Source organism: Triplophysa dalaica, chromosome 2, assembly GCF_015846415.1.
Source record: "Triplophysa dalaica isolate WHDGS20190420 chromosome 2, ASM1584641v1, whole genome shotgun sequence".
NCBI classification, from domain to species: domain Eukaryota; kingdom Metazoa; phylum Chordata; class Actinopteri; order Cypriniformes; family Nemacheilidae; genus Triplophysa; species Triplophysa dalaica.
Window position 1 is genome coordinate 9,167,614 of NC_079543.1, and position 72,089 is coordinate 9,239,702.

Sequence of the window (72,089 nt, forward strand, 5' to 3'; positions counted from 1 at the left end):
GAATGGTGAATTTTCTGACCTAAACTGATCCAGAACCAGTCATGTTTATATTATAGAAAGCTTTAAGTATGCATGAACATACCCACAACAGTGGAAAACAGTTAGAACATTAAGATGGAACGGTTACCAGGCAACTTGAGCTATGTCAAAACTTTCAATCTGTTTCTCAAACCTGATCCTTCGGACTGACTAAACATTTTGCTGTTGGCAAGAGATCAAACAAGGTCTCTGTGTTGAGGGTGTGTAGTTATTTTCTGACACATTTATATGGGTGGCAACAGAAATGTAGAAAACATCAGCATGGTGCCAATACTTTGTTTATTAAAACATTTTTTTTCAGGTATTAGTATGGGGATTAGATAAGAGATGAGAGATCACTAATCAAAGCTGAACTTCAATAAAAAGCACCCCGACTATTAACATTAGCATTCTATAGTTACCTGTATATATAACACTATGTATTCCAAAAACTCCCGTATCGGCTACTTATGAGGCCAAAACTTTTTAAAGAATTTTAAGAAATTTAGCGGAATTTTAAGAAAGTGAGCTTGATTGACACAAAATAAAACACCTTCTACCAGTTTAACGAACCTAAACAACTTCAAGGAAAGTGGTTTATTAATTTTAGTGATATGGTATGCTAGCTAGGTATTACTGTTGAAATGTAGGTATTAATTCAATATATGCATAATGGTAGTTAATAACTTTATTTGATATTGTGTTAATACACATATCATAATCTCAATATCATATATTGAATATATATAAATAATCTCTTGTTGACATTTCAACAGTAGTGTGTTTACCACATATTACAATAATACAGTTATTGTGAAATGTTTTTCCACAATATTTATCTTGCAAGAATCTGATATTCCAACAGCCTTAATCCTAATATGTTTGGCCATGTATGATAAATACACTTCAGGTACATTTACTGTCCCTCCTCAAGATCTCAGTCATGTATTGTATGACATCTTTTCAGTAAATAAAGAACAGAACTAGAAAATGTAGTGATTTCCAGAATGATTAAGCAAAAAGCAATTCCCTTGACGTTTTTGTGGCCAACGCCTTTTCGGCTCGCCTGAAAACGGCAGCAAAAAAGGAATTTCCCACAAGCCTACCAACCCTTGTTCCAACTCCCAGAATCAGAATGGCGCACTTAAGTGTCAATCCTGCTAATACATTCTATTTGATTAGATCTTTCCAGACGTCAATCACAGAATCAACTGGAAGCACACCAGTATTCTCTTCGGGATTAAGCCGCTGTGAAATTGGCTGCTCTGCAAAAATGAGCCATGAAGCAGGTGGATAAAGCAGAGCCATTGAAAAGCAGGTATGTTTGAGAGTGAGAGAAAGAGACGCCAGGAAAAGTAAAGCAACACGCTGTTTAAATGAGAGAATTAGTTCTCTGGCTCTATGGAATGGTGGCAAACTTGAGGGAATTATTCACTGAAGGATAATTAAATGCACTGTGAAACTTTAAATAAGCTAAATAAATTGCTTTTCTCAATTATACTTGACTTTTTCCTTACACCTTCATGTTTTCCCCAAGGTTTCCTCATGGGACAGTGTATAAGGTGGCCCAGAGGAGCCTTAATATGCATTCTGCAACAGAAAAAGAAAAAGTGACAATAGAAACACAAAATAAACATTCATTAGAAACAATACATTTAGTTTCAAATTATCATAGCACAACATTACGTTACAACAACAAAAACATGTTTGTTTGTAAGCTTTTTAGGACCGCAAGAGATTTCTTTTTAAAAAGAAACTAAAATACATCAATAAAGCAACACCTGGTCACTGTTAATGATGTGAAAAAAACAAAATTTATGATCCAATGGAACTATAAATGGACAACCTTAAAAAAAAACTAAAGCTATATTTTTGGGTATGCACGTGTCATCACTTTCTGCACGTGAACATGCGGGAACGCGCCCGCTTGAGTGATAAAATTACTTTGGAAGCGAGTGTGACTACTTTTAATTTTTTTGCGATAGTGAATGTTATGTACATGTTTTGATCTTCTTAAAACACCGCTTATGCCTACTTTCTGGATGTCTAGATTTGTTGCTTGCATTAACATACTGTATAAATAGTTCAATAGATCAAATCACCTAAAATGAACGACCTTAAGTGTAACAGTTACTTTTTCTTTTTGGCACATTTTGATTGAAACAAAAGAATTATGTGGACAACTGATTACAGAAGGTTGAAATTATTTATCCATTGCATGTGTTATATTGACAATGATATTACTATACAATTGGACCCAATCAAGTGTAAATTAGGGACAAATAACGATAGACAAATAAGAAGTCACACACTTTTCACTCCACTACTTCCAAAGTAATTTTCCGAGAACGCAACAGTGAAAACAATGCAGAAAAACTGAATATTATTGAGGGAAATCATCAAGCACGAAATGAAATAACGTTTTGCTATAAACAGGGTTAATTCGAACAAACACGCGGGTCATAAGTTAACAAGGGATACACTTCATTGGTTCATCCAGTTACGTTGTGTAACACCGATGATGAATTCGTGACTCCCATTTATATATGAGTGAATTTAAGGGGAAGCGAGGTATCTTAGTCAGGGAGTAAATTTGCTTAGTTCGCCCTTAGGCGTTGTGGTTCTTTTGCGCACGTTCGAATCCCAAGGCAGGCTGTTTAAGCGTTAACAAAGTGAGATTTATAAGCAGTGTCTGGAGTATACAATAACGTAGATTTATTACAATAATTAAATGACGATGCACTTGTGAACTGATGTCTTAAGATAACGTATCATAAAAGTAACAGTTATAAGCTGCCTTTCGATTAGAAAAAGTGTGGAGATGTAATGTAACATTACATTGAATTGAGACATAGTGAACGTAAGTCACAAGTTAAAACGGTAGTTATCAGCAGCTTTTCTTTTTATTACATGGAGTCATGGACAATCAAATAGAACACATTGCATCTAAGACGACGTGCTTACTAAACTGTACTCGTAAAATTGACTACATTTCAAAATAAACACAGAGGTCACAATTTAACACGGACACATTCCCTTGATTCATCCAGCTGCATGTGACACTGTGACAGTCTTGTTTTAAAGCAAAGACCAACTAAAATACGCTGATGTGGGTTAGTTGGATCGTCGCTGGGAATATCAAACTGTGATGTTTGTACAAGTTCGAATCCCACTTCAAACCTCTTTATTTCCTTATTTAATCTCCATCACAACACTAATTTGTAGACATTACAAGGTTGTCAAAATTGTGTAAGAAGAAAGTCTGAGACTATTAGACATCTTAATATTGCGTTGTTTTGTGCTTTCATAATCGTCAAATCTGCTGCGGTCACTTGTTCACATCTGCACGGAGGACCTGAAACCGGAACAATGTCACCTGTTAACACAGTAACCAGTTGAACCGTAACACCGGTGTCGCTGATGCTCAGGATGACGACAAAGATTGTCAAATAATAGCTTGGCTTTGGTTCTGTTACTCGCAGTTAAAATGGATTCTGAAGATATTACATGTGATGAATAAAACTGATTCCTTTTGAAATTATTTTGCGTTTTGGTGTATTTCATGGTTCTACTGTCAGTCACAGGCATGTTGTAAAAAATGCCTTTGTGTCCCCTGGCAAGCAAATCAAATCTACATGATAAGTAGTGGTTAAACCATTGCAGAAATGTTGTTCATTTCAAGTTTAACGTCTTGTTTCTTCTAAACGAGTTGGCCGCAGAAATAACACAGAACCGAAATTATTTCATAATTAGTAAACGAATTAATCTTAATAAATTCAATTGAAAACATAATGTAATTGATCTAAAAAAATATTAATAAAATATAATTAAACGATATTAATGATTCATTTGTAAGTCTGTAAAGTTGTTCATATGTAAATATTTAACGTTGTACGTGTCCTCAATACGTCAGTATTCTGCGTTTAGATGCTTTAAATACGTCAAAATATACGTTTTATAGAATAGTGTTTTTGCGCAAAATACTTACGTATTCTCATGACATCACGTTGCAAAGTCACAGAGAACATTCCTTTAGACATCTACTTACTGTATGTTCATCATTCCAAAATAAATCATTTGACTCCCAGTATGAATACAAAATAACATTGTTTCCTAATAGACTTTTCTCATGCTTGTCTTGGCAAAGTAAATTATTTTCATTCATCAAAAATACATGGGCTCAATACCCCGAGCTTTGAGCACGTTCAGTAATACACCAGTTCATATTCCACAGTTCATTTAGACTTGCAAATCCAATCTGCTGAGGCACTTCGATTGGGGTACTAACCCTTAGCCCTTCTATGAATTATACAACCTGTAGTTTAATATTAAAAATGAAAAAAATACTGAATTATAAAACCCTCCTGCAAACCAAGGGACAGTCAAAAGGATAACCTTTGCATAATTTTAGCATTTTTTGCTTTGGAGATCTTTCCCCTTAGTCTGGAGCCGGATTGGACATTTTCTTCTGCTCTGTTAAATAGGGAATATGCATATCTCATAAATTAATTCTCAGCTGTCCTAACTATGCCCGTTTCCACACTCAGGATGACAAAGTTTTGACTGATGCGTAACTCCGTAATGAAAATGTGGATGTCAATATGGACCGCTCACATCTTTGTGAAATAAAAAGATCAAGTGCCAGAGTAGAATTCTGAGTTTAGAAAGGATCTCCCTTTTGATTCAAAAATGTGTATTTGCAGGGCCGGGCCAAGCCTTCAGCGAGCCCTAAGCAGAATTTTATTTAGGGCCCCCTCTGTGCCACCAACATGACTAATTATTGTCAATCCTTGAATATTCGCACACTATAGATACAGATGGATCTGTAACAAGGTGGTTCAAGAATAAAATATAATGTTGAATACTAATCAACTAAAAGGAAATTCAAATACAAACAGTATCTTCTTATATGAAAAATAAATACAATTGTAATGAAAAAATGACAAATAGGTTTCTAAAATAAACACTTTATCTTAGACAAACTAACTGTTGGGCCGTCTCTGTGTATTTGTAACAAATAGATACAAAGAGGAATTTACATAATTGCATGTCAAAGAAATTCAACTTAGTCATCCCACAAGTGTGTCAGTTCAATACAAGCTTTGTCTCCAAACTCATTTTGACCAATTACTGATAAGACATATGAGATAATCTCAATATGTAGACTGTAAAAATTGACAAATTTTACATTTTTATTTTACAGGATTTTCACATGTGGTAAAAATGTCAAATTATAGAGATTGACTGCAAATTTACAATGAACTATAGGTGTAAACAAAATGAAAATAAGTCATTTTACTTTACATAAAAAAATACTGCTGCCCCCAATACCAGACCATTGTACAGGTTTTTATTACAGATGTAGATAACATTATAAAAGCCAAGTATGCAACTATAAAACAAATATTGCTGTTTAAACAGTTAACATTTTTAACAGTTTAAAGCTGCGATCTAAAAATTTTCCCTAAATATTGTCAACTCTGTTTGAATCATAAGGTTACAGGTTACAGCCCTAGCAGTTTTTATCACTTTTATTTAAAAACAAACTTTAATGCCCCAAAATTATTTTCTATAAGGACATACATTATATCAAATTCAGTGAAAACATGGAAAACCGTAAAAACATTTCAAGATGGAACAAGTTGAACATAGAAATATGACAATCGAAGGCAACCGGGTTAACAATATAGGTTCCTATTACATATTACATATTGCTGCAGTCCTTCTGAAACCTTGTTTCTGCATATTTTGTGATTTTATTTAAATCTTTATTAACAGTCAACCTTTTTGTTTGTCACTGTGTTTTGGAAATACATATCTGCTAAAAGGCATTAAGAAGTGCTTGTCAATTTATTCAACACTGCATTTAATCATTTAAAATATACAGTTTTTTTTCCATTTCATGAAACAGTGACGATATTCATATTGAAGCAGTATGCAGATTGTACGAGTGTACTGTACTGTTACCATCTTTCACGCCACCTAAACTAGTCGACCAATCAAAAAGCAACAATTTCTCAGACAAACCACAGTAAACTGAGTGCTGTCAGTCAGCAATTGGATGACATGTCTCATAATTGGGTGACATTTCTCTATAATTTAAACCTGGCTAGTTTTCATGCGAAGAACAGAAGCGCAGTGACTTGTTTTTCTCAACTCCCACGTGTTGCTTTGTCAGTCAGTGGCTAGTAATGAACTAAAGAGATCTCTGCCCATCTTCCCAACTCATTTACTTCTCCAGCTAGCACATGAAGATCTGAGACTGACAGGTAAGCATTCTCCTTCCCTGCACACCTTTTTTTTTATTTTCAAGTGTGCACTCACCACCTCTTCCTTCCATGTTTTAAAGAAGTTGTTTCAGCATCAAAAACCTCTTCAGGGGAAATAATCTTCACTTCAAAGAGCTGTGGGTCCTATATCTCAATCAAACGCTTGTTCTAAACAAATAGCAGCATGAATCGTAAAGGATTGAGGGAGCAAACAAGAAATAAGTCACTTCATTCGCGCAAGCTGTTGTCAAACCAACATAAATTGTCAGGTTGTTTAATGTAATTTGCCTGTGGAAATGTAATTTCCCTGAGGAGAGCAGGAGGATCTGACTTCTGTTATGTAGGTGTTGGTTGTTAGCCTGTTACGTTGAAATAATCTGAAGTGAGAGGTTGTGCCTCATATGGCCCAATACAATTTTGTGCATTTGCTAATGTGATGATGTTATGTGGGGTAACATGATAAAATGTCATGTTGACATTCATCTGCAGATTTTGAATATAAAAATGAGGCTCAGTCCACAAATACATGCACTGTCAATATTGCACATCACTGCTAATCACACTGAGATAGATACATAATGCTTAATCTTAAATGTGTAGCTCTTTAAAATTGACAATAAAGATGTGATATGTGTATGATAGAAGGGGGTTGAAACTGACACAGGGGGTTAAAACTGAAGACCCCACAAAGGTTGCAACAAAATTATTATCCTCTTGCAAAAATGATTTAGGCTACCAACCGGCGTTTTGACAGCCATTTTATTTATTCAAGCTCGATTCTGTTCGATCAATCACCTTCCTCGGATGTTGTAATGGAAATGACAGGTCTTGCTACAGCTTGTCATTGGTCAGCTTGATTTAGGGCGTTTAATTTATTAAGAAAAGTTCAAGACGCTCTGAGCTTTTGCAGAAAAAGACGTCGGGGCTGGCGTTTAAAAAAAGCGCTCGGGACCTTTTACAAAACACAGTTTTCTTTATAGGATTTTGATGTAAAATATACACTGACAGCTTCAAAAAATAAGTGAACTGTGAACATAGCCTTAGGCGTACTGTATTTGTACATTTAAAAAAAAGAACGAAATATGTACTGGTAAATTTCTGCCAGGACATGAAACAACAAATGTTGTGAATCGTACAGAAATATACAATTACTAGAAAAAAAGCAATACTGAAGTCCCACGCAGGTATGAAACTGATAAAACAAGTTAAGCTTGTTTCTATGTTTTTCTGAATGAAAACAATATTGATCTGCCCAGCCATTTTGACCAACAAATAAATAAATAGAAACAATTTCAAAATCATTCAAGGAATAGAACTATATTAGATGTAATTAGTTTATTTTCTGAAGTAATTACATTTTTTTCTTTCATATCCATCTGCAATGATGCAGCTGATACAGAAGATCACCAAGCTAACACATGTGCAAACTTCCATATCCACATATGCAAATAATTAAGTTATGATGAATCTACAGTAACTCCAGTTTCCGATTTTACAGTTTTTACTAGTTTTCACGATAAACTATATCAGCGTAAAATAGAAAAATATATAATTTAGGAAGAGTTTATTTTATTGAGCGGTAATATAAAATGGTTCTTCTGGGAACAATAATAGGTTCTTCCAAGGCAGTGCTGTTAAGAACCTTTTGCAGCACCTTTGTATTTAAAAGTGAATCTCTTACATGTGCTGCAATTTAATTTGTTTTTTAAAATAGTGCAAACACTTAAATTTTACTACCATGTTGCTTTTTTTTTTTAAAGCTTTGTTTTAAATGATTTAAAACACTAAAAATGTCAGAATTAAACTCAAAGTCAATACTTGAAAGTCGTCTCAGGCTTTTTGACCCCAATGTATATTTAGCGCTTTTTTGTAGAATCTTTTAGGAGATTACTGCTGAGACACATGAATAAAAAGAAAAAAAGAAAGAGACAAAGGCAGCAAGAAAGGTGCAGAGAGAGAGTGACCACAGGGGACTGTCTGGCTGTGTGAAGAGAGCACCATCATGTTGATCATCGGCTCACGGCAGGAGATGCAAGGAGTTTGGCCATATGACACACATGAGCGCAGGGGCCACAGCATGGACCCCTCACCACACATGAGGATCTGGGAAGAAAACCAAAGAGAGAGTAGAGAAAGAGAGAGGAAAGAGAAGCCCCTATCGATTTCAGATAGCTTTCTGTGATGGAGCAAGCAGCTTAGAGCCAGAAAGCCGCCATCAATAATGTCAGCCCAAAGTTCACACGGATCAATTTTGGGACTAAATAAAAACTGCAGGTAATCGCCATCGGTGCCCCAATAAACACACCATCAACTTCCAGCTTGAAGGGCTCTATCAAGGTTACCGTAGATGGCACATATAAATATCAAGAATTTAAAGCACAATTGTCATCTATAATATAAACCGGTTTTGATAAACTGTATAGATTCTTGATGTGCGGATCTGAAGTTTGTCCAAAACAATGTTCAGCAAACAATGAAAACCAACTAACATTGCATTGCACTATACATTTGTTTCAAAGTATGTTAAATCACCGTGTTCGAAGCCATGACCTTGGCATATAGCGCCATGCTCTAACCACTGAGCTACAGGAGTTATTATTGTTGTTGTTTCAACAAATGTTGATGGATCTTAGCACTCCACTAAAAATAAAACAATAGGGACAATAGTTTGCAATGAAATAATGGTTAGTACTATCTATCTATCTATTTGTTTGTTCAAAGGGTTTTTATGCATCTGAATATACAGGTCTCCCATTTCATCAAAATATCACAAATTACATTTTAAATTAAATTATGTAAATTACAAAGATTGTAAAATTTGATTTGAGCAGATCTTGGTATTTATATCATGCCCAATGTGCCAGTGTGCTATAAACTGAAAAAAAACTATTTTTTATTTTCTCCAATCCAAATGTTTAGACCAAATCAAGAATTTTAGTAATTTGGAATAATCTTATTGAGTTAATATTTTTATTTTAACCCTATAGTTTTTTGTAATGTCTTTTGTAATATCCCAGCTTATAAAGCCTAAAAGGGATAGTTCACCCAAAAATGAAAATACTGTCATGGTCTACTTACCCTCAAGTTATTTCAAATCTGAATACATTTATTTGTTCTGCTGAACACAGAATAAGATATTTTGAAGCATGCGGCAAACCAACCCGTTCTGGGGCACCACTGACTACCATAGTAGTTAAGTTTCCTATATAGAAGTCATTTGTGCGGTGTACATGCAATAACATTAAAACAAGTTTGAAGCAAATTCAAGGCTGAGTAAATGATGAAAGAATTGTTCATTTTTTGGTGACTATTCCTTTAATGATACCATCTTCCAGGAAGTGACATCATTTCGTATTAACCAGGGGAGAACCCCACTTGTCTGGTTCACGCTTCTATAGACATTTCTTGAATTTCAACAAAAACGTAATTTTTTAACAATTACCTAGATGAAGAGATGTTGCATTACAGACATGACAGCCACTTAAAAGTGTGAAGGACTTTAACCTGGTGCATTTCCAAGCCACTAAAAAATATATCATGTTAACTATCATTTAAATGAGAAGGAAGGAAATTAACCCATTTCAAGACTTCAGCTTGAAATCCTGAAACCGAAATCCTGCCAACTTTTAGAATGTTTGGAGTTCTAACTTCCATTGAGCAGCATTATGAAATACGTGTTGTGCTAGAAACGAGTGTGCTTCAAGCGTCGCGAATCTCAGAGGCGCATATTTCGCATGCAGCGTGACCCCGAAGGGAAGCCAAGCAAGTATTAAGAGAACAAACTATGTGACAGAGGCCCATCAGAGCCATTACCGGGCCGATAATACAGAATGTAAATCACAGTAAAGCATCGCAGTCTGCGGAGAGGCACCAGACTGGCCGATGACCATTAAGTCGACAGAAACAAATTGCAGTGTGAAAAAAGCAGCCGAACTCCACTCGTTTCTCCCCAGGCTGGGTGATTCATAGCCTCCCAATCATCTCTTTCTCATCTCACTTTTCCATTCTCCCTATACCTCTGATTAAAGGGCACTTTTTAATATCCTCTTTAAAGCAGTGCCAGGGTCTTTAGGCTAGACACTGTAGCCGTTTTTTGGCAAGAGCAAATCCTTGTTAAACTCGGGGGAGCCATAAAACACGGCAGCAAATGAACATGTTATTTCTCATCTAACGATACAGTCACGACAGATCGTAGAGTGCTATTGATTAATAAACAAATAAATGACAACAAAAGCAAAGAACGATTAGAGTGGAATAGTGACCTGGACGGACGTTATGTGCCATCTGTCTGCAGGGAACAAATAATTGTCTCTACATATCAGGCCAAGCTGAGACATCTAGCAACGCTTGTGAATTTAATTTACCCTCCACTAAATGTGGCCAGTGTATTGACTTGGATTGATAGCGACGCCCTGTGCCAGGTAAATCGGTCTAGGAATAAAGTCTGCAATTTGGTCCAAATATATAGTATGGGGCAAGAATTGGACAAACAGTTGGAAAACAAAACATGTGTGTTCCAGTATATTGCGCATGCTCTTAAAGGGGCAGCAGCACAATAAAGCCTCTGAATGGCAAAAAAAATCTAAATAAAGGTTTTAGAGTGGTCTAGACAAAGTCCGGACTTAAATCCAATTGAAATACTGTTGCATGACCTTAAAAAGGCTGTTCTACCCGAAGACCCTCCAATGTGGCTGAATTAAAACAATTCTGCAAAGATTAGTGGGCCTATATTTCTCCACAGCGATGTGAAAGACTCATTGCGATCTTTCGCAAACACTCGATTTCAGTTGTTGCCGTCAAGGGTGGCACAAATAGTTTTTGTTTTTTCCCTTAATAAATAAAACCATCATTTAAAAACTGCATTTTTCTGGTTTTCTTTGTGTAATATTAAAATTAGTTTACATATATGCAAAAAAACGAAGGAAGGGGGCAAATACGTTTTCACACCTCTGTATATGCACCTATGTTCTTAGATTCCTCCCTTAAAAAGAATTGTCTAGACTGTAAACAAAATGTATAATTCAAGATTGACATGAATAATTTAAATAATTTAAATAAGAGAACTGATTCAGTGACGTTGGATTTGTGTATGTAATTGAGGGCTAAAACTAGTTTTGGTTCGCTGGTTATATTAACATTAAAGAGAACAGTGTAAACCCTAAGAAATTCATGGAGTTCTATTTTTCCATGTAGATTTCATTGAAAAAAATGTAATCAGCACATTTTTCCTCTTTTTTTGTTCAGTTTGGAGAATGACAGTGAGAAATCATGAGTAATAATTAACAGTGTGGTAAACACACCCGAATGAACCAAATAACTATCACCAAAGTTAAGTTACCTACACCGCTTCCCACAAGATAGTCGTAACCGAAATAGAGTTTGTCTACAATAGAAACTGTGCAATGGCTATTATTCAACTAGTGGGTTTTCACTACAAAGCCATTTAGGACATCAGCACAGTGGGTTGAAAATTCAACTTGACAGCCCTGAAATTTTACTTTATTTACAAGCAGCCCTTCACCGGCAGTCAAATAAAAGTTCAATTTTGCTTAGATCAGAAAGTGCCAAAAACCTGGAGACTGTCATACATCAACATGCATTTCCATGAGACGTCATGGAGATGCAGACAGACACAGACAAGATCCAAAAGATCAGGGAGTGAAAGCACCAACCAACTAAACAAACTGTGAACAAAAGAGAACAAAAGGGAAAATTCTGAAGTAGTTTGAAGACTGGAGTGACCAAATCAATTTGAGCTGGGTCCCAAATGGCACTTTTGTGTATCTTTGAAAGGTCATTTGACAAGGTCAAATACAAACAGGTACCTGAAAGTATAAGGGAAAACCTAAAGACCTGTTTTGCTCCTCTAAAAAATGTCACAATGGTCAAAATTATATAAAACAATATATATATATATTGTATATAAAACAATTAAGAACTGTCAAAAAGATATGTTAATATAATTTGACGCTACAGTTAATAAACAAGTTGTTTTCCCCAAATCCAAGGTTCCTTATTTACTTTACACATGTAATGTTGAATTAATTGGACTGATGGATTAATGAATGGGACTTTCTCTCTCCATGTAAAGAAAGACTATTTTCTTCAATTCTCCAGCTTTAAGATTTTTCAGAGTACCTACAGTATATCTATATTTGTTTTTCTTCTGGTAATAACTGTGAGACTATATTGTTTCATGATTGTGACAGTTTCTTTGAAATGAAACATACCAATTTCTTTCCATTAGACACAACCCAGTCTCACCTCCTGTTTCTCTAGATCCAGCATCTTTCCTCTCTCTCAACATTCTGCTGCCTGAACTGTCAAAATCTTTCAGAAAAATACGCGCAAGCATTTCTTTGAGTTAGTCTGGGGAGTTGAAATGGAGATAATTTTGAGACTAAATTGAATAAATAGAGAACCTGCATAAAACCATTTCTTTAAATTAGGCAATGGACAATATTTGGCATACTGTTCTATAACCAGCGACGTGATGTATAGTATTTATAGTATAGTTTTATAAGTATAACAGGGCATTTCAGCACAAAAGGAGAATATTATTGATTGATTATTAAAATGATTAAAACATCCATGCACACTATAACAAGTCTATATATCAAAGTTTCAGTTTTGTCAGGACGCAACGGAAAAATAAAGAAAACAACATATATTTATATTCAAGATACTAAATATTTAATGTTCTCCAGCTAATGTTTTATCCTATGTGCTAAGGAAGGCATCGTTCATTTAATGGAAAACACATAAATGAACGCTTTCAAGATATTGACAAAACGTACAAACTAAACGTTTTCTTATTCTGAACGCGCTCAACCGATCCTCCTTTAATAGCCTCGCCAAAGAGCATTTGACTTTCTCGATCAAAAAGATAAATGGTCGTGTTTATTTTGACACCGTGGTCTTATTTTGAAGGGTGGGAAGTTGGCAAGGAAGTGGCTCTTCTCCTAATTTCACGACGTGATAGAATCTGCCTCTCTGCCGCATGACTGACGACCTCATCACCTGGATGGATAAGTGATGGTAAGTAAACTGTTTATAATGAAAAACTGTCACGCTGATGCAAGGCTATTGCTTTCTTTTCGCGAGCGAACAACACAAAGCCCTCGAAACGCTCGACGGGGCGCTGATGAATGGAGATCCCTTAATCAGTGACTAGACTGCAAACTCCACCATCAAATTAGCTCAGGACATCAGGCAGAGAGAGAGAGAGAAAGCAAAAGTGATCGAGGTAGACATAGATGAATGACATCCTTGAGGTGAAATGATAGGAGCCCTCTCACCATTTCATGTTTTTGCGAGTATTGAAAGACAGACTCGGTTTTCGTTTGCATCATTATTAAGTTGCAGCCCAGCATTTTGCTGCTTGATGAAATCAGTACGGATGTGTGTAGAGGTTCAATTGCATTAGCATGCGACTGCGCGTGGAGCCAGACGTTTGAAATGGGATGTGATGTGTTCCGAAGCTTTGAAACGTTCCGACGTTTTCACTCAATGTAAGCACACCCGGGCGTAATCACAGACTGAACTCCGAAACCGACCGGGGGAGCTCAAGTACAGCTTTTTGAAGTCTAAAAACAGAACGCGTTTAATCTTATCCTAGCGCTAAGTGAGAAGCAAGGGCAGCATGCTTTATTGCTACTCTGTGTTATATGAGCGCTTTGCCTTCTCCGATCTCATGAATTCGGAAGGCTATGAAATAAAAATGGCTGGGGAGAGGAGCAGTAGAGCTCTGAAGGCAGCGCCTGTAGCTGAGCACTTTTTAACGTGAGCAGTTAAGACATTTTATCTTTGAGTGAGATGTCAGTTTAACTGCCGTATATTTCCTTGCACAAGAAGAGATGAGGGCTGCAGGATGGACAATCATAGCAGGGCTTGTCGTGGCCTCAAAACGGTTAATAATACCAGGGATGGGCTACGGCAGTGTTTCCTTATCCTGGTCCTAAAGAACTCCCAACACTGCACAGTTTTAATGTCACTTTAATCTGACACACACTTGGGGTGTTAGAGGTTCTCAAAGACTAGCGCTCCATCCGAAATAGCACACTGTGTGAGTACGTCCAGAATTTGAAATGAGTAGCTACCTACCTATCGGCTGTTAAAACAGTAGGTTCTATATAGTATGAGTGGGTGTAGTATTGCGTCCGCCATGTTTTATGGTCATGTGAACCATATACTCTTTGACCTATGATGTTTTAACAACAACATATACGTGAGGTTACTTTTGAAATTTGACCGTTGCCTGGATCCCCTTGCATCATGGGATAGAAAAGTGTCCATCCGATCCACACTCACGAAGAACGGCGGAAGAAGCAGACCATCCGGGTATTTCTCGCCTACCGTTTTTTGCATACTGAGGTTTCGGGCATACTACTCATGGCTCATACTCATTTTCGCCTACTATAAAGTATGGATGAAGCCGATTTCAAATACAGGAATAGTTTGGGAAACACTGGGCTACAGTTTCTGTTGGCCTTCCTTTTATCTCAATCACAGTGAGAAGACTAAATGAAACAGCCACGGGAAAAAATATTCAACATTTTCATTTATTCAGCCATTCTACAGTGGCAATTCCAGTCCAGTGTCTATTGCTTTTCAACATCATCAAACCTGACAAAGTCATCCAACAGCGAAAAGACAAGAAAAAAAAAATACAGGACAAGACATGAAACCTGTGATAAATTTCTAGGTTATCATATAATCTTTTTTTACTTTTCCTGAATACATGTAAAAATGTTACTGTTTTATTGCTTAGAAGTGAAACAATTGCTTTGGAACCTGAAGTTCTAATGCTAAAATATAATTATTGTTGTTATCCGTGAATTTTCTAATTTACTGCTTTAAAAGAAAGGCAGAAAGTGGATCTATTGACAGAAATGCAATACAAATGCAGTGTATAAAGACAGAACACAATGAAAAGTTATGTTTTTTGTTTTTTTTACTTTAGAATGAGCTATTTCGATCTAAACACAGTGGGGGTCCCCTTACATGGAATTCCCCATATTTTTTCTACAGTAGCCCTACAGAACAGGTTTTCATAAATACCTTATCTCCTTCAGCAAATAAGCAAAAGCGCGACCACATGTCTGTCCTGTGTCATTTGCCGTAGTGCTTTGAAAGGGAGAAGAAAGGGGTGGTGGAGTGAGCCATTGGTTGCAATTCGCAATCTCACCACTAGATATCGCCAAAGTCTGTTTACAGAAGTTTTGCCACTCAGCGGCCATATTTGCAATGCCTCTTGGCAGAAATTTGCATCATAGTAAGTCAACAGTCCTATCTATTTGAATGGTAGAAGGCAGATTAGGGTGACAACCCGTCCCACTTTGCGTTGAACCGCATAGCATTTTCACAACATATCCTGCACATCGCATATTGAGAAAATGTCCCACATTTTCATCAGTCTGTCGGTTTATAGTCGTCACATTAAGCAACACGTACTTTAATCCGAAACGCACATGGAACACTTTGCACCATTGTTAATTTAACTATTTAACAACGCTTGTCAAAAGCAGCATCTTGGTGCACCTTAGTGTCCAACGAGCTCATACAAACGCAACTATATATTTTAAGCCTGACTTTTATCCATTGTATGTGATTCAGTCATTAAGAGGCTGTGACGTCTCATGTCAACTGAAAAACGTCACTGAAACATTGTAAACTGTGTCGCTATATTACAGTTTTACGCTACCTTTCAAGTGTCCCACATTTGGTTTGTTGTGGGGTTGTTACCCTAAGGCAGATATTTCTAAAATCGCTGGCAAAAACACAATTAAACTCAAAGTATGTAGCATATTTCGGACCAATGATTATACATGATATGGCCGATACCAAAACTCTGGTTTGCTAAGCTTAAATTACTTTGAAAATCACCCTTTTTGAGGTCAGATCAGCTAGTGCACATGCGCACAGACTGGCAAGCACCTTACATAAGCCCATTCATTATAACAGCAATGCCGCACCTTGTGTATATATTATCTTTGATGCTTTGATATCTACAATTCCAACACATTTTATTCAGCCGAATTTGTTCAATGTAGATAGCTCAATATCTTTTTATAGATGGGGAGTTATCCGCACATTCAGAATTCAGCTCCCAATAACATTGTCAGAGGCAGCAATAGCACAAATAATAATAATAGAGGCTCATTTCCACAGCAGAAGTAATGTCCCTTAGTGCACATAAAATGAAAGTGTAACGGAGCTACAAAAAGCCAAAGTAAAAACGAAATGTTTGCAGAGACATGCGATGTAGTCGTTCGATGACAGAAGGTAAATTCAGTGGGAATGAATAAAGAACTTTCTTCTCGTCTATTGTGCAACTATCACAGCTGCTTCACAAGCGCATTAGCACAGAGTTCTTTCCTTTCAAACCACGAACACATTTTTCAAGCTTGTGGAAATACAATAGCTTATTCCCACAGAATCGTCTCGCTTTGTACTCATCACCATCGCGAGGGTGAGAAATGAAGCCATATTCTTGAGGCAGAGCAAAAATCCTCCCTAACAGCAGCCACTGTTTATCTATTTACCATTACCTGCTAACTCTCGATTCTTCTTCTCACATCCACCAAGTGTTTTGAAGTGCTGAAGCAATACTAAGACACCATTACTCTCGTTCAAACAATACTTCATGCAAATAGTAGGTTTTTGTTTTCTTCGTTTTTATCGCTCCTCTCACAGGTATCCTTGTTTAAGAAGACTGTGATGAACAACACTTGCCGTGGCAGAAATGAATCACACTATCTGTAAATCACTACATGTTTACCTCAGCAGCGCCTAATTACACAGATGGATATGTACTAAACGCCTACGGATGTTAACTACATCACCTCCATCCTCACATTCACGGCACGCGTCTGGCAAATGGAAAAACACAATTACAAAGGCTTGAAAACATACGCTTTATCATCCATGTGCGCAGATACTATACTTTAAGATTGGTCTGTGTTCTTGTGAAATTTCTTCAGCTCATTTGCTGTGTTTTATGGGACACAGAGCACGGTTAATATCTTTTTTATGGCGTTCAACAACCAAGTCGCATCGCTTTCGCACAGCGGCGCTGTATTGGGTGTCAAATTTAACAACCATTTGTGAGACATTGTAAAAAGAAGCCACGCTGACTTATCAGACTTAACAGCGCTGACTAGGGATGTATGGATTCACCTTGAGACGGTCGAAAATCGATTATAATATGGCAAGATTTAAATCGGTTGAGGTGTGAACTGAATTGCAATAATTTTTTTGAACAGCAGGGGCCGCCACGTTCACTGCAAACCTAAACGTGGACATGCTGATATTTCTTAAATGCAAAAAAATCCAAGAAAAGCACAGACAGTATTAGTTTTTCTATTATTCATGTGTTTTAAAATGGCAGTTTAGTTTCGTCATTTGAAATAAAACATATTTTTTTTAAACAAAGAAACGTGAAGCATTTAAGAAATAATGCAAAGGAATGTGTTCATTTCTAATTTGTTTCAACTCATTATGTTAAAATAAATCGTGAGTTAATTGTGAATAAATGGCATCGTGAGATCTGAATCATGAATCGCAACGCATCGTGAGCTGAGTGAATTGTTACATCCCGCACTGACCATTGGCCTATTGACTTCTGGGATTGAAAAGGTTGTGGGAAATAAAATAAAAATTAGTCCTCTAATGAACGGTTTGTACAAATCTGCATGAGCACTTCAAACCTTTCGGAATATATTAGTCATCGTAGGCCTACCTACATTTGTGCCGAGTGACATTGCGCACAAATGTTAGGAGTTAATGAAGGGTCTTTGATGTTTGGCTAAAGAATGCTCTAAAAATGTTTGATTTATGATGAGCAACTATGAAGCACTTTGTTGGCTCTAAATTACTGTCTAAAAACTGAAGTCTCTATGGCTACACACGGCCCCCTGTCACACAGAGCTGTAGGTTAGGGGTTGTTAACGGTTGCACTGTATTTTAGAACTACGGGGGCAGATATGAGAAATTCTTAAAGGAATAGTTGACTAAATAATTATTCATTAATCACACCTAAATCACTAGATGGCAATTTGTTGCTTTTTGTGATCAATTTGTTTGAAAGGATCACAAAACATTTTTGTACAGTATATGTATTCTAAGCTGTAAAACTTTTTGATACAGAAAACAAAACTAAATTTGCCTGAAAAGGTTCTTAGGCTATTAATGAATACAATGTTATGTCATAGGCTAGCATCAAGGTTGTACCTCAGTATAATGTTACAATTTTTTTATTGATAGCTTGTGTGTTTCTCCCAATCCACCCAAACATACAAATTCATGAACCATTTTGTCATTCCAAACCTGTATGGCTTTGTTCAGCAGAAAGCAAAAGAAGATTTTTTGAAAAACGGTGGTACCCAAACAATATTGGGCCCCATAGAGTTCCACTGTATGGACATAAAACATTTCTCAGAATATCTCTTTTTGTTTCAGAATACAGATTATTTTAGGACACAAGGGTTAATAATTATGATTTTTCTTATTTTTATCCATTGAATAGGGGCGCAATGGACTCTTTATTTATAACAGGAAACCGAAATTATATACACTATTACAAATGGATGCCCCAGCTCCTGCAAAAAGGAACAAAAATTGTGTCATTTCCATTTTCAAAAAATGTAGCTCATAACTCACGTAAATCAGGACCAACAAGCATATTCTTACCAATAACACCGGCTCCCGACCACATGAAAACAACTTAAGAGTAAATCATTCAAGTGCCACAACCACTCAGCCTATAACCATGGAATTTACACAGTATTACAACTAGTCACTATCAGCTGTTATATGAAGCAGACATTGATTTGTCTGAAAGGGAGGTGATTGATTGTGCAGTTGTTTCCACAGACTGGGCTACTGCTTTAACTATGGGAGCAGAGGGAGAAATGGAGACAAGCAAAGGATATATTGTATTACTGAGGCCACACTTAGATACTTGCAGTCTGGCTACCCTGGAGAGATGAATTTCTTTAACCACATGCGTTCCTTTTTGAAAACAGCAAGCATGTTAGCGCTACACTACTTTCAGACACCTTAAAAAACAATGTACCCAACCGACTGGGCAATTGCGGTCCGACGGAAAATGAAAAGTACTAGGACATGTAATCCCTATTGATGTTTCTTTATGACATAATTCTACCAGAATTATATTTTGATGAATATATGCTTCGCTTTCAGAGACTAAATACACAGGAAGGGGGTAAAATGTGCCTGCTACTTAATTTAGGAAAATATTAGTCAAGAGCAAACCTTTGAGGGCTAGAATCTAGCACTTTGGAAGATGTAAACAACGGTGGTGCAGAAGGAATTCCTGTTCCAGTTTTTAACACAAATAAACAAAATGCAACCAACGGAAAATCTATAACTGTATGAAAATGTTAAAAGAAAATCCTTAAGATTAAAATATGTGACATTTAAGAAAAAATAAAAACACTGAAACCGGAATTGCGTTTATCTTGAGAAGTGGTCTATCAAAATAATGGTGAATGATTAGATCAATGCATAAAAACGAAATTGGTGATTAAAAAAAACTATTAAATATATGTAGCATACCAACTTTGACTGTAAATAAAGTATTTGTATTATGTCCTTAAGGAACACTCCACTTTTCTTGGAAATAGGCTCATTTTCCGACTTACGTAATTGAATTTTTACCGTTTTGGAATCTATTCAGCCGATTTATGGGTCTGGCGATAGCACTTATAGCACAGCTAAGCATTGATCATTGAATCCAATTAGACCAGTGTCATCGCGTTCAAAGAAAAGTTAATCGCGGCCAAAGAGTTTCGATATTTTTCCTATTTAAAACTTGACTCTTTTGTACTTATATCGTGTGCTAATACCGGCGGATAATGAAAAGTTGCGATTTTCTAGGCCGATATGATTAGGCACTATACTCGCATTCCGGCGTAATAATCAAGGAAGTTTGCTGCAGTGACATGGCCGCAGCAGGCGCAGTGATTTCACGAAGCGCATGTAGGCTGACTTCCGTCAACATATCCCAGTGACCAACTGCTTGCGCAAGGAGCGTGATATCACTCCACCTCTTAAGTCCCTTTTAAACGCGATGCTACTGGTCTAATTGGATTCAATTATCTATGCTAAAATGTGCTATAGTTACCCCCAGACCTGGAGATCGGCTAAATAGTTTCCAAAACGGTAAAAGACAATTTATTAACTCTGGGGAAGTTGGAGAATGAGTCTGCAGTGTTCCTTTAATTGTGCTTTTGACAGTCATCTATCAGACTGCTTCAGCATAGGCAGCACAACAGAAGGCTAATTGAAAACTGAACATGAATCGTAATATCGAGTCGTGAGAACAATGTCGATTTACACCATAGGTGAGTCACACCCTATTTGTCACGGCCATATTATCTAGGAAGCCCAACAAATTTAACTCTGACATCAGTCGTATTTTCAGTTAAATGCAAACGGTTCTAGTTTCACTACATCAAATTTCTCCTTGCCGAAATAACTTGTATAAAATTTGGCACAGCTCCCCAATGTATTTTCAAACACATTTGGGATTTGGCTAACCTTCAGATCTGCATGTTTTGACTTCATCAAAAAACTTTGAATATGAATCAAACAGCCCACCAGAATCAAATAAGTGTTAGCTACTCTCTCGCACGATGCCTTGACACACGTGCACGTGTTTGAAAGAGTTCAATGGGTAGACGTGTGTGAAAAAGCGCAGTTACTTTATTCTTCAGTTATCTCTTGTCACTTCGCCAACGTGCAGCTCTTCACAGCCAAATGGAAGGCAGTGGGGTATGAATGAGAAAGCGCGTGCGTACCGAAGCACTGCTTCATTAACTATGCGCAAAGATAATGAGTACCAAGGCAATGCTCCGTCACGCTGACTTTCCGGGAGAGTAGATACCCTAAGCCCTCAAACAAATAAAGCCTTAAATTTGACCTCCAATCTTTATTATGGTAATTCCTCAATGCAGATTGGAACATAATTGGTAACAATATGTACACAGCGTAATCTCTTCAAAGGCCGACTGTGACAGAAATGAAGATATGCACAGAAAGATGTCTGGTGGAAGAGGACATTTATGGGCTCCATTAGCATCTATTTCTCAGCCTCGACTAAATGTCTTCTTTTAACAAGACCCGTTTAGAAGAGGATGAAATGAAACTGTGCTCAGTATGTCTCGCTCTCCGTCTAACCATTTGACAAAAATGTGCAGAAGAACTGTCGGGAACATTCAGGGAAGTGAAAACACACATTTAGACGATAAATAATAATTGAGCAATAATATGCTGAATACAACGTCTTTAAATTGACTGCAAATCACAGTTGTGCTGATATTTAAGCCCTCAATGAATTAACCAAAAACCACTACACAAATGGGGCCAAAATGACTTAATGGATTTCTTAAAAATAAGTGCACTATTATTCAAATTATTTTAAAGGACTGATGATAAACAAAAGTTTTAATATATTTAACATGTTAATTTGTTCTTTATTTTGAAAGCAGTCAATTTTAAAATGAAAATGTTTTAGTAAAATCAAATACTTTTACAAAATTCTGCTAACTGCTACACTCACTTCACACAATATCTGCAGATAAATTAAAACACCAAATGATCATGAAATATGGAAATTACATCCATAGAGATAAATAAAATATAAAAAAATGCTTTTATTGGTCAAAAATAAAAAATGGTAGGCGTTTGGGTCAGTTTAACCCCCTTTGTAATATAACCATTTATTTTATATTTAATTTAACTTAATATAATTTATATTAATACTTACTATTAATGTTTACCTTAAATTAAAACAACCCATGGTATTGGTTCTTTGTTGAGGTCTACCGGATGTTAAGTTTGGACCACATGACATTTGTTTTTGTTGACATTCTACATAGCTTTTAAAAAAAACTGTGCTTTTCATAAAGTTGTAACTTATTTTTTAAACCTAAGAAGCTTTCTAGCAAGCACTTATTCCTGCACACATTTTGCTTGCGTGGTTTTCATTCATTCGATGCCAGTTCAACATATTTTTCTTTGTATTCTTTACACTGCAGTTCAACTGTAGGGTCGCAACAACCCAGTCAGCGTAAAGTGCGTGTGGTGCCATTTTCTATGCTGGCCTCCTCCCACTTAATAACACAAACTGTTATATTGAAATCTTGGAAAACTAGATTTTTTTTGGTACAGACAACCTGTGCAACCTCATAATTGTGGTTGAGACTATTCATCAACACCGATCACTTTTGAAACGCACCTGGCATGAGAACATATTTGCATTTTCATTCTTTATCGGCGTAAAATGTGAATGCGTGTCATTAGGAGGAGAGATGCAATCATGGGACCAAAAAGGAAAAAATCCTCCTACACACATTCTCTCTTCCAGTGAGGAATGTCAGAATTCATAAACCCATGTCAGCGGATGTAAATCCTGCTAAAAGCCTGGTACAGGTGACAAGTGGTTTTGCACTTTTCTTCGCAATGTAAATTTCAATCATTTGGTCCATTTAGGTCTCTAAATTTGTCGAGCTTGAATGAAACTTGTATGAAAAAGGATCAGGTTCTATTACAACTGTCAGGTACTGTTGGTCATCCCCAATGATGCCATCACAGGCATTTCTCTTCAATTCTATAATTGCACTAGGAGCACAAAGCAGATGCTGAAAATAATTTCAGGGAAATCATCTTTGCTTTCAAAACCCGAAGAAAGATAACATAAATGTAACCAAAGAGCCGAAAATGCCAGTCCTCGCGTTGGCTGTCGCAAATGAATTCTGGGCTCAACGTGAATGCGAGCCATCATGGCATTTTGCCACACAGCGATTCAATTCAAAAATCACACATTACCTCTCAGCAAAAAGCTGGCAAAAGGATAACATGCATCATTCAAGCGCATACATTGTACTGCTGAAAATTAAAAAGCACATAAATAAAAAAAGGACTACAAGGTTGTATCAGATCATACGTTATATTTTCTGTTTCAGAGGGAGAGAGAACATAAGAGCTGGAATTCAAACAGCGTCAGGTTTATCACAAAAAGCAACACATGGTTTACATTTCTCCAAGTGTGGCAGGATTACAAGCGTCTAGTGGACACAGGCTTTGATAAATTATGCAATGATTTTATTTCCTCTGGTGCAACAACGGAACATGTACTCATAGAATCAACTGAAAACACGAAGGTGTGCGCATTGTCGAGCCTGGAGAAAGGTGATGGTCTCCAGCTGGGAAGAAGGTCCTTAGGCGGGGAGGCCAGTGTGTGTCACGCTCCCTCAAACGAGTTACAACATCTTCCTCTTCTCAAACTCCTGCAGAGGTGAGGAAACAGCAAAAAGGGTTCAAATGGACGTGATTGGCATGGGTATGGTAGAGGTTGAGAAACCAACTAGTAGGAAAAACACTTAAAATTAATTTTTGCCTTTGCCATTGAATTACGAAAAGTCTATTATGAGATGGAAGAAAAGGCAAGTTGTATCGGGGACTATTCACTGCGAATCTCAAGAAGAGAGGACGCTCCCATTCAACTTGCACACAACGACATCAACAGAAGCCAAAAATAAACTAATAGAGCTGTATAAAATACGCTGCTGGTTGAAAAGACAAGCATTTGATCCACAAGATGAATGCAGATTGTTCTAGTGAGGTGTAGCTATTTACATAGTTAATTTACTAAGGCTAACAGCTGCCGGGTGATGTATTGTGCTTGAAAACATATTTTTCCTATATAAGGGTGACAGAATTGTTTATTGTTCTTCAGAAATCCCTTATGCAAATGTCAGTTTCAGAAATGAAGATGCAGTGCTCGGAAATACTAGTGCTCTACTGCCATCTAGTGGCCATGCAGTGCACAAGAAATCAATATGGATGACGGAGAGGGTGCCAATGCATTTCATTATTGAAATGAAAACAAGAAATAAAAAAAGATTTTACATAACATAATTATTACAAAGAGGGAGAGAGAGAGAACGAAAGTCTGATTGGTATCTTGTTGTGTGTAGCAGTACACTACAATATTTGGCAATAGGAAACATAATTAATTGCCAATCCCAAAACAGAGTTAAAATCAATTTAATTGAGTTTGCCTATGGAAAAAAGAAAGAAAGGGTTAATATTCAGTTGCAGATTTGGACGGATATGGCATAATAACTTGAGTCTCTAAGTGCGTGTGCCTGTGAGGCCTGGAAAACCGACGAGACGCACACAATCGACTTGCATGGGTGTGTCATCCTTATTAAATCGGCCAATGAGATAAACACAGATGTATAAACAGAATGGGCTGTAAAATTAACAAGCAGACTGAGTGTTTTTCATCATTACTTCCAATGATTACAAATTAGAATCCAGGGGTGCGGTGGAAGAGGAAAGAAAATGGTATCGATGCAGAGGAAAGAGGGTTTGTTAGCACTGATAATGAAAGGATAAAATGATGAATGAGCGTAATACCCGCTTTCACTTTTTATACATCTTGTTAAAAGTGCTTGCTGTGATAAATTGAGATAAAGAGGCAGAGCTGCTAATACGGCAATATAAACAGAGCCTTGTTCATTTCCTGTCTGCCGTGCAGCTTTCTATTAAATACCTAACGGTTAAAACTGCTGCGATTGTCTGAGGTGGCCCCTTATATTAGTCACCGGTTTGGCTCTCAGAACGGTGCATTTCGGAGAGCCCGTTTGGCTGCATAGGCAAATGCCAATGAATCTACTTTAAAGCAAAAGCTCAGCATGCAGGCACCGCTGCGTGACTTCTAACAGAGAAAGAAAATATAAAATAAATAGCATTTCTAATATGAATGCCATTAATGGTTGCTCTCAGCGTGTTTGCATTGGCAGGCGCACCTCCAGAAGCTGAAAAACAGCGTGTTGAGCAATTAGACGGTGGGATTTTGGCAGCTCTGTGTGATAGCTCTAACTCTTTCTTTGAATATCGACTCGCACGGCGAGAAAGCCGTCTCACCTTGAACATGGTGCTGCCCAGCTGAGCTGGAGACATGCTGACAACGACTCCTGCAGACTGCAGGGCAGCGATCTTCTCTTTGGCACCCCCTTTGCCTCCGGCAATGATGGCGCCGGCATGCCCCATTCTCCTTCCAGGAGGAGCGGTCAGGCCAGCAATGAATGACACCACAGGCTTAGCATTGGCACCCTGCAGATGTAATAACAATGATAATGGAATTATGGGTTTAAATATGTGGGTCAATGACAAATAAAGTTGTCTAAGTGTCTGACAACATTTTTTAAACAATAGTTCCAGCATGTGGAGGTTTTTAGTAGGGATGCTCCGATACCATTTTTGAAAGACAGAGTGCGAGTACCAATTTTTTTTCTGGTACTCACAGATACCAAAACCGATGCATGAACCTGTATTATTTTGGTGAGGCGCAATTTTCCAAGCACAACACACTGAAACTAATAACTAATTTTATTTGCTGGTTATGGTATTTATTCAGACCCTAACAACAAAACCACAAAAGTGACCAATCAAATGAGCGGAGACATCTATCATTTTCATTGTCGGAAAAAACGTGAAATGTGAATCGGGTCTAACGCACTTAAATCACTCGCCCGAGTTTAGGGTCTGAATAAATGTTATAATCCTTCAAGTATTTTTAGGGTTGCTCTAAAATATCTAGTATAAAAATAAAATCTTTAAAATAATTTTCTGTAAGAAAGTGAGCAAATGTTGTTGGCATAATCTTTTCTTATGTATTTTTTTTCAGTTCAAAATCTAGACCTTTTTACTTTTAGCCCCATGTTCACAATAGGACTGCCGATCTATTAATGTCACTGTCAGCAACAACTGCATTTTTCATAGATTCTTAAAAAATGTTAAACCCCTAGACAACAAAAGCAACATCACATCGCCCCCCCCCCATATATTCTCCATTAACTAGGTTAATTGTATAACTAAAAAAGAAAATGCTTTACCAAAGACAATTACAGGAGGCGAGTCTGTGTTTTACAGCCTTTAACTGCACTTCACAGATGTGTATATACGTGGTGAAGATAAATGCATAAACTGTCATACACTGTATAATCTGGTCAACTGTGAGTATTAAAAGGGAGGCAGATAAAGGCACCTAACTGCTTGTGTAGGAGTGACTTGATAACCAGACATTGTAAACATCAAGTAGGACTAAGCAATTGGAATTTGGCAGCTTCTCTTCTGGTGGGTTATATCAAAAAGCTTAATTTCATCCAGCACTGTTTCTAATGTACACATTAGCCCATCCAAACAAAATAGGTTCTTACTAAACTTCACTGGCAATTTAGAATTTTACTGCAAACTTTAAATGAGACAAGTAGAGAATATAAAGTGAATGTGACCACCAGTCACAGACAATCTTGCTTAATACCTGATAACCTTACACTACCTCCTAACATAATAACGCTCCACAGGAGCCGTCTTTGGTTCAAAGCTCAAATTTTGGGAACCTGTTCACACTCGCACAGCCGACTGCAGACTAAACTTAATCTAGGAAGATTAAGATAATGAAGGTAATTATATTTAGGCACAAAAACCTTGAGAGAACGCTGGTGCGGATGAACATTCTACCCCTTTGTCCTGTTTTTGGCTGAAAGACAACTCCTTAAAGGAAAAGTTTAATCCAAAATGTATTCAAAATCTTTATACATTTCTTTGTTCTGATGAACACAGAGAATGTATTTAGAAGAATGCTTGTAACCAAACAGTTCTTGGCTACCTTTGATTACCATATTGTTCTGTTGAACACAAACAAAGATATTTTGAAGAATGTAGGAAAGCAAACAGTTTTGGGGCACTTTTGACTAATATTGTAATTGTTCCTACTATGGTAGTCAATGGTGTTCAAGAACTGTTTGGTTACACACTTTCTTCTAAATATGGTTCTCTGTGTTCATAACAACAAAGACATTTATACAGATTCGGAACAACTCGATGGCAAGTAAGTGAAGACAGAGTATTTATTTTGGGGTGAACTTTACATTAAAGACATTGTCCAATCAATTTGACATTTGTCATCCCAAACCATCATGGCAGTGCAATTCAGACAAACAAAAAACCTTAAGACACTCTTTGACAGACAAATATATCACACCGCAATATAAATTAGACATCACTTTTTCTACAGCCAATAGTTTACCATACCCTGTATCCATTTCCACCTCCATTAATGCCTAAAAGCTCGTCTGATGTATCATCCCTGTCTGGGGTCCTTAATCAGACCACCATGCGTTTTACAGTCTGATCAATTCAGGTCTTGTTAACAGCTGCACAGGCAGAAAATTTCATAACTGGCAAATATTTCACCCTCAGCTAAATCCAACAGATGAAATGTTGCATGACCGTTCATTGATCGCCATTATTCACGACTGAGGCCATCCTGACAGCATTCACTAAAACCTACCTTGTCCCAAATCGTACAAAATTGTTCCTTTCTGGTGAACTTTTCTCATTATCTCGACAAATTATTGAAGAATATTGTCCACTGAATCCCTTCAACCACTAATTTAACTGACAGGGCTGAATAGCATGCAATCTTTATTTCTAAAAACTTGAGTTTTGACTTTCAGCAACTAAAACTTCTCAACACAGTTGGAAACTGCAGGTTGACAATGTGCTTTTTCGTTGAACTTGGAAATAAAATGAGCTCTCATGCAAGGTCTGTTTTTCAGGATGAAAGAGTGTTCTTGAAATGTGTAATAGCTTCACTTGAAAATTAGCCTTGCGTCAATCGAGCTCAAGCACTTACAGTGATTTGATGGAACAGTACTTAGATTACCGTGACCCAGTGCTGACGCATTATCGAACCTTATCTCAGCCCGACCCTTGTCTGTACACCCGAGGGCCTCTTGAGAAATATGGACGTTTGTGTGTTAGTTTGCCATATATAATATTCATGTATCACAGCTAGGCTAGTTGAGGGCATTTCCTGGAGGAGTGGGCGAGTAGCAGGATTTACTGAGTATACGCTTGCTTTCTATTTCATTGCAGGTGGAAAAATTCTCCCCAAGCAAAAGTTGTTAATATACCGCATCACCCTCTGCAAGTTCAGGCTGGAGGAATAAATATGACACGGTTAATGACACAAACTGAGGCTCTGTTAGGAGTCTGTAAGGTCTTTGACTGTCAGCAAAATGCAGCATGGTTGCTCCACAGATCACACTGAAAGCCCTGTAGACGTTCTTTCACAGACAAAACAGATCAAAGAGCAGCTGGAGGCTGTTTTCTCATTCTCAGACGCGACGTGAGGTCGAGCCCTTTGGCTTCATCCTGGAGGCACCAGGCAGCCTGGAAAGAGGAGCTACATGTGTGGTGGGGGTTCAAGTTTAGGCGAAACTTGCGTTGAAATGCGTGAGGATGCTCGCCACATGAGCGCTTTGACGTGACACACCGCAAACCGCATTTGAAAACATTGGGGCGTGTGGAGTCACCAGAGACTTGCAGTGCAAAGACAAGCGCAAGAAAAAACAAATTTAAAGACAGAGAGTTGCAACTAGGGCTGCAACAACGAATCGATTTAATCGATTAAAATCGATTACTAAAAGAGTTGGCAACGAATTTCATAATCGATTCGTTGTGTCGCGCGACACGGAGACGTTTGATTATTAAAAAAAAAAAAAAATTTGAGCGCGGCGCGAACACACTAGGTCTATCTCGCGCACTGATGCTAGCAGAGTTCGGCGCCTCATAGACAGGGCGGAGCAAAAATAAAATAAAAATGAGCGGAGGAAAGATACATGGCGGAGGCAGAGAAATCCGCGCGACCCAAGTCATCCAAGGTGAAGGAGCATTTCACACTAAATAAACAGAAAAACTGTGTTAACTGCAAAATATGCAAAAGCGACATGGCACGGGAGCACCATGGCAATGATCCAGCACCTGAAACGCAAACATGTTTGAGTCTTTGATGAGGAGGATTTTGCTTGTTTTAAGCAAACAATCACTTCATTTTGAGGTGTTTTTTCAGAAAACAAGACATCATTTCTTATGCTATTTCATGTGTCTAGTAAATGTATCTTGATTTAAGATTTTTTTATATTTGGACTGACAACAGGACAAAACTACTAAGTTAGAAAAGCAATTTTTGCTGTGTATATTCTGTGCTTTGTCCCATATAGGTTATTATTGACAAATATATTTGTGTGTGTTGTACATTTATAGCACTCATCTTAAGCTGTGTTTAAATGTGGTGTATAAATGAAGCTTCCACTTACTACAATGATGGTAATAATTTAATGAATAAGCTTCAAGTGAATTTGAGAGAGAGTGTGTGTCAGTGTGAGAGTTTGTGAGTGTGTGCGTCCGCAAAAGTGTATGCGTCTGCGAGTGTGTGCGTCTGCAGTGTAGTGTAGAGAACAAGTTCTGACATTCAAACAAATCCTGTCAAATTTTTGTATTGTTCTTTATTAAAAAAAAAAAGTTTATTATTCTGGCAGCTCAGGTGGCACTTTATTTTAAAAAAGTCTATATATTTGGCAGATGTAAAGCATACATGTGTATGTTTTTTGTGTTAGTCCATTGTTATTTTTTATTATTATAACAGCTCAGGGATGTTCAAGGAGCAACATGTTTGTGCAGTTTCTAAAGATTTTAGTTCTGTTTTTGAATAAAGGGTTGGAAATGAATGCTGTTCTCGGTTTATGTTTTTATCCGATTCATCGATTAATCGAAAAATAATTTACAGATGAATCGATTATTAAAATAATCGTTAGTTGCAGCCCTAGTTGCAACACACTAAAAGTGTGCATCTAATAGAGAGTGAAGAGCGATAAAGACCTACAGTACAGACTCCATTAACACCAGTCATTTACTGAACCCTCATTGTTTATGCATACATTCATACTTCATTGCTATACATGTTGTCTATCTTCCTACTGTAAACATATGATAAACCCAGAAGATAATCTCATTATCAGATCTTAATTTGATTACTTTAGTACAATTTCAAAACTTGCCTACATTATAACTATGGTGAGCATTCAAATGAACTGTAATAAATAAATGAATTAAATCAATCTAAGGAAAATGTGGTATTAGACATATAATTATAATGGATTGTTACCATGAAATATATTGTTACCTTGAAATAAAATTACTCATTCCGTGCAATAGATTTTTGGTCATTCTGCCCGCCCCTAAAAGCAATAGTTTGTGGGCCTAAAAGCGATTCATAAATAAATCAGTGATTTTTTTTGATGGCGTAGGGATGCGTGCAGAACAAAAGTAGTGTGAAAGTTTATACTGATGGATTTTATTTTTTGCGCTTCAGTATGGATCCATTAGCTCCTGATTATATAACTACACCATTTCAGATCCCAAAAGCTCCTCTCAACTGAATTTAACCATTAAACGTAAACCATGTTTATCCATTATATTGTTGCTTGTGTGACTAAAATATATGGTACTTTTACCTGAACCTATATTCTAGTAATTTTTACACATTTTGTTTTTTATTTTGTCTCATTTTTGTGAAGTCAGAAAAGCTGCTTACGGTGTTGTGCTGTTTAAGGTACATTGCCGCATTCTCCTCTGCATCTCCTCCAATCTCTCCGATAAGAATAATGCCCTCAGTTTTGGGGTCCTGCAGGAATACCTCCAGACAGTCAATGAAGTTAGTGCCATTGAACGGGTCTCCACCGATACCTGAAAAAAGACCCATTTTTTAAACAGCTCTGCTTTTTTAAACACTTTTTCTGTAGATTAGGAAACGTTATAATAATGCAATACAAATGAGTCGCTCGTACCAATACACAGTGACTGTCCCAGACCCACTTGCGTGGTTTGATGTACCGCTTCATACGTAAGGGTTCCCGATCTTGATACAATACCTAAAAAAAAAGAGAGAAATTAAAGTATTATTCTATAAAACTATAAATTCCAGACCTCTACTTTGATATGCCAAACGCTGTATCAGAAATATGACACTTGCAATCATGCTGTTGGAATGTATATCAGCATGGTTCCCCGTAGAACAGCAGAATTCTTGCTCACATAATACTGTTCCAATACAACATAAAAGGTCTAATGACCTCTACATAAATTCTGTAAATGCTTTGTATGCAACATAAATGTCTTTGAATTATCTGCTACCTAGGTGGTGTTAAAAATCCAGAAATATAACTTTGCAAATGTCAACTGTAACCAATAAAGTACAAAAATGACACTGGAAAGGGGCAATCTGCTAAACTGATTTACATTTCTAGACAGATATTTTATGAGGTCACCATTTTCATTACAGGAACAAGTACAGAGCTCACCTTTAACTACGTTTCCTAAGAGCTCTTTAAAAACAAGTATAAGCTACAGTATCTAGTTAAAAGACACTTCAAAAACGTATTCAAAGAGCTAATTGTATCAATTTGTACATTCTCTGCGAATCACACCCATGATCTTGCCGTTGCTAGAATCACACTCAATCATTAGATGTTTTTCAGTTGCTCAGCTGCTAATGTGACTGTTTCACAGTATGAGAAGCTATCTGTTCCAGTCTATGATTTGAAAAGGCGAGAAGATCTGAACATTATGATACTGTGTACATCTGAATCCACTGGCCAGCTGAGACATTACAACAACTTTGACATGGTAAGAAATGTGAGAGTGAATGCAATATATTTGGAAAAATGGTTATCACAATTATGAAATTTGGCTGACAATTAATTGTCTATTAAATAATTGCAATTGTGGAGATTAATTGTTTGTTTTAAGGCTTTGACAATGTAACTATTAATGACAAGTCATATATTCAATGAAGAAAATATATATTTTAGAAATGTGAAAATGTGTAAAGAACTAATATTATTTCCTTAAGAGTAACCCTAACAGAGAAGACTTCAGTCTTGAGCACTTAAACTAGATATTAGGGTCTTGCTGTGTAGATGCAGCAAGTCTGGAAACAATACAAATCAACAACAACAAAAAATACAAAGCTATTATAACAAATGATGGAATGTGTTTCTCTCAAAAGATGGAGAAATGTAATTTGAATGTTACGGTGAGTGCCAATAAAGGACAGTTGATGTAAAGTGACTGGATCACCCTTGTTTTCTAAGGATTCTAAATAATTGTGGTTATCTGAAATAATTACTATGAGACAAAATCTTAATAGTTGTAAAAGCCCTATTTGGAAAAACGTATTCGTCTAAAATACAGATTTCTGTTTAAGTCACAAATTCTTTTCCACCTTTAATCCAGAGTGAAATCTGAAGATACCGATAGTTTGGTGGTTTTGTTCAATCAAACTAAATTATCAAGGTTAAGTTTCTTAACTTTCTGAACGTAAGGAATTCATATAACTACTATTAATATTGAACATCAAATTGGAGATGTTACTAAACATTTTATATACACAGAGCACAAATTCATTGCATTTTTTTCTTGATTGTCAGGACTCAAACTCTGACTAAGAACACTAAACATCATAGATGGAGTGTCCGACAGGTGTCATCCAGTGAAACTTTTACCAATTCTTCCTTTCTTGTGGATGTGTCCAGGCATAATTCCAATTTTGCATTCGCCAGGCTGCAAATAGAAGAAAACACAAAAAGTCAGATTATGTTATATATATATATACATACACACATATGTATACACATTACAGCAGGCAATTCAAAACGAACAAAAGTACCCTTTTGAGTTTATTAATATACATTGTTCATATATTGCAAACCATTCATCACTGCACACTATCCACCCCCTGGCCTTCCCGGCAAAAAGAATATCTTTCATTAAAATGTAATCAACAAAACTGGAGATTTTAAACAACAAAAGCTACACATTATACAGTAACCACAAATATGATATAATTTATAATGTATGCAAGTGAAATGTATTGTATTGTAATTCTTTAAATGCTTTTTATTTGATATGGTGCATTTACTTTGAAATTGAAATAGAAACAAGTAGCTAAGTAAAGGCTTTCACTTTTGATGCATTTTATTTTACCCATTGAATCTCACTGATAATGTCTGTCATGGTTTAATTTACAGGTTATATTTAAAACGTTAAATTATATTTGCTAAGTTTAACGTTCCCTTTTTAACTTAAGCTTTAACTTCTATATGTCATTTATTTCAAGATTGGTTAACCTCTGACCCTGAAAAGTTACCCAAAGCATTCAAGAACAATCCTGATTTCCACAATATATCCCCTAATATTTAACAGTCTATACAGTTTATCAACATTATTCATACATTAACCCCTATAATACGCATCCTATGTTAGTTCAGCTGAGCATACATGCATCGAAGAAAGCAGAAGATTTAGAGATTAATGTATTTAATCGGTGTGGTTCTTACATTGATGACACCGGGACAGTTTGGGCCAACAAGACGTGTCTTGCCCTGGCGCAGTAGCTTGTGTTTGACGCGCACCATGTCCTGCTGAGGGATTCCCTCTGTGATGCAGACCACCAGTGGGATCTCTGCATCTATCGCCTCGCTGATGGCAGCCGCTGCAAAAGGAGGGGGCACGTATATCACGGTGGCGTGGGCTCCAGTTCCATCCTTAGCCTGAAACACAAATACACATAAAAAAAAACATAAAACACACATATATTTCTTAGGTGAAAGCTAGGAAAGTTTCATTTAAACTTGTAACATTTTCTCGTAGTAGATTTGATGTGAACAAGCCTTTAAACTGCCAGAGATAAGACTAGTGGGTTCTAGCCTTTAACATTTCTGTTACTGTTGGTATCACTTGTCCAAAATAAGTTCTTTTTAAAGTCCTCCAGTGCCCTTAGAAAATGAGAGCAGCTGTCTATAAACACGCTGTGGCTCACAGGAGACTGTCAGCGGTCACACAGGCCATTACCTCCTTGACAGAATTGAAGACTGGCAGACCCAGGTGCGTTTTGCCCCCCTTGCCAGGGGACACCCCTCCTACTAACTGAGAGCCATAGTCCAGAGCCTGTTGACTGTGAAAGGTGCCCTAGAGACATAGAGAAATCAGAAATCCTTCAGTGACAGCAGAATGGGTTTACCATTCAACACGGCTGAAATAACATCAAAGCGTTAACATTACACTTGAAAAGTGAGCTTCAGTCATAATCAGTATACTGCCCTCATGTCAAACTTGAATGCCGTAAAAAATCTAAAATATATATTTTTTCTAAACAATGAAAATATATAGTGACCAGGAGCTGTCATATTGTCACTTTTTCGGAGCTTTTTGTATGTTTATTATATGGACAACAGCAATGTAAACATTTGTCTTCAAATAATGAAAATAAATTTATATGGATTTGAAAGACATGACAGATACAAAATGATGACAGAATTGTTATTTTAGGATAACTTTTACTTTATGGAAATGGAAGACGGCATTCATGTAATTACACACAGAAGAATTTAATCAAAGAAAGCTGATTTTGCTAACAACATGGTATCACATCACATCACATCAAAAGTGGACTTTGTCACTATGACAATTGAATTGTTTAAGACTAAATGCGACTTAAAGGTGTATATCTTAAAAAAGCCATGTGAACAGGACATACAGCAAAGCCATTATTCAATGTGAAAGATTTTCTATCAAAAGGTATAAAAATGACTTGACTATTATGAAAAATATAATGGAGCAGATTGGAACAGACTGTGCAAATGATATGTTGAGAACTTTAACCTCCCGCCAGCACGGCTTCCATGTTAATTATTACAAATTATATTGAAACGTTGCAGATAAGCGCAAAGGCAAGGGTCGGCGGTACCCTTAATACCGAACACCATAAAGTTTCAAATTTAATTTGGAAGAATGAGCAGAACAGGCAAATTTTTAATCCATCTCCCCTCTCTGCGACCCATTGCCAACTTTTCTACCATCATTTGTTTTCAAGCTCTCATTAACACTGAGGCACTGTGCTAACTTTGCCATTTTTCCCGCATGATGCCTCTGTTAACAGCACAGCGATTCATTTGAGGTATGGTTTGCTTATGTAGCTGAAGAGCAATGTTAATATGCAGCAATGACACTGTAGTCATCCTTCAACCTCTTCTAATTATAATGAGTGTTCATTAAAACTTCATTTAATAACCCTTTATTATAGCACAGAGTCATCTGAAAGAGGGTGAAGGAGAGGGAGAGGAATACAATGAGAGATATAAATCTCCAGGGGTGAGAAAAGTAAAGTTGGTGGATACTGTAGCAAGCGGTTACAGGCCAAAGCGAAGAATTGAATACAGTTGTGTCTGTTATTATAATCATAAATAGCATTTTTAAAAGGTCACATTATTTATTTATCATGTTCTCCCTAAAATAAACTTATAATGTATCTGTGAGGATATTCTCTGATTTTGTTAAAAATGCTGAGATCCATTGGAAAGATGTGTATATACATAATTCAGTGTGATCATTAAAAGCGAGACAAAAAATAAATTGAGCTCTGCTGTCTACTGGTGAATCCAATTATGAGCAAACATTATAAATGTTCCCTTGGGCTGTCAAATTAACATGTGACAGTTTACATACACCTTATAAAGCACACAACTGCAAAACACTGGATTTTCATCTATATGCACACAGATGTGTGTGCAGTAAGGTACATTAAACCATCCACAGACTAAATGAAACCCACCCTTTTGGGGCAAAAATTAAGAACACAAACTGTGGCTACTAACCTGTTTGCCTGTGAAGCCTTGACAAATGACCTTAGTGTTCTTGTCGATGTATAGGTTCTTCCTGCTGCCAGTATAACAGTGTCTCACGCCAGTCTGCTGCACTGCAACACAACAACAAAAAACTGTGATGCAATTGAAAACACAGATCTATAAAGAAATTGTATATTGTATAATGTAACATTTTAAGAGTTGTCAGCTTCCACATAAAAAGAATTGCTATGCTGAGACCAGCGGGACACAATAAAATCAAGAAACTGTGAAAAACCAGGTTATAACTTGGTAACTAAATTAGTATTTGCATAGGGTCGAATGGCAAAAGGTCCAATAGGTTTTGATGGCCGAAGGTCCCATAGGGTCTGATGACCAAAGGCCAAGACCTAAAATAGTTTGGAAACAAGACAGGCACAAAGCATAAATCTGGATCAAAAACTTTGTCTAAATATCTCAAAGTGCTTGTAATGGATCAGGGAAGTTTAACAGCCCTTTTAACCTCAATTAATCTAAAACCTGATTAAAAGAATAAAACGGTTACTACTAAAAATATAGGAGAATTCGATCCACACAAAATGCCATTATCTGGCATTCCAACAAAAATTAAAAATCAATTACAACATCATGTGAATTATAAACTTGATTGCATATGACAATTCTGAAAAGATGCATTGTATACCATAATGCACAAAGCAAAATGCTTCAAGAGGGAAGTGTGTAAACGTGGCCTTCTGGTCAGGACTGGAAGAAAATTCCATTATTGACAGACACTTGAATTGCACAAGCCCTACCAATGTCACAAGAGTGTCTGATGGGCATTATTCTTTATATCAAACTGGTGATCACAGAAAATCACATGACTACACATAGGTTTATCAGTATGGTAATACATGTAACCAGGTGTTCTTCAGAATCAGAAAGAATCAGAACAACACAGTTGAGTTAAACAAAACGCTGGGCATATTAGAAGCAACATAAACAACATCCTTTACAACATTAAAGTATACTCAAAATTATATAAAATTGTATTGCTGTCAGGTTGAAGGTTTTCAAGTCTTTGAGATGCTATGGTTACCATACAATAATATTTAAGAGATACTTAATAAGATTGGACCACTTGATAAGGTTCAAATTTGGCATGGCATACCATACCATACCAACCAGTAACGTTAAATGTCATGGTTCATAAGTTCACTGTTAAATATGTCAAACTATGCTACTGCTCAGAAGACAAGCACAACCGCATTAGCATTAACGTAGCTGTTCGTTTAACCAAAATAATAGGAGATAAATGGCTTCCACGTTTAAATTTGTTGCTAAAACAATGTAAACACAAAGGAAGCATTATGTTTAAAACCCAACAACACTCATGTCGACTTTACTTACAGAGCAACCGGGCAAACAACCTGCTGTGAGACATCTTCGGTCATTCACCAATGACACCGGATGGATGGACCTAAACGTCAGCGTGGATAGTAGTCCTGCTAGGTGCCTGCAAAAAATGAACCAGTAAAATGACGTTTAATGTGTGGAACTAGAATTTAAAACGCATTTTTCCGATTACACGCATGTTTAAAATTTATTTAGCTTTGTATGAAAAATAAATCCAAAAATGTGTGAGTTTCGAACATCGCAATGCATTCTGGTCAATGCTGTTTTGACGTTACAGTGGCCTGAACCAGTGAGCTATTATTTAGAAAAGAGAAACACGTTTATAACCTTTAATCTCATGTAAATTCAGTTTTACAGTGGAGTATATTCTTTAAACAAATATGACTTTTGTTCAATAGGAAACTAAATAGCGCAATTAAATCTAAAATCTAGTGGCGCGGTGTAAGGAGCCAATCGGACTCAACCAACTCTGCAGACGCTGATTGGTGGACGCTTTTACGGCGCGGCCTGAATTTACGCGTATTCGTGATTAGAACTACGTTCTTCTTCTTGATCTCTGCATGCGCAAACGGCACCGACTGCGTAACTGAACTAACGCGATGACGCTGAATGGAATATCCCAGGAAACATATCGCTGGGTCTCAATTAGAAGTGCACAAAGTCATTCAAGATGGTGTTAGAAAATATCTCCAGGATGATCAAAATACAACTTCCAGCCTACCTCAAAAAGCTGCCTCTGCCAGAAACAATCGGAGGTTTTGCGCGACTTACAGGTACGTGTTTTGACACAAAATGTCACGTATAAAGTTATAGGATATTCCCACACATGTCTGCATGAGAAAGAGTGATGTAATGTCAATTGTCTCTTTGTTTATTACTCCTCAAATAATAAAATCATGCGCGCAACTGTTTTGCTGTTCTCTGGTTTTAAAGTCTTAATAACCTTACAATTGTTTGCGTTACTGCTGGAGACGATAAACAAGCTACAGTGTGTCTATATAGTATTAAGCCCATTCAAAGGAATATTCAAACATTGTACAGTACAAACGACTCTCCTTTAGCATACAACAGATTGTCACTATTAAGCGAGTGCCTGTTTTATATGTGTAAAGAACAATTATGTGATTGAATGCTGTGCCTCAAACAAACGTGACCAGAGCTTTGTTTCACTTTGACATTCTAACTCCTAAGTTTGAGCATCATGCAAATGACATATGTACATATTTAGACATGTTATTATATAATACTGCAATTGAATGAGCATTTGTATAGACACTTAAACTCCCCTTATATTTTGAATTCATCATGTAGCAGTAATGTGCCAAAATTAAAATATTACAGTGCACTTGATATTGCAAATGACACTAAAATAATGAAAGATTTTGTGCAATTTATGCATGTCAAAAGCTGCTTCGAAACAAACCACTTAAGATGAAACATAGACCACTAAGGGGAGCATTATGCACGGCATTGTCTTTATATAATATTTGTAATGTGTACATGTGAGACTAACATGCACTCATAAGACTAGCATGATGCATATATCAATGATTGAATTATACTTCCATTTTATCAAACCCTGTACAAAAGAAATGAAAACAAAAAACTGCAAATCATCTCACACGAATCATTTATTTGTAGCAAGAGGAAGTCATGATATGTAACTCTTGACAATTTTCTGTCAAGCTGGTATGGGAACACGGCTATACAAATAAATTAAGTTGAAAATGACAATGCTACAGTATATAATGACTTTTACTATATGACTGTCTCAGTTTCAGAGTGGTTGCGGCTCTTGCCGTTGTTAGGCATTTTGGCTCTTCTGGGTTATCTGACAATCCGGCCTTTCCTACCCAAGAAAAATAAGCAAAGGGACAGTCTGATCAACCTGAAGATTCAAAAGGAAAACCCTAAAGTGGTAAATGAGATCGACATAGAGGACCTGAAGAGTACAAATGTTTGCTACTGCAGGTGCTGGCGATCTAAAACGGTAAGATGCATATGGAAAATAGAGAAGTGATTCCAAAAAATATTCTAAATACAAACAAAATGATTACCGTTTGTGGTGCAGAATGCATTCATTTACTTTATAAGTTCACAAAATAAAACTATAAAATTATATACTGAAACCCTTAACATTTAAAATGTGAAAAAAGTGTAATTTCTTTAGCTTCCTCTTAGGCACCCTTAAACCACAGTCACTATCAGCTCTTCATTTAAACTTCTCTTCTTGCAGTTTCCTGTGTGTGATAAATCGCACATAAAGCATAATGAGCTGACGGGGGATAATGTTGGTCCACTTATTCTTAAGAAGAAGATTCTGTAGCCCCCAGTTTGACCCAGAGATGGAGAGAAGTAACCAGTCCGCTGAAGACCACTCACAATGTTGTTTTTCATTCTCTTTCTTTTTAGACAGTTTTCACCTTACTGTGGTTTTGTTTGTTGTACTTACACAAAACAACCATCTTTTAATTGTTTAGACGCATACAGGTCTTTAAATTGTGAATGTAGTGACCTAGATATTGTGTTTAATCTGTTTAATGATTACTTTTTGTTATGTTATTGTGGTGTTTTTTCTTTAACTTGGCAGATGTAGTTTGATCTTTGTGTGCTATATAACCCACCTTAAGGAAAAATTGCTTGTTTTCATAGCCAACAGGTCTTGGCCTCAGAAGTGTCAAATTAATTCTTAGTACACATTTGGATTTATGTCTGAATTTTAAGTTACCTTTTAATATTGCTATTATTATATGCAAAGCGTGAAATAGGCCTTTGTGATGGACACTTTTAAGATCACATAATCACATGCCTTTAACTTTTCTATGTGAAGTACTTTTTTAAACGTGTTTGTCATTTTACACAGAATTATATCTAAACCAACAAGAGTTATAAAATGTTTGCTAAATTATTTTCATCAAGTTCAAGGTACCAAATTAGTGTTTGCATACCTTTAGCATTTCACGTTACATTACATATGTAACAGATGCTTTGGTCAACACTATTGTTCCAATTTATTCACAATGTTTATCTTGAGACAAAATTTAACAAAGAAACGTCAATCTTGATAATCTACTTGAACACACATGCTGCAACATTACAATCCATGTGTGCATTAATTCACAATCAAAGCAGGTTAAGAACTCAAGACATTGACAATCCACTGGTTCTCATAATGTTCTCTATTTTAGTTCCAACTGGTTTGTCATATTTGATGGCTCTTGTAGAAGCTCTTGTAAAAGTTACATTTGTATGATAAATGGACTGTGCTTGATGATTTTTGTAAATAAAAGTTAAACCAGCCAAATTTGTTTTTGTTTTGCTTTAATTCAAATAAATAATTATTTTAGGAATATTCAAGTAGACGATGGCATTTATACATTGCTCAATTGGTAATAAGGGGCCAAGTTATAAATAAATAAACATTTTTGTTTTACCCCAGATGCTGTTTTGCCTTTTTTAGTGTCACTGTTAACGTGTTTAGTCCAAGAAGAGGAACTAAGAATAACTGTGTGACTAAATGAGCTTTAACAGACCAAGTGCTTTTGACACTTTAACTCAGCCAGTGGTTGACGAAAAAAACTGCAAGAACTCTTTGCTCTAAAGTGACAGTGCTGCTTATTTGCATCTGCTTTGCCTCATATGATAAATATATTTACAAAAGTAAGCTGGGCCTTTTGTGAAGCGCCAATGCATCTACTAACAAAAACAAGACCAAGAAATAGAAATGAGTTACAGTAGTCATTTAATTACTTTAAAAGAACAGTGTGTACACTCTTAGAAAAAATGGTGCTATATAGCACTAAAAGTGATTCTTTGCACGTAATCATTGGGAAACCACTTTATATTTAGTGCTATATATTTGGTGCTTGGCGCTTCAGAGGTTCTTATGGGTGACCGAGATGCTATATAGCGCAATGCGGTTCTCCAGCGGATATATATAGCACCTCAGTTATCCCAAAATCACCTGAATCTCTGAAGCACTAAAAATATGGTTCTATTTATTGCTATATAGAACCATATTTTGGTGCTTCAGTGAGTCAGTTGATTTTGGGAAGACTGAGGTGCTATATAGAACCGCTGAAGAACCATAAGGTGCTATATGAGCATATTCTTTAAATTCAAAACAACACAAACAGTACTTATTATATCACTAAATGATGATAATAAAAATAGATCAATTTACACAGACATTCAAATGACCCTGATGATAACACATATAAATACACAGTTTATGAAAACAATAATTATGAGGAAAATGTATCGCGTGTGCACTTAAAAAATGTTTTGAGACAGTCTTGAGATGTTTTACTTAAGATGCCCAAAATCAGAAAAATCAACATATAATTTTATTAATAATTAACTTTCTCTATTTCATTATGTTCTTCATCGCTGCTGTCCTTTCGAAACCTTGTATTAAAAAGTCCTTGTCACCTTTGACAACACAGTTGTAATCATTTCAAAAGTACAGTGTTTTTCCAATTTCATGCAAATTTGGACTGATGAGGTTTCAGAAGGACAACGAAGATATATACTTCCACTGTAAACAAATTTGACAAAAGTCCCTCTGTAGTCAAAGCCACAAAACACTGTATATGTAACAGGGCTTTGCACAAATTCTAGTTCAACATCTAAAATTTTTGGGGGTTTAAAACAACACTAAACGCTACCAGACATTTCAATACAGCCTAGGCAGATTTAATTTAACTACTTCTATTATCACATCAACAAGTAAACATTGATATTGTCAAAATGGCATGTGTTTCAGGGATTGCATACAGTCAGAAACAAAAAAAAATGTATAATACAATGCAATGTAAGTCGCTTTGGATAAAAGCGTATGCCAAATCAATAAACGTAAATGTGAATGTTTCACCCTCTTCCAAATTGCATGTTTTTAAGATTAAACCTGTAATCTTGCTGGTTACCATGTGTGTTTCCATTAAGAAAAGTAGAATTCAAAAGTCATCTGATCTGTCTCCTCAGCAGGTTATAAATATGAGATTGAGAATCCAATGAAAGGATTGAACTATTATTAGCAGTTCATATTATGGAAAAGTCCTGGAAATTCCATTCCAGATAAGCCCGAAAGTCATCATAGGGCACTTTCATATGTGACTGGGGTCCCTGATGCCGATAAAGCACCTTGACTGACATCTACAATTCAGAAAATTGAAATTACAACAATGTTGAATCATTCTCAACTAGACCATAGCTATCTTGCAGCATTCAAATGTAAAAAAATATTAAATTGATAAAACATTTAATCAATGTTCAACACATCAGCCAAGTCAAAAGCAATGCACAAACAAAAAAGCAAACACAGTGTGAAACAGGACCAAGAGTCCCGTCACCATGCAAATTCAACAATATTTGGTTGATGTGGTCATATTGCTATCTATAACTTCATTATCATGTTCAAATAAATTGCTTGTTTCAATGCTAACCCAAACGTGCTTCAAAGCTGTTCAGTGATATGGAGTTTAGCTAACCTATCGCCTTTCTACACATCTGATTACCATATCTCCTACTGTCATCCTGCTGTTAAAACACAACACACAAATAGCATTTCTCGTGTGAAGTTCAACAGAGACTTGACAAACGTTAGCAGTTAAATGTTAGCATGTTCCTATGCTAATGACACCAAACACACAGCACACATATGTACTGAGATCTTTCTATGTGGTTGACCTAAATCTCTATTTGTTGAGAGATGTAAGATTTCTTTCAGCTGACACCAATGATTTTAACAAACAACTATTGGCAAATTACAATATACCGAGTGAAAGTTGTGATTCGCTCAATTATTATGTAAAGTATTAATATAAATTTCGACATCAATGCATCCATAATGTGTTGTTATATGATCAGCATGGCCATGAACTCCATCTGGCCACCCTGGATGAGAATGTTGCAGTGCATTCTGGGATTACTTTGCATGGCTCTTTATTTGGCTAACATATTAAACTTTTTAAATTGAAATTAGGCCTGGGCGATATATATCGCGCTTCGCGCTAATTGTACATGTCTACATCAATTCTGAAATCGATTCAATATTTTATGCACAGCTCTTCCATGAACTACGGCTCTTTGATCAGTATGTTGTACTGCTCGACCTAAAACCACTTCGAGATGGAGTCATTTATAACGTACATTTAAAAAAGCAACACTCGTCAAACATAATCACTACGTAAGTCTTGAGAAACTTAGAGTATAAGAATCGCACAATATATCGCCCAGCCCTAATTGAAATTATTTAATCTAAATATGTATTTCCAAATGCAGCTTTTAATGAATATGAAGTATAATGCAACATATATATGCTGCCTAAATGAATAGTTCACAGACAGTATGTGTGGTTATGTGTATGCATAAACATCTCACCCCATTCCAGGGTTCTTTGGTTTCTGCAAAACTCTAGGGCCAAGCAGACCAATGAGTATCGATCCGATAGGAGCAGTGATGAGAATAGACAGCACAGCCACAGTAAGTACATCCATACCATACTTCTGTAATTCCAGATCATTCTTAGAGCGGGCCATGTCTAGAGCAGTAGAGCCTATCGCAGCCTGGACCAATCAAATAATGTACTACATTATAGACATCTATATGCATTTCATTTGCCACATTTTAACTGCTGGTTTATATTCAAAATGACAGCACGCTTTATTATAGAGTTGTGAATAATTGTCATATCTGAAGACACACACACATCTTCGACATTTACCTGTACAGTGGCTTTAGGCATCCAGGCTAATGCGATGAAGACTTTCTCTTTTAAGTTGAAGCCGGCACGCAGAACCACAACAAAAGTGAAGAGCAGGCGTACAGTGAGACAGATGAGCAGGGCTGCCAGACCCAGAGCTGAGGACACATCATTCATACGTCTTAACACAATACTTCAAACAAATGTAAAATACTTTTCACACAGTGTGACCATATGCATGAGTAGTGCGTCAAACAACATGGCGAATTCCACATGTACATAAATAAGTTCAACAATTTTATCTCATGTCAGTCCATTTAACTTTCAATACTTCAAACTTGAAGTATAGCGTCCATCTGATACTCACACACAGTGCTGATCTCCAAAGCACTGATGACAATCTCAGCACCGATGAGACCAAAGAGAAGAGGCTGAGACACACACCAAAACCTTTCGACCACCTCCACCACAGGAGCCTGAAATACTCAAACACAGTGGTTTTCAACAAAGCTCAGGAAACAAGAGGAAAGAAGGAAGGAAGGAACAGTGTTTGCGAGACATCGAACCTTATCTTTTCCCCAGCCTATTCCTGCCACAAACGCTAGGATCAGCGTACAGAGACCCCCTGCGCCGGGAATCCCTGCCACGTTACTGCCAAACAAAGCAAATACAGACAGCCCCAGCACCAGAAAGGAACGCTTCAGCACCAGGTTATTCTGTGTGGTGCATTAAAAGATATAAAACATCAATAATGTGTGAAACACATTCAAAGAGAACACCAAAACGTTGTCGTAGTGCACCCACCTGGTCTCTACTGGGGAAATAATGCAGAAAGTACCCTAGGGCCACACCAGTGACCGCACCACCTAATACTTCCAATGGTCCCCTCAGTACATTTATCCACACATTGCCTACAGAGGGCGACAGAGAGAACACTCTTATATATGAGGAAATGGCTAACCGTATACAGATCGTGGGAAAATTCTGACTGTTCATTAAAGTAGAATGGGAGCTATGCATTAGAGACAAAAAAGCTACATTAAAACCATTAGCATTTTAGACCTTATATAAATATTTAGGCAAAAGTTACATTTCAATTTCTAAGTAATTCATCCATATCATATATTGTCTGCAGGCACTCTAGTGTGTTACTGGGACTGAACAAATGCATCAGCGGTCCAGCATCTTTTATTTATTAAATGTAATTTTTCCTTATTTTTCAATGTATTTACCTGTGGCAAAAGCTACTCCCAAGCAGGTGGTAAAGAAGGTAATGGCAATGATGTCATCACAGCTGCAGGCCGCTATGAGAAGCGTAGGAATACCCTGCTCTACTCCATAACCCTCTTTTTGCAGAAGCAGCATGGATGGAACCACAACCGCAGGAGAAACAGCCCCAAGAACAAATCTAGCGAGCAGAGAGATAGGTGCAATTAGGCTGGTAAGGGTAGATCTTTCACAAGCGCTTCATGTCTAATATGAAATATTACTTTACCCTAAAATAAACCCCCAGACCCATGGCAGACCCAATAAAAAATGAGAGACCACGGCCATAGTGGTAGCCTCGCAGGTGAGAGGAAGGATGGACAGACGTAAGCACACTGCTTTTAGCTTCCTCAAGGCCTGAAACGAATAAAAGAATTCATGAACGTCCAGCCAGTCACAAAATCTATGAGAATAGCCCTAAAACTAGCTTTAGAATTAAACTTTCTTTCAACTTTGTCTTGCTGAAAACTCCACCAAGCTTTCAGTTATTAAAACACGCCTTTAAAACAGCTTCAGGCTAAAGGTTAGTTATTTTCTATTCAGTCTTCCGATTCTTTATCTATTAGTCTATTAGCATTAGTTAATACATTACTTAAATCTACAATGTAACAATGAGAAATGTATTTTATATTTGTTAATACCGTGATAATTTGCTTAGAAATGTTTTGTTAATGTTGGTTCATTGTACATTAATTTATAAACTACTTGTGATTTTAAAATTGTTTTTGAAAATGTTAATTTAACATGTTAAATTAACATTTTGAATAACTTAATATAATAAGTATACCAAAGTACTATTAATTGTTAGGTAAATTAGTTTAGGATAAGTTGCAATTGGAACCTTATTGAAAAATGTTACCAGTTCATTTGTTCTTACTTATATTTAACTTTTTCAGACTGGTTGGACTGTAGTTAAATATTTTTCTACACTGTTTTCACACCTTGCCATCTAATTCCAGGCCAGCTTTGACCAAAATGACAGCCAGAGCGATGTTCCTCAGAGAAGACGACCATCTAACATCAATGTAAACTGCATCTGTCACCACAGGGATGTTTCTGAGGACAAATCCAGCCAGCAGCATGCCTGCAGACACACATGGAGAAGACAGCAAAAGCGAATAACAGAAATCAAATTCCCAGAGTTATCCATTACAGTTGTCTCACACAGCATCCATTCTACAATTACAAAAAATACCATAAAAAAACAAACTTAAATAACAGTGAAACTTTGTCTTGGAGAACTTGGACAATTGTACTAAAATTGAATTGTAACCCTAGTGATGGATTGAACCACAAAGTTTTTGGGGCTGAAAAAGTTCACAACTAAGGTTAGTTTTATTTAATATCCAAACAATCTCTAAATTTGTTTTCAATAAACTAATGGCTTCAGTATCAATCAATCAAATAAAAACTTTATTAAGGACACTCACAATCGAGAGATACACACAAACCTACATTCACATTAACACGTATTTACATATAAGCTACAACCCCAATTATTCCACAACCTAGAATAGAACCTGACTGAACTAGGTGCTGTGAATGACTAGGTGCTTCTACTATTCACAGAGTCTGAGAGTCTACACATACATCTGTACGTAGAGGATAATGTACAGGTTGTTATCGCAGAAATAAGCCCAGACAGTGTGTTCAGGTCCCAATTCGAAGCAAAGGGTCTTGAATCACTCTGAAGGGGCTTATTTTGCGTTAACAGATGGCTGCTTGTACATTATCCCGCTTGTAACACGGCTTGTTGCCACATGTGAATTTTTTTTAACAAAAATGTGAATTTGAAATATTTTGTTAGCTCATTTTACACCGAATGCACCATCATGGCACTCTGAGCAGAAGCTTCACGCTGTCATTATATGTCACATTAAGCTTTTGCATACTGCTCTTTCTATATCGCCGCCACAAATGGGCCGTGTACATAGGGGTCTTAAATAATGTAGGTTTAAATCCATTCCAATAAATAGCAGACTACATTCAATACATACAGTACGCTGTTAATTTATTTCAAACTTTATTTGCTTACAATTTCCAGAACATCTCTTACCAAGCAGAGGAGGTAATGGTGGAAGCTTTGGCAAATTAATGCGTCCGAAAAGCTTTCCTCCGGCCACTGAACAGATGAACAACGTTACGATGCCGAAGAGATTTCCTCCGGGGAGGCATTCTTTCTCCGTGATGGACCACACCACCCCAAAGAGTACTGCAGCCATGATGACTGCACGTAAAAAACAAAAATCCATTTTCATTTGTACAACAATGGACAGCAATGTCTCCAGTATGAATGAAATGATATATGATATGATTCTTGACTTATTTCTTACCTTTGGTGATTATGCTGGCAGCAGGCCTCCGGGTGGACAGGGACATAATCTGCGCAGCCAAGGGCACCATTTATATGGAGGGTCTGTATTGGTGCATGCATCTACTGCAGACACTCGTCGGGGGGCATACGTCGTCTCTTCGGTCAAGCTAGTGTTGGGGCTTTCTGAACACTTACCTACCACCAAGACTGTCTGACTGATTGTAAGGTGATCCTGAGGGGGGGAAATGAAAAGAGACCGGTTCATTTTATTAACACAAGTGATACAGACTTATCCAATGGAACACAACGGACATTAAAAGGGGTCATATGGCGCAAACATGTGTTTTTCTGTGTCTTTGGTGCGTTATGCCCATGCATGTATAAGACACGTAAAATTGTGTCGGAAAACAAAAGCGCACCCAGACTTGCCTGAAACGCCTTGTGTAACCACAACCTCCTCAAATCCACATCAGTTCGTGGTACTAGTTGACAAAGAACGCCCAAATGTATACGCAAGTAAGGTAGGTGTACCTGTCAGTACAATTGCTTTTGAACCCGACGTTCCAATTATGGAAAGTCAAGCTTTACATTTTTGTCACATGCTTGCATTATTCGACCAATCATTACGCACTGGATAAATGGCCATTCATAGCAAACCTCGGGATTTCAGAGCGATGATCTTTATTAAAAATCTGTGCGTTTCAGAGAGGAGTGGCAAAGAGGATGACACAAACATGTGGAAAATACAGCGTTCTTGAACCTTAAATCATGTATACACCTTGCATTCCATCGAAAACAAATGATCATATTCGTCTTAGCCATGTCATTTGACCCCTTTAATAAGATGAACAGCGCCCCCTGGAGCAAGATACTATTAACAACATTTTGGACACAAACAACAATAATGAAAGTTCAAGGATTTACTACATAAGCACAATTTTAAAGCATTGGCATTTCTTCATGACATATATTACTTATTTATCATAGAAAATATATGTCATAAAAGCCTGAGAACACCTTGAAATTATTTGAGAAAGAAAATCATGCTTTAAACTAAAGAAGAAAATCCTTATGAATAATAGTTATAACAAAAAATGTGACTCTGTATAAATATTAGACTTGACTAAACAAAATCAAGGTTCCGAAATGTTTCGTCATGCTGTGACATCCACAAAACATCTTTTGTTGCAGAAAAGTTTGTTTGTCTTAAAAAGGCTCTACAGGATTTTCAAAGGTAAGACTGGAGTTAATGCTTTATGGATACATTTCACCAATCTTTTTTTACAATAATTATTTTTTAATCATAAGTTATACCCACAGACTATTAAATAGTCTCCTAAAAGAGATGAATCTAGTTACATTCTTACACATCAATTATTGTGTTGATAAATGATTCCTGGTTTTCAGTGGTCCTCGATAAGAGTCAATTTCTCACACAGTAGCTCTATAGAAGCTAACAGTTAATAATCTTCAAATGTCACTTTTGAAGTCGCGAATTTAATAAAACTATTAAAATGTAATTCATGAACGTACGTCAGTATGGTTTCCCAGGATGAATGCTCCATCTTCAGTCCTGTGTGAGTTTGTGGAGTATGTTGAATGGGGTCTGGATGTGTCATCATCTTCCATGGCTCTGCGGTTCTGATCTATCCTCTCTGGACTCCTCTAGCCATGACACAGGCTCATGGCCACCCTCGATAGGCTTCTTTCCGTCCACACCCTACCTGAGTAAATATTAGCTTAACTAATGTATTAGATTAACACTTCTACAAATAAATAAGACTTGATTTGGTGATATCAATACACTTTGTGCCGTTTAGAGCGGAAATATCATGAGTAACTTACTAGGAAAGAATCAGACTGGTTTATTCAGCAGGTTAATCGGATTGTCAGGACTGAACACGACGCTCGGACCATATGGTCTTTTATCGGACTGGCATATGGTCTTGTCTGTGTTTATAAGACTAGTACATCATTCACTGGGGTGTTCTGTGAAGACTTGAAAACAACGAACTTACACCTTTCATCATAGTGACAAAACAAGCGTTTTTACAGTTGTTTGCTTTCAATGAATAATAATAGGTTAAGTAACGTTACGTGTACGGTCATGTTATGGCTGTGTTTTCGCATATTTTGTCATAATAAACTAAAATTACATAAAAATAATAACATGCAATGTCTGATCGATGAAATATTAATTATTTATAGCACGTGCTTCTTTTAGTCAAGTGTTTTCTGTAAAGCTGCTTTGAAAACGTGCATAGGGAAAAGCGCTATAGAAATAGATTTGTATTTATAATATCGGTCACACGAAATACTCGATAATGAGTGCTTGGCATGTTTTTCAGTTTATACAATTTAATTAAGCTGAAACCCCAAAATATACGTACTTCACGCCACAATGTGGATTTCATAGTATTCATTTAGACCCGCTAACCGCATCCGGAAGTGTTTTTTAATCCCGCCTCCGATGCAGAAATGAACCAATCACACGACGTCAAGAGCACTGCGCGGACCTTCTTTTTCTTATAATTTAAAGGCGGACGGCATCCAACTATATGGTTCATTACCGCCACCTACTAAACTGGAGTGTGCCTGAGTCAACTACATCTGAAACGCAGTTTCTTTAGGCTGCTGCCATCAGGGAGGAGACGAAATTTCCATCCCACCCCGCCCTCCATCCCCCTCTTGCCTTCCACCCCGAAATCTACCTATCTGCTTTTTCTTTTTTCCAAATATCCCTGCTTGTAAAGTTGTATTTTACACATATATATAATAATGTGTATTTATCTGTATATTTTTAATACATTTTTATTCTGTGTAGTGTTAATTTATTCTCCATGGGACTGAGAGTACCGCGACTTCAATCCTCTATATGTACAAGTACAAGGTCAAAAAAGGTCAATATTTTTTGTCACTCATTTCAGAAAGTGAAACCATTATATAGATTAATTTCCCATGGAGTGAGATATTGCAAGCCTTCATTTCTTCATTTGCGGCCTTCGGGTCATCTGCATTTTGGGATCTGGTGTCTTTCATCTTCCTCTTGACAATACCCCATAGATTCTCTGGTTTCCTGGCCTATCAAGGACAGAAACACCACCATGTTCATTGAACCAGATTTTGGTATCTTTGGCAGTGTGGGCAGGTGCCAAGTCCTGCCGGAAAATGAAATCAGCATCTCCATAAAGCTTAGACTTTGCATGGTCCACTGTGATTTCTGAAGTCCACTGTGTAGCATTTATCAGTCCCACAATAAATGTTACCAGCTTTTTAATCTCTATCACCATTTTCTTCTCAGCCACTTCCTCTTGCACTTCCATGGCTTGTCTGGCCATACTGGGTTTTCCATTTTTGTATAATCCTCCTAACGGCTTCTGCATATGGGATACTATTTTGTGTCTTTCTTTGCTTTCTTACTAAACATCCTCCAAATCCAACACTATGACTCCCCCCCACAATTGCAGCACTTCGGTCGTGCGTTACGATTGCACTCCTCATAACCATGATTCTCCCCACACCTGGCACATCTTTTCATCCCATCGCATCCTTTAGCCATATGCCCAAATCTTTGAGTGATAGCATCGTACTGGTTTTGGAATGTAACTCTTTGACACTTTTTAACTCAAGTATCCCTATGTTACTTTCGCTGGAAGTATCTCATCCTCAAAAATGATAATAATGCCCTCACAACCACTCCTTGTCCCATCTCTGATTTTTTGCATCATCTTACTTCTTTGATCCTCACAATTTTTGTTTAAGGTCTTCCACACTTACACCAATTGGCACACCCCAAATTAATCCTTTAATTCTTTATTATTTCCTTGCCAATGTTACTTGCATATACCACTTAATGTTTGCCAATTTCCTTCATTTTCCTTGCTCTTTCTCTTTGTTATTCATCTTTACACACAATCAATGGATTACCATCCTTCAGCACCTTAGCCATAACTATTTCTCCCAGCTGATTTTTCAAGATTTTGTTAGTTTAATCAGATTCATTGCTATTAAACCATTTCCCTCCTCAATCCTCACAACCTTAATTGATGTTACTTCCTAAGCTCTTTCCCCTGACAACCACTTAACTCATCATAGTTCCTATCTTTTTGGGCATTGATTTCATCCAATTCACTCCCTCTCTTATCATTTGATCTAGCTGTATCTGGACTCAGTTTCCATATCATATATTCACTCTCTTCTATCTCAGAATCTCCCCACTCAGGTCCATTCACAGTACAGCTGTGCCGCTCCGCCACTCCACTCCTTAATTTTTCCAGTTTTTCCCATGTTTGTCCACATTCTTCGACATCCATCTTTATTATATCCAATTTTCTTTGTATTGTTTCCATTCAACAATTCAGGGTTCTTTAAACTTTTTGTTCTAAGTGAAGTTTTCACCATTCAAACTCCATGCCTTCCAAGCCGCACCTCATGCACATGCTCTCTACCCCCTTCTTATCAGCTTTGAGGCTACATCCCATATGCGAAACTTGCTCACAGCCTATCCAGTCATGCAGTCAATTATCAAAATCTAGGGGCACAATAAATTGTAGAATAGTTTTCCTCACCTCACATCATTCTTTCACTGTTTTAAGGTAATACTATGTTTCTGTTTTAAGTCTTTCTGGCTTTGGTTTTTTTCATAGATAATTCCAATTGCAATTCAAATCAAAATGAATATTGAATTATACAACATACAATGAAATCATATACAGTAGCACAGTTTACATTGGGGAATGTCATATTTATTCAAACAAAAAACATTATATAATATTTGATTATATTTAAAAAAAACGCATCATCTGGAGTTTGTAATCTTAAAGTCTAAATTATTGCAACCAAGACAAGGATTTACTAAGAGTACAATAGACAGTGATTATCTAGCAGCATTAAACGTTTTATTATTCATTTTCTTATTCTTTAACTATACTTATTTTTTAGCAGTACTCTGGATGTTGAATGCATGTTTATTTAGTAAACAGAACAAATGTCCTTAGAGTCTCCATCCTCCATCAATGATGACTTCTGTTCCTGTTACATAGGCAGACTGCAGATATAAAAAAAACATGTTTAAGTATTTTTAAACATGATTATCAACATGTTGACAATTTGTTAAATCTATCTACAATCTAAACGATTAGAAAACTCGGTTATCCACAAGTACAATGCTCACCTCATCTGAAGCCAAGTACACACAAAGATGTGCCACTTCCTCTGCCGTGCACAACCTACCCGACTTCTGTCTGGCCATGAAGTCTTTAAAAGCCTGAGAGGTAAAAGATAGAAATCAAAAATGTATCATGAAGAGAATGACTGTAAACTGTCACTATAGGTATAACGTGTTTTGTTGTAGCAGTCAGGCATGCCAAAAACTGCACAAGGATATTAAATACATGTATTGTATACAACGCAAACTAACGTAATATTTGTTGTGCATGAACATTTACAATAGATACTTTTCCTTCATTATTTAGTCTAAGTGATTTGTTTCAAACTATAACTTAAATAAAAGTTTTGTTTTATAAAAGAGGAATTCCTCAAATGAAATATTCACTGCGACTGTTAAGCTTGATAAACATAGTTTGATAAAATGTTGTTAAATAACCAAAATGCAGTGCAAATAAATGCTTCTTTATTTATTTCCAAATAATTGTATGAATTAACCTTTAATGATAAGGGAGTTCTGCAATATACATTATTAATCCTTTGTTTCATATGTGCTATGAAGTTCGTGTTTTGAGATTTAAGCTTTGCATCAGAAACCCCAATACAAAATACATTTTAAAATGAACCGAACATAGCTTATATTTTAGATTAATGTGTTGCTAGTCGGTTTAGGGATGTGGTACATGTCAGTGATCCTGTACCTGTTCTGGATCAGGTCTAGCCTGGATTCTCTCACGTAATGATGGCGTATCAACCGTTCCTGTAAAGGTCAACAAAACAAACCGCAAAATGACTCAAGATAATCATTAATGGATTACATGGCTAATAAAGAAATATACCACCAGCATACCAGGACACACACAGTTGCAGCGAATCCCTTGTTCGAGGAAGTCAGCTGCCACTGATTTGGTCAGTCCGATGACAGCGGCTTTAGACGTGCTATAGACGCATCTGTTCACAACCCCTGGACATGCAATTAAAAGCAAGCAATGATGAGAGGCACACTTCACCTGACCAGGCATTTAGCCAATTTCAACATCTGCTGAACTGGAGATAATGAGGGTAAAATAATATGCCAACAGTTCCATGGAACAATGTCAATCATAACATATAATTATGAGGAAAGGGTCAAATCTCAACCGAAAACATGATGTATTACAGCATCCCATTAATTCACTGTCAAAAATGTATATAGGTCTCAACAGGTTAGAATTTGTACCTTTGATACTAGATGCCACAGATGCCATATTGATGACATTTCCAGATTTACGAGCCAGCATCTGTGTGGAAAAGAATAAAGGAAAATCACTTAAAAACACATTCTTTAAATTTGACCGGAAAATATAGTATTCTGCTACCTGAGTTTTTCTGAAATTATAAAATAGATAGTTTCCCTCTTAACAAAAGAAAATAGGGTATAAGTCGAAAAAAAGAGAGAAGGAAACATGTGTTCTAAATTAATCCAATAAAGGGACAAGTTGACCTTGGGGAGGAAGGCTTTGATCATCAGATACATGCTGCGGACATTCACATTCATGGTGAAGTCCCAATCCGACTCCTCACAGTCCAGAATGGAGCCGTGATGGACAAATCTGTGTGAAAAAAATCAGGACATTAAAACAGCCCAAATTGAAGGCTCAAAAACATTTTTTCGTGTTTTTGTAGATTCTATAAACAATTGCTGTTTTAAATTCAGATGTATTGCTAAGTTCTCAATTGTTGTATGACAATAACAACCCAGCAATATTGAAGAGCACATCCACATGTTCAAACTCCTTGGCCAGGGCATCTACTTGGTCCTTCTTGGTTACATCAACCACCTTGGTTTTAATACCTTGAAAAGAGGAGAATATCAAGAATCAGAATGAAGCCTGAGAGAAGCTTCCCTGAAGTAAAGCAATATGTTTCTAGCGTAATGGGAATGTCCAACACAGCAGATAGGTATGAAAAATAGGGTTAAAAAGGCCAACAGCCTTTGAAATCGGTTTGTGGGAGAAAACAGACATGGTTGCTTGAAGATCAAAGGAGCAGCCTGACCGGATGAAAACGCAAGCACGTATGACCATAGCTTTCATCACCAAGGTTGACTCAAAATGGATTTTTAAACATTGATGATATACACACATGCCTTTTAAAGTAAAAAGATGAAAACAGATAAATATCTTTTCTATGATTTAAAACATTAGCAAGCAAATCAATGTAATTAATAATAATAGTAATACATAGTAATATTATTATTAATAGTAAAACATTTTCATTCTTAAAAATAAATGTTATGAATATAATGCATATTAAGGCTATGTTTCTGTAATTTCCATTTAAGCACTTTTGTGTTAATAGCAGTGCAATCAAACATCCTTTTAAGATATTAATCCTAAAATGGATTTTTGTTTAGATTTTTAAGTATTTTTGTTTTTATAAAAAGCAAGGCAATCACTGATCTTGTTAAAACTTAGACCAACCCAAGTTTATTCCACAAAATTCCACTAGATGTCACTATATATCCAGTCAATATTGAGAATCACCTGAAATACCGTCCAACTCTTTAAGTTTCTCGCCATTGATATCTGTAGCTATGACTTGGGCACCTTCCTTTGCAAAAGCCTGTATAGGGGAATAGATGTTATTATTTACAGAAAATGTGGTATTCATGGCAAACTGTGGTTGGATGTAAATGCTAAGACAAGAAAACTATAACTCAACACACACAAAAGCCTGAAAACAGTTTTACTCAAAAAGGAAAGGTCTGGAATTCAAAACATAAATGCAACAAGATAATATGCTATTATAACCAATGCTATTATACACTATTTTAAAATATTGACACTTGAATAGAAAATATTCAAGCGTCAAGTTTTTATATATAAGTTACTAATACAGCTATATAGACAAACATGCTCAAAGCAAGCTACTTTGCATATTGGGTTAGTTTTATGGTAGGTAACAGTCTTTTAATATCCTAGGTAGCCTACTTAATATACTAAGAAACTATTTTGATATATTTAATAGATTTATGCCATTCTTCCCATCAAAACCTTTCAATAGCCTCATACAATTGAAATTTTAATGTCACAACAATTTATGCAATGGTATATCTCATTCATTGAGGGCCTGCGTTTATATAACCTGCCAGCTGGCTCACGGCTAAGGTGTTTCCTCAATCTGTAGTTTCTCTCATTTAAAACTCATTGGAATAGTTACTTGATATGGAAATTTATTCACCTAGCAGGTGTGCTGCTTAACCACCTCCAGCACTCCTCTGATAACAGACTGTTGACTCACAGACATAAAATGTGCCTAAATGATCGAAGACACTCTTTGTTTCATTCCTAATGATTAATTGTAGGAATGTCATAACTAGAAGTTAACTTAGTGTTAATACTGTATGTCCAAGAATTATGTATCCCCACATGACAGCCTCAAAAATCACAGTGTCATTTTGACAGCCCTTGCATGTGAAGCTTTCATTCAAATGGGAAACTCGTGACCAAAGTAAATCCACAAAGTAAATCCATTTGTCAAAGTGGCACATAGGGCTGTCAATGAGCTGCAGCACAGTGTATAAACTTCAAGAGCTGAATAGAGGAAGTGAAATCAGGCAAGCTTTGAATGTAGAGAGTATCAAATGAATAGTTACTATAGCAGAAGCTCTTCCAATGCCCTGAGCAGCAGCGGACAGCACAATCACTTTCCCGTCCAGACGACCCATTGTCTTTAATATGACCCCTAGAATTGAGAGAACATAATGGGTTCAATAGTTTGATTACATTGAATGCAAAAACTGGTCCAAAGTGTATTTGATTCAAGTTTAAAATAGGATTTGACTTTATACCGCCAGATATGCTGATATATTTTATTCCATATAAGTGACGTCAGTTAAAGTTCATCCCCAAATAAATCTCTGTGTTATGATAACCTATATGAATTATGTCTTATAAGGACATTTAAAATAAACTTTTTACATTCATTGCAAGCTATTTAAAACATGTTTAATATTGTTTTATGTTTAATGGGAGTAGACTAATGTTAGAACTTTCGTTTTTGCAAAGCACGATCACTTTAAGATATTAAAACATGTTTAAATTTGTTTTTATTTTTTATCGGAGTAACGTTAAGACTAAAGTTTGAACTTTCGTTTTCGCAAAGCACGATCCCAAAGCAAGCAAGTAACGTTACAGACTACCATGGAGTTGATTTGATATCTTCTTAACGTTACGTGTTTACAGCAAACAATAAACGATCTGCAGTGATTCTGCGCGCAATTTTGCGATAGTTTGAGAACTGAAAATGATTCGCATCAAAAGTCACGTGGCAGGTTTTATGCAAAAACAAATAGACGTTAGAAACTGTGCACATTTGTGCACTCTGAATAATATCCCACAACTACTGCAAGTGGAAACTTATCGAACAGACAGAACTTCGAGCCACTCAATGTACTCACGTTCAACTTCTCTTCACTTCCACAAGAACTCACGCGACGCGGGGCATAAACGTCAGGCTGGCTCAAGATTAAATGTCATATCAAAATAAAAGTCAAAAAAATAAAAGTAATGTCAAGTCCCTCTTACAAGTATTTTGTAACAGACCCTGGATATTCTTTGATAAATGAAAGTTCGTTTTCTAAGGCCATTTTAACATTATGTTCATCATATTATCATCATCATATTCAAAGCAGTTCACTTACTAGACCTTAGAAAATTATGTGATCAATAATGCATGGCAACATTTTACATACTTTAACTCATCGAAATTATTCAAGCAATTTCACCTTTTGGTGATTCAACTCGATGTTAAAGTAACTGTTTGGTCTATAAATTATTATTTTTAAAATTCTATCATACTTTCTTTTAAGACAGCGCTCTACTTTACATTTGTAAAATGTGATTATGACGTACTGTATCTTTACATTTACTCATAGTAAGCCAAACACTTCCACTTGGCTTGTGGGACAACTGTGGTGTAAAACTGAGTAGGCCTATTATAAAATTATGTTTTGATGTGTGAATGTTTGTGATGGTAAATGTTATTCTTAAATATTCGGTTTGTCATAATGATTACAGAAGCTGGAGAGATACACTTTGATCAAATGTAACTGATCCCTCAAATCATTCTTCTGAAGGTAAGACATTATCCAAACTCAATTGGCACCACTTTGACAGCAACATTATCAAACCATTAATAACATATGAACATTTTATATTATTATAGATATGTAGAACAGCAGTGTTTGACATATTTACATTTTAACAGCACCTTTTGTTGGTGATAGAATGTATTATTTTTTAAGGATTGTCAAGCATGACCATTTATAAGATAACTTGGTGTGATAGAATGGCGGCATGGCTTGGAAATTGAAAACTATAAAAATTGATAATAAACACTGTGATGCTGCAATCAAACTGGCTTTTATTTTGAAAAAACTATGTACTGTAACTGTGGGAACTCTTGGTTTCAAAGGTTATTTCTCTTCAGAAGGTTGCATAATGCAGTTATTTTTGTATATTAACTAATGTACATGGTACACGTTTCCTATAACGTATTTATATAGCCTTTGTGCAGAAGGTAGTGGACACATTTATGTCTCTTTTGAAAACATTTATCTTACCGTGTAACATTCGGATGTATTGAGAAAGAAGGCCCCAATTGACATGACTTAAGCACACTCAGTGTGACGATGATCCAATCAAAAGACTGAAGGAAAATTACTGTGAAGAGGTACTTGGAACCCAATCCAGTCTTGGGTTAATGCAATCATTGCAGTTTTCCAATGCGGTGTATGAAACAGACCAACAAGAAAGATGTTTTAATCTTCATACATGGTTACTCCTATACCATCGTCCCATTCACTTTGTTAAAAGTAATGTTTTGTGAACTCCAAGGCTTGAAACTCCTCAAACAATGCTGGAGATACCGATACATAGAGGGTCATGTATTTCAGTGGATGTCTTATTAGGGCTGTAGGAAACCTTTAATGACTTATTGATCCACCAAAAAGTGGAGAAAAATAAGGTTTTATGCCTACGGCCTCTCTTTCTTTCAACACCACAGTTTGCCATTAAGACGCCCAATCCTTTAATTTAAACATGTAAGTGGATTTATTATAACAGACATTAATGAATAAGTATACCTAGCGAGTATAAAAGCAATGCTATCTTATGTAATTTGAGTATATGCAACAAAGAAGAGATATGCTTTCAGATTTTGTGGATGTGTTTTATAACTTTGAAGTACCAAATGTTGTTTAAGCATTGAAAGAACCATCAGCATTTGCTTTTCTTGAAAATAGAGGCACTGTGTTGCAGGGACAGGCACATATATCATTTTCGAAATGGAACATAAGACTCACAGAAAATGTTTGAGGAAAGATATTGGAGAAAAGAGAGCTCTGTCAATTCTTAAAATTTAAGCATTATCATGTAAGCATGCTGTTGCGAATAAGGTGTATGAGACAGTGAATAAATCTATGCAGATTGTTTTCTTTTTTGTTTGCACAATATTAAATATTTTTAGGTTTAAATACATAAAATACAATCCATATACTGCAAGGGGAGGCAGAACACCCCAGAGGGATCCACATTACAGCCTCCACCTAAACAACAAATTATATTACTAATTTTATAGAAATTATAATACTACTGATAATTATTATTTCAAAATAAAACAAAATTAGCTTACACCGGACGCGACCTGCGCGGTGTGAAGTGACACGACTGGACAATGGCTTGTACTTTATTGGTTTGTCGTGTTGGCGCTGCATCTAGTGTGGACAAAATTTTGAATTATAATGGGTTCTAATGCATTCTATTGTCTTCAATCGTGTCGTGCTGTGACCAGTGTAGACATGTTGTTACCTCAAAATGTTGTTACCTCAAATTAATTACATTAAATTTCAGAAACCAAAAAACAGTAGGTATACACCAAAGAGAAAACCAAAAATACAAGGCAGAAAATTTGCACAAACATCCCCAGAAGAATTAGTAAACAACATAATTTATGAAACATAAGTAACCTGCTAAATGGGCTAGTGATTTGTTATCCGCCACGGTTGGTGGGTGTTAATTTCACACCATGATTACAATATCTTACAGTGCAAAATCATAATATTCTGAAATGTGTCCCGATATAACTGCTCTTTGAAAAGTTTGCCACGCTGTGCACCACAAGAAAGTCGAATAACCACATGATTTGTCACACTGCGCTAAAGGAGTCCAAACATTGCCTGAAGGGAAAAATAAAATGTACACTGAGAGTACTAAGCTTTTATTTCTATAAGCGTTTATAGCTGTTGGATAAAATTGATAGAATTATTTGACTGTAATAACACAACATCTGTTAGAGAAAACGTTAAAGCAAATCATAACTAGATAGGAAAGTTTGTAGACAAAGTATATGTTGACTTGAAAAAGCCTGACCAGAAAGTTGGAAGTAGATTCAAGTCGGAAGGTTTTAAGTTTAAATAGTTTAAGTTCTAGCACGATCCTAGCATGAATTAGCATGTCACTAGCATATAGCACAAATTAGCATGTGGTTAGAATGATTTAGCAGGTTGTGAGCATTACTATGCTACCACAGCTTACTAGTTCACAGATTTCGTCTCTTGTTCCATCATCGATTCCATATGTGAAGACCAGTAAGCTTTTATAAAGTCACACATTTAAAACGTGCACAAACACTGAAATATTCCCAATTAGGATCCTGACACTTATCTGGAAAGGGTGTTCTTTGGATTTATTTCTTGTTGTTTCTGTATTTCTGTGATCCGACGTGTCATCAATCAAGAGCACAATTAGTGTGAGCTGCAGAGAATAATGTAACCGTCCGATATCTCCAGCAGCTACATAACTTGCAAGTGAACATTTATCTTACGCTTTCTCACAAATGGCCTCTACTGGATTGATTAATCGTAAGTGATAAGTGAGGAAAGTTGGTGTCTTTTCTAATTTATTTTCAATAGAATTCACTGCAGATCAAGTCATTTCTTTAGTAATGAATCTGAGCAGAACAATATTAAGGAAAAAGGCTCGGCGTCGAACAGTCATTTAAAACTTTGGCATGTACAACATTTCGCTAGATAAACCATTAGTTTAAACGTGCTTTTCATCATTCTTTATAAGACGTTTCCAGAAATAAGAAGGGCCAATCGCTACCCACACATCCGTATTCGTATTTAACGATGATAGAGGTTTATAAACAATTTATGTTTTTCATCATTATGAAAAAAATACTAATCATTATTATAATCTTTTTAAAGTTTATAACCATTTCTGTTCACCAAAAGCTGTACTGCGTGGGTGATATATGGAAATTTTACTCACTTACCTGATGGTCCTTCATTCATTCAGAGGTCAAGAAATGCTGGGTTATTTTAACCCAAGAGAGATGAGAGCATACTGCTTTTTCTATCCATAAAATTATTAAAGGAGTCATATGACACGGCTAAAACGAATATTATCGTTTGTTTTAGATGCAATTCAATGTGTATACACCATTTAAGGTTAAAAAACGTGGTATTTTCAACATACCATGCATGTTTATATCTCCTCTTTGCCCCGCCTCTATGAAACGCCTGGATCTTTTACAAAGCTCATCGCTCTGAAAAGCGAGGTGTGCTATGATTGGCCAGTTAACCAGTGCATAGTGATTGGTCGAATACTGCAAGCGTGTGACGCAAATGTTAAGCCTCTTACCATATTTTGAACATCAGGTTCCAAAGAAATTTTACTGACGGGTACGCCTACTTTACTTGCATTTACATTTGGGCAGTCTTAGTCAAGTCATACCACGAAATGACGTACATTTGTGGGGGTGTGGTTACACGAGGCGTTTCAGGCAGGTCTGGGTGAGCATTCGCTTTTAGATAGAATGCATCTTTTGTTCAGATGCATACATTTTTGAAATTGTACGTGTCAAATACATGCATGGGCAACTTATAACACACCAAAGCACACATCATTTGACCCTGTCAAACCCCATAGGCAATTGAATGCAAGCTTGAAAGACTTTTTTTAATCATATTTAGCCACATGTCAGATGTAGCCCTATTAAGTTATTTCCCATGCCCACTTTTCTCTAGCCTATTATTATTTGCATTCATAGCACACCGCTAGAATGAATCAGCTAGCATTTAATTTTTAATTCCTTACCTGATGCTCTACATTGAGTGTTGCTGTAATTGTAATACACTAATTGCAGCAAGAGTTTCCCTGAAGCAATCTGGGTTAAAAGCCATTGCTCAATGGCGCAGTGGTATGCAGGAAAAACATTTCTATTTGACCATAATGAGTGCCATGGAAAGAAGCGAGAGGATAGAGAAAAATCACTGTTGACACTATCCTTGTAGTATATTTGATGGATTCTTGTAGGATTAGGGGGGCTTTTTCATACGCAGTAGCTGAAGCAACCTTAAAAATGTTTTGTGGATAATCTTAGGAAAAAAAGTAATGCTAAAGTTGATATCAGCTTTAATTGTTGTTCAGAAATATCAACACAATCTCAGGCAAAAATGTAACTATTTTATGATGTGGCTAATTTTGGCTTTTTCATGTGAATTTGCGAATCGTCCAGAATGTACAATTACTAGAAAAAAGCAATACTGAAGCCCCACCCATAACCCTAATGTCTCTTACGTGAAAGCAAATCGCACACAAAGTACAGCTACAGCGCATGCGAACAGCCCCGCCCCAGAGTATCTTTGTAGATTGACGATTGGCTCTTTGTATCGGAAGGAGGGACTTCCTTCACTTGAGTGAGGGAATTGAATGTTGCAATCTCTCCGCATTCTTTCTTATGGCAATGGTGCATCTTGTTAATATCTATTGTCTTTGGAAATTCTAAGGAGTAACAGAAGGACTGTTGTCATTGTGATTGTTTCAATTGTATCACATTCAAAAATACTACTGTTTGCATTTCAGATTTTCTTTTTTTTAATGAAATGATTACTGTAAAATGTAATTTATATTGTTGTAGCGCCACTAAACTCCTCCTTCTTACAATAAGATTGGGTAATATCAGCTGCGCCTCACTTGTGACCCAGTTTAAGCTTGACATTGAGTATCTGATAAAACGATAAATTAAAAACAATAATAAAAAGTACATAAAAAATCAAAGGCTGAAAAGTCAACCAAAAATTCCCTTTTATGTTTCCTTCCAATTACTCAGAAATCTTCAGTGTCTGATGAATAATAAATGTTGACAACACCAACACGTTTGGATGTTATAAACTGAATTGTAATGCAGTTTTGAACGGATATAATCAGTGATAGAATAACCATCTCTATCAAAACCCCGCTAAACATTAACCTGAAAGCAGAGGAAATTTCCACTCATCCAGAGTGAGCAAGACTCTGAATAGGACACACAAACAGTATGCCTCGGACCTCCCTTAGCCCCAGTTTGTAAACTCAAATCTATTATTCTTAAAAGACTTGATTCAGTCTCCAGCATGAGTTGCACTTAACAGCTCCACTGGAGGTTCCTCCATCTTCATCGTCTGCACTGCATGTGAATCAGCACAGCTGAATGCGGGCTTTGCCTTATTCCGCTGCTCTCATCTCCCGGTATTGCAGATAGCATTTACAAACAAGGTGATTTTTCAGATAATTCAGTGACACAAATAAACGCAATGTCAATTTAATATGAACGAAATCCAGCCTACTAAGATTTTTTTTTTGCAATTTTAATGTGATTTAAATGTCAGAAAAAATCCTCCAGAGCACCATATGGTTATTAGCTATAGATGGATTTCTTATGCAACGCCCTTAATTAACTTTTACGAATCATCCATTATAGTTATTTCTATAGGGGCATTTTACTTTTTTCATTTCCATTGTGTTTACATTGCATGAGCAAATCATATCTTGAGTTTTGGGCATATTAGGGAGTATAATTTATAGCTGGTCTGTTATTGTATGCTATCCTAATAAAGACTGATGCCACCACATTAAATTTACGGGCAAAGGCATCCCATCCTGCTTCAACAGAATTCAAAAGACAAGCACTGAGAGAATGAACTGCCCAACCAATTAAAGCGCCTTCATTACGCATTCAGTTTCAATTAAATTCAGCATTCAGATCATAAATCAAGGCAGAAGGCTAGAGCATATACTGTATATCACAGCCGAAGAGTTGGGATTTCTGTCCCTGTAGACCAGAGGGATTTCACAAGACTTCTTAAATAAGAGCTATCCTTTTTGATTGCAGGTACAATAATTAGAAGTTCACCATGAGATGTGCTTTCATGACACTTCTTATAAAATGTTCTTATAAATTATACTCCCTTCCGTCCAGATAAAAGCACCATTAATTATTACCAGCATTAGGAATAATACAGCAGTATATAGGAAGGTAAAATCTCTCTTTTTAAATATCTCATAAGACAAATAGAGGATAATATGGAAGTGTTTCATAGGATAGTACTTCATATTAGACAAATCTATTAAACAAAGTTTATAGGGAGTGAACAGCTGCTGTACATTTCTTTATATTAGGAATATTTGTTTATCCTTCCAGATTTCCAGAATATGAATTGAGCAAATATGTATGCTAACACAGCTGTATTTTGTCGGTCTATCATACTTGCAGTAAAAATATGTAAATGTTAAGAAGCCTCACCTCCCCCTCTTTGATTCCACAGATCTAATCATTGCTATTGAAACAATATATTCCACGTTGAGCATGCGATCATTTACCCCACAAAGTGCAATTCTGAAGATGGCGTTATGGGTGTCATTTAAAAGGATGTTGTGGGCGTTCAAATCACAGCTGGAGTTTTAGCAAAGGATTCAGAGCGAGAACCGACCGCTGTTACATAGATCTGCCTGGCAGGTCACACTGCTAATGTCCAATATCTGATGCTTTCAAAGATATGAGGAGCAAAACCACTTTCATTTCGGTTATTTAAAACACATTTTTTATCTCAGCATAGTGAGGGTTATGATTCATCGGGGGCTCAAGGAAAAAAGGATAACAACATAATAATGTAATTAAATGAATAGGCTAATGCAGTTTTAAAGGGGTGCTGCAAAGATGTGTAATGCATTCTGACTTCTTCACAATGTTAAACGTGTTGTCTTCTCATGCTTAACATGGTCAACTTGTAAAAAAACGAGCTGGGCATATTACTTAGAATTTCTGTGCTCAATACAATCCCCCAGCGATCGTACAGGAGACCTTACGGCCACAGCTCCGAGTGGCTGCGTTGACAATGGAGGTGGAGAACATGGTCCACTCGGACTCAATATCTCCAGACTCCCTCGGGATCTGGTCGAAGCTCTGCCGGAGGTGGAAGTTGAAGATCTCTCTGACATGCGATTCGGCCAAACATTCCCAACAGACCCTCACAGTACGTTTGGGTCTGCCGAGTCTGTCCAGCTTCCTCCCCCGCCATCGGATCCAACTCACCACCAGGTGGTGATCGGTTGACAGCTCCGCCCCTCTCTTCACCCGAGTGTCCAAGACATACGGCTGTAGGTCAGATGAAACAACCACAAAGTCGATCATCGACCTCCGGCCAAGGGTATCCTGGTGCCATGTGCACTGATGGACACCCTTATGCTTGAACATGGTGTTCGTTATGGCCAAACTGTAACTAGCACAGAAGTCCAATAACAGAACACCACTCGGGTTCAGATCAGAGGGCCGTTCCTCCTAATCACGCCCCTCCAGGTGTCACTGTCGTTGCCCACGTGGGCGTTGAAGTCCCCCAGCAGAACGACAGAGTCCACAGTCAGGGAGCTTTCCAGCACCCCTCCCAGAGTCTCAAAGAAAGCCGGGTACTCTACACTGCCATAGGCGCAAACGACGGTGAGAGACCTATCCCCGACCCGAAGGCGCAGGGATGCGACCCTCTCGTTCACCGGGGTAAACTCCAACACATGGCGGCTGAGCTGGGGGGCTATAAGCAAACCCACACCAGCCCGCCGCCTCTCACCCTGGGCAACTCCAGAGTGGTGAAGAGTCCATCCTCCCTCCAGGAGTGTGGTTCCAGAGCCCAAGCTGTGCGTAGAGGTGATCCCGAATATCTCTAGTCGGAATCTCTGAACCTCACGCACAATCTCCGGCTCCTTCCCCGTCAGAGAGGTGACGTTCCATGTCCCTAGAGCTAGATTCCGCGTCCAGGGATCGGGTTGTCGAGGCCCCCGCCTTCGACTACCACCCGACCCACTTTGCACCGGGCCCTTACGGTCCCTCCTGTAGGTGGTGGGTCCACGGGAGGGTGGCCCCACGTCGCTCCTTCGGGCTGAGCCCGGCCGGACCCCATGGGGGAAGCCCCTACCACCAGGCGCTCGCATACGAGCCCCAACCCCGGGCCTGGCTCCAGGGTGGGCCCCGGCTGCGTCATGGTCCTCAAATTTGTTGTCATCATAAGGGTTTTTGAACCGCTCTTGGTCTGACCCGTCGCCTAGGACCTGTTTGCCTTGGGAGCACTACCAGGGGCATATAGCCCCAGACAGCATAGCTCCTAGGGTCCACCACGGTAAGGTGGCAGTTCAAGTCAACATATTGTAATGAAAGATATGTGTTGTATTTTAAGCTGAAACTTTACAGAGACTCTCTGGGGATACCACTGATTATTTTTACATTGTAGAAAACACCTAGATTTGAGCCCTTTAATGTATATTTGCACTATGTTTGCACCAGGTGTACACTTTCTTTCAAGCTCCTGTCACCTAATCAAATTCCTTGTGTGTGTAAACAAAATAATGCTCCTTCTGATTCTGATGAATTAATTAGTTAATATCACATAAATTAATTCAAACTAATATCAAGCTTTCCTGTAGCTCAGTGGCAAGAGCATTGTGTTAACAATGCAAGTTCGTGTGTGCGATCCCAGGGGATTACACATACTTAGAAGCAAATGTTTAGTCACTTTGGATAAAAGCATCTGCCACATGCATAAATGTTAATGTAATATGCATAATGCCCAAATAATTTGAGTGTTCACATTTCAATTCATATCTTACGCAGTTCACAAATGATAAAATACAGTATGTAGACATAAAGAAAGGCATAACAAAAATTACACATTTTACATCCTCAATACTTTTTCCACCAGTAGCAGCAAGCTTATTGTGTTGCACATAAACACTTGATGAGTATACAGACTATCTACGGAAGTGTACAATTTTACATGTGTATATATAACATTTTGTTTAAACAGTGTTTTAGTTTTGTAAGACAAGTAAATCAATATCAATGGCTCTGAGGTTACATTATGCCAAGGCAATTACAGCCTAAAGCACACTTCGCTGATCAATGTGTCTGTCGCAGAAGTTATGGGTTCGTTAAATGGTAAAAGACTATTAATGAATTTCAAAGACTACAAAATAATTAATTGTTTAGAATTCAGACATCGTTTAATAAACATATTAAATAATTGATTTAATGAATACATGACTACTTATACAAATACTAACCCATTTAATCATATTGTGAGAATGCAATTTATGAAGTCCTTGTCTCAGTCGATTTGGCTTGCACTGGGGAAACATTCTGTAAAACTGCTAAAGAACCATACAAATAAACTTAACATAAAAACTTCCAGCTAAATAAAAATACAACTATACACAAAAATACAAGGATGGACAGACTGGTTTTCCTTAAGGCAAAGCTGGTAAGTTTATGTATCTGTGATTTTTGTCCTGTAGTATTTGCGTAACCTTAATTTTGTTATTTCATCATTTTATTTTATTTCCGTAATTTATTTCAGTTTTTATTTTAAAAGATAAATGTATGTCGAACACTAGTTAAATATGTTTTAGTTAAAAAGCTATTTTGTGCATCTGCCCTTTTAAGGCAGTGAGTGCTGTTGGGAAAAAGAGAGAAGCAGCCTGTTTGAGTTGCTGTTGTGCCTGATGCTTCCCAAAAAAATGAAACCAAGATATAAATCTACCCGGTGTTTCATTGGCATTATCCAAACTGAACAGACTGTAGTGTGCAAGAAATAAGGGTTACATTTGCTACAGATAATAACACAGAAAGAACAGCTTGCACCTACAGACTGCTGTCAGGGAAGTTATAACCAGACACTATCTAAAAACAACTCAGTTAAGAATGGATTATTAGAAAATTTATTTGAAGATTCGCAGAGTGTTTGAACTATCAGGTACTTTGGCAAGCTGTTGATACCAAGAGCAGAATCCAGCGAATGTGACGAGATGAATCCAGAAGATTAAGCTGTGTGCCCTGTGGGAAAACCGTCCACGCTTAAAAGAGATTTTCATTACATGCAGTTTGATTCTTTCTCCAGTGACCAGAAGAAAATAAGCAAGCATGAAATGCTTGGGTCCTGCGATGGGTTGGCACTCCATCCAGGGTGTATCCTGACTTGATGCCCGATGACTCCTGAGATAGGCGCAGGCTCCCCGTGACCCGAGGTAGTTCGGAAAAGCGGTAGAAAATGGAATGGAATGGAAATGCTTGGGTCCTCTTCGGCGCCGGTGTCCCCCAATCAGGCACCCCCCCGGAAGAAGAAGTCTAAGAGGAGACCACCACCCAGTTAGCAGTCGCCGCGGAAGCAGAAACAGCCCTGACGTCTCGCCTAGAAATGCACTACTTATTACCGTAGGGATGAGTGTAAAGGAGACACCAACATGGTGTCGCAGTCAGGGGAAAACTCAAGGGAGGAATGTGCGGATTGAAGGAAGTGCCAAGTTATGCTGAGCAAATTTATGATGTTTTTGTGGGCGTTCCCAGTTATGCCGTTTAGTAAATTGAAAGTGAGGCATTTGCGTTTTCAATTGATTTTCTTTTCTGAAAATGGCAAAAGAACCGCAACAAAAACCACTTGGTTCTGGATTTTTTGTATGAAATAAAAGAAGGGTCCTTTTTTGTTTTTTAAATGACCTTCCTGAAATAAAATTTAAATGACCAGAAGGCTAACGGACCCTAACAACCACAAATTTAAATCATATCCAGAAGTTATATGTAAAGTTTGAATGTATTTTCTGGGGTTAACTCCTGAAAATATGTATTTGATTTTGGATCACAACACAAAGCATAGGCAATGCACATACTGTATATCTCACCAGAATGTATTATTATTTTTTGCAACCCAAGGAGTCAGACTACTGATTTCTAATAATTTTCCATGTGCAATAATATGTTGACTTAACATCTGTTGTGTCTTCAACAAATAATGGAAGTTGATTGACAGATAAAATACCCTGGCCCCACCCACACTGGTCTCATTAGTTTACACAGCTAAAATTTGACATGCATTAAGTGCAGATAATGTTTGGTCTAAAAACTTGAAGATGTCATGTGCATGAACATAATGTACAATAAGTAGCACTGTTAAACAATGAGGACAAGTTTTAAAGATTCTTTTTGTAGTTTTGGTATAATATCTGCACACAAAATAGTTATTTCAGGGAGAATTGCCATTTCATCCATTCCAAGAACAGTGTTGAAAACCAATAGCAAACACCCCGATCTCCTTTACCAGCCATCTTTCATTCTGTCATTTCAATCTGTCATTTTGTTTTAATTCTCTTTGTTCTTTCATTCTGGAGGACTGCTCACAGAACTAGAGTCTTATGGTGCCAGAGGCATCATGGGGTGTCAGAAGGACAGTGATATCATCTGCAACTGGCTACTGTTTATCCTAAAACTTATCATAGTGCACGATGAATTTATGAAGGTTTTACGAAGGCACTTTGAAAGCTGAGATGAAACCTCAGAAGTAACAAAGCAATATACATCATAACAGCCTTTTCTATGATGTCTTTGCAGCAGATTTTTTAGGGCAAATCATGCCATTCGGCATCCTTCTTGGTAGACCCTGTGCAACCAAACTATAACAAATTTTCTATTACCTATACATTTTCTAAATCTGATAAAAGGGACCATTCACACAAAAAACATTCTGTCATAATTTATTCACTTTCGAGTGTTTCCGAATCTGCATTAAATTCTTTATTCTGATGAAAACAGAGAAAGATATTTGGAAGAATGCTTGTTGAGAAATAAAGGTTATTAGTCAGTACTTCAAATGCCTTATTTTCACAAATGTCACTCTAGTCACTTCATTGATATTTTACAACTTTGACCATCTTTAGCTGCAAAACACTTGAAGTAAAATTAAACAAAATAAAAGTTACAAAATAACTAAAGTTGCAACTAAAAATATTGTAAATTGTGAAGTCAGAAAGTAAAAATTATGAAACTGAGGGAGCGTTTTGAGCCAGGTCCACGGCTGTTTTGCACAGCGTTTAGAGGATTCTGCCAACAAATCGATGTGGTGTTTAGTGGATTCTGTGTTTTTTCTGAATGGCGTGATGCCGGGATTTAACGGATTCGATGCAATTCTATTTGATGAACATATAATAGATGGCAAAAGCATTTGGTCAATATCATTATCTTACTTTTGACTGAGGTGGCTTTAGTGGCTTTTGCATCTTTAAAATTATTGGATTCTGTTCAACTGAACAAACAAAGTCATATACATCTGGGATAACATGAAGATGAGTTCCAAGAATGAATTTTAAGAGAATCTTCATTTTTGGGCGAATTGCTCCATTATGTGACTCCTTTATACAGCCCACACATGAACATTTGTAATGTCTCCCATTCACATTTCTACAAGCTATGATGCTGTCTCTGCTCACTTCAAGCGTTTTCTGTGAAGGAAATTGGCATATTCTCAAAGTCCAACCAAATGAGCTGATTGGAGAAAATGATCTTATTGTCTTATATAGGTTCCACATTTGCTTTTCCACTAAAGTAATCCATATTTTATTGAAGTCTTCATTGCAAAAACCAAAGTACAGCACTTCCTTCAATGGGATCTCGTAATCAGAGTTTCAGCTCCAGTGTGTTGATGGGAAAAGGACAAGAGGTAACTTGAAAGCATCATTGACATGATTGCGGAAGATACAAGCCCATTGATCTGATTGGTATTATTATAAACATGTGAACATCCCATGTGTTTGTTGCTCTGCTGATGTGAGACAAAGGGAAATAATGCCAGACACCGAAGACCATGTAAATCTGTGCTTTAAACCAGTTGCCTCTTGTTGATTTAACAGCCAATTTTCTTGACCATTTCCAGGTAATCAAACCAAATCAAGTGGCAGGAGGGTAGTAATACCTAGCACACTGGGAAGCCAAAGGCAATTTTGTTTTGACTTTTTATTCCCCGAATGGTCTCTGAAAATTACCCAAGGCTCCTTTGCGATATTGTTGTGCCACAATAATACAAAAGCATTACTCAAAACTCTATCTGAAGACTATTAATAAACATACACGAAATCTTGGTGAATGTGAAGAAAGAAAATGTGAATCGATAACAAGTGCTCATTTGAGCAGCCACAAGCTCGCTGATGATACTAAATTACAAGATGTGAATAGATTTTCTAAAGATTACAGCACTTGTCAGTGACATAATTGACATGGCAAAAGGTTGTTCTGCCATTTCTGGGAAAAGTATAAGATGCGAGGATATTTCAAGCCACTCCATATAGTGTTACGATGTGTTCTTGGAAATACAAAGATGTTCCTGCTCTTTACACTTCATCCCATTATGGCTGGTCACATCTAAGCCTGTGATAGGAGACGTGTTCTAGCTAATTCTATTGTTTCGGTCTTTCCTGGCTCTGGGCTGTCACAAAATGAAATGATACCCCACATCACATTTCTGTGGCAGCAGTAAAATAATCTTTAATATAATTGTTATAGCATTACGTGGTTCACCACAGCTAATTCTGTTATGTGACATTGGAGTATTAGAGAGAAATGATATAAGATCTCCGTAGAAATGAAACAGCAGCTCTATAAAAAAGACATTAAGAGAGTTTGACCACATGCCAGCTCACCTCCGCTCTCATATAATCTACAGCAACCATTAAAGACTCTGCTCTATTGTTTGCAGGTGTGATAGCCATCCCTAACATAACATCTGGTAATAAAGTAGAGCAATATTTAACCATTACCCTGAAATGAATGCTAATGCAGGTGCCACATATACTGTAAGCTTAGAGCAAATGCATTTTTTGACTTCACACTGCTTTGAAACAAGTGCTCATGACATGAAATTAAAATTTTATCGACAACTGGAACCTTGAAGAGACATCAGAAAGTTCAAACATATTTAAGTGGTACATAAGTGTATATGGTCATTCTGCTTCTGTTTTAGTCTAAATTTAGACTTTCTGGAATGCATAGTCATCATTCTAAAATGATATTTAACGGAATGAATGGATATATATGGTGCACCTGGTCTAGTGATGTGACATCATGTGTTCTGGTCATTAAACAGCTATCATCAGAACAAATGCCTCCCACGAGATCAAGAGCTGCCATATCATTACACATCCCCTGCCATGTTCAATATATCTCACCACAGACAGATTGTGGTTTGGCATCCTGTGGTATAAACA

General features: G+C 37.0%; 4 protein-coding genes across 5 annotated transcripts; 1 reads left to right on the forward strand and 3 right to left on the reverse strand.

The window, feature by feature from the left end:
- Positions 1–23,240: 23,240 nt before the first annotated feature.
- On the reverse strand, positions 23,241–37,355 carry suclg1 (succinate-CoA ligase GDP/ADP-forming subunit alph). The gene is made up of 9 exons (XM_056735343.1): positions 37,259–37,355; positions 35,882–35,982; positions 34,080–34,196; positions 33,566–33,778; positions 32,732–32,789; positions 31,016–31,099; positions 30,763–30,914; positions 25,245–25,433; positions 23,241–23,599 (listed from the first exon to the last, which is right to left on the reverse strand). Exons 1-9 carry the CDS (start codon positions 37,290–37,292, stop codon positions 23,573–23,575), a joined length of 975 nt encoding a protein of 324 aa, XP_056591321.1. The 5' UTR covers positions 37,293–37,355; the 3' UTR covers positions 23,241–23,572.
- Positions 37,356–37,842: 487 nt separating this feature from the next.
- cisd2 (CDGSH iron sulfur domain 2) lies at positions 37,843–40,568 on the forward strand. The gene is made up of 3 exons (XM_056733531.1): positions 37,843–38,037; positions 39,040–39,254; positions 39,501–40,568. The coding sequence occupies exons 1-3, from the start codon at positions 37,935–37,937 to the stop codon at positions 39,588–39,590; spliced, it is 408 nt and encodes a 135-aa protein (XP_056589509.1). The 5' UTR covers positions 37,843–37,934; the 3' UTR covers positions 39,591–40,568.
- Positions 40,569–40,989: 421 nt separating this feature from the next.
- Positions 40,990–50,885, reverse strand: si:dkey-162b23.4 (sodium/hydrogen exchanger 9B2). Its single transcript, XM_056767658.1, is given in 16 exon segments — positions 40,990–42,418; positions 43,646–43,652; positions 43,654–43,830; positions 43,989–44,125; positions 44,335–44,443; positions 44,534–44,683; positions 44,772–44,878; positions 45,200–45,375; positions 45,463–45,590; positions 46,175–46,317; positions 47,290–47,460; positions 47,567–47,587; positions 47,590–47,779; positions 49,081–49,212; positions 50,604–50,705; positions 50,814–50,885. Coding segments are annotated over 16 exon segments (1,884 nt in total). The 3' UTR covers positions 40,990–42,356.
- A 1,385-nt stretch (positions 50,886–52,270) lies between these two features.
- bdh2 (3-hydroxybutyrate dehydrogenase, type 2) lies at positions 52,271–57,256 on the reverse strand. Of its 2 annotated transcripts, none has more exons than XM_056731513.1 (10): positions 57,155–57,256; positions 56,351–56,439; positions 55,239–55,317; positions 54,451–54,547; positions 54,197–54,305; positions 53,933–53,993; positions 53,564–53,677; positions 53,415–53,473; positions 52,721–52,813; positions 52,271–52,594 (listed from the first exon to the last, which is right to left on the reverse strand). In XM_056731513.1, the coding sequence occupies exons 2-10, from the start codon at positions 56,420–56,422 to the stop codon at positions 52,541–52,543; spliced, it is 738 nt and encodes a 245-aa protein (XP_056587491.1). In that variant the 5' UTR covers positions 56,423–56,439; positions 57,155–57,256; the 3' UTR covers positions 52,271–52,540. The 2 variants fall into 2 exon arrangements, with proteins under 2 accessions (XP_056587491.1, XP_056587501.1); XM_056731523.1 differs by lacking the exon at positions 57,155–57,256 and adding an exon at positions 56,897–56,953.
- Between the last annotated feature and the right edge of the window lie 14,833 nt (positions 57,257–72,089).

Coding starts and splice junctions, on each gene's coding strand:
- suclg1 (XM_056735343.1), bottom strand. CDS start 37,292: ATGTCTCACAGCAGGTTGTTTGCCCGGTTGCTCT. Junction 31,100..32,731: donor CCACAAGAAAGGAAGAATTG/GTAAAAGTTTCA, acceptor CTTTTTTTTTAG/GTATTGTATCAAGATCGGGA. Junction 25,434..30,762: donor ACCTTAAACAGCACAACACC/GTAAGCAGCTTT, acceptor TTACATCTGCAG/GGTGCCAATGCTAAGCCTGT.
- cisd2 (XM_056733531.1), top strand. CDS start 37,935: ATGGTGTTAGAAAATATCTCCAGGATGATCAAAATACAACTTCCAGCC. Junction 38,038..39,039: donor AGGTTTTGCGCGACTTACAG/GTACGTGTTTTG, acceptor TGACTGTCTCAG/TTTCAGAGTGGTTGCGGCTC. Junction 39,255..39,500: donor GGTGCTGGCGATCTAAAACG/GTAAGATGCATA, acceptor CTCTTCTTGCAG/TTTCCTGTGTGTGATAAATC.
- bdh2 (XM_056731513.1), bottom strand. CDS start 56,422: ATGGGTCGTCTGGACGGGAAAGTGATTGTGCTGTCCGCTGCTGCTCAG. Junction 53,678..53,932: donor TGTGGCATCTAGTATCAAAG/GTACAAATTCTA, acceptor TTGCATGTCCAG/GGGTTGTGAACAGATGCGTC. Junction 52,814..53,414: donor CTAGACCTGATCCAGAACAG/GTACAGGATCAC, acceptor TTTACCTCTCAG/GCTTTTAAAGACTTCATGGC.